Below are 70,630 nucleotides of genomic sequence, written 5' to 3'. Positions count from 1 at the left end.
TTAGTCTCGCAATGCTTTCTAGCTTTTATACTGGTGGTGGGCATGATCACGTGATGCTTTAGGAAGTGGAGTAAATCCATGAAACATTGCAGACATCGGCGTCTGTACCGGCAACGCCATTCACTTACGATGAGATGACAGCGTTTTGATTGAGCTTTGAAAAAAGGACGTTGTTCTTTCATCTAGCATCTGGACTAATCAACACATGTGTTGGGTGTATATACCAGTGTGCATTTGTATTTCCTAAATTTTGGATAAAGAAATTGAAGCATATCGGTTTGTGTATATCTATTCATGTTTTGGACAACAGGGCAGTACAGGTAAGATTTTCTTTAAATAGAAAACAGTATAAGGGTACAAACACACTTGCCGTATCCGTAGCGAATAAGCAGCGAAACTCACTGCAAATCCCTTCCCTGTGTTCTCAATGGCAGCCCATCCCGTTAACACCCCGGCCACTGGAGATTACACATCACCAAGTGGGCAGCGCACTGATTGGCCGTGTGGGACGTGCCGGGAACCGCCGAAGCAAACCGAAGCAAGCAGGAGCTGGGACCCGGTGATATATAGTCTCCAGCGGCAGGGGTGTTCATGGGCGGCTGCGGGAAAACTCGCAGCAAGGATGTACATCCCTGCAGGGCCGTATTTACCATTAGGCACCCGTGGTCCGGGGGGCAGGGGGGCAGCACCAGGGAGCAGTGGGAAAAAACTACTTTTTTTTTTTCTTTTTTTTTTAGTCTCTCACCTCCTGGTCAGACTTGCCAGTAAATCTGGTGACTTTTTGAGGGGGTGGGGGTGGGGGAGGTATGTTCAGGTCTGCTATGGCTGTGAAGCCTGGAGCTATTACCTACCAATCTACCAATCCTGTTGTGAGAATTACATCAGACAACATGCAGACGGCTCTAATCATTGATTCAATGTGGAAATGTATGTTATAAGCAGTTAAAAACCATGAAAATGTGATTCAATGTTTCTACAAGTAAAGAAATGCATGTGGCCAAAACCACGCTCCCCCACGCTGGGGCGTCTACAGGTTTTGTGCCTAGGGCAGCAGCAGCTGTTAATACGGCCCTGCATCCCTGCTGCGAGTTTGTCTGCTATTGAGAACACAGGGAAGGGATCCGCAGCGAGTTCTACGTATTCACAGCGAGAAACTTGCTGCGGATACGGCAAGTGGTTTGTACCCTAAATGAACAATATTACAGTGCAATCTCAGTAAGTGTTGGTGTTGGAGTTATGTGTCTGATAAAGATGCTGGAAAACCAGCGAGTAGGACACTGCACTTGTAGTTTACAGATTCCAGAATATTATTCCAGTGTCTCAATACCGGTGTGCCACTAAGTATTTATTTATCTGTAAAAAGGTATCTCAGCGAAGTATCACCTTTTGGTGTCTAGTTCTTCCCTATTTCTGTTTCTCTCTTCTGTTCTAAAGTTATGTTGTCCAAACAATGGCTTGGGTGCCTTACACTTCTTCACCTATCACAATCTCACACTTCACCCTTTCTAGCACTTTCTCCACCAATAGGAGGTTAGTCCCGGTTACCCCTATTTAGGATAGTTAATTCCTGGTGAGAGCGTCTTCTTTAGTGGATGGTGGAGAGAGAAAGAGATACAGTTAAAGCAAGAGTTCCTGCTGAGCTTTATAACCAAGCTTAGTCTGAGGGCCAGGACCTTGTCGGGAGCCACAGGTTACAGATTCTTATAAGAGACTTTCTAGTAACAAGTATTAATTGCTAAACCCTGTCTGAGATAAACCTTGCCTACACCTGAGATAACCATCTTGGATCTAGTCAAGACTATCTAGAAAAGGGAATAGTCTGCAGTAGTGCAAAGTGCATACCTGCTTACAAGGGCGGTCTTGGCATTTCTGGGGCCCCAAGCGAAGTTATGTCTGGGCCCCCCCCCTCGACACGCGTTCCAAAACAATAGATCGCTGTGTGTTGCCCCCAGTAGTATATACCCCTTGTGCGCTACCGCCAGTAATATATACTCCTTGTGTGCTGCCCCCAATTGTATATACCCCTTGTGTCCTGCCCCCAGTAGTATATACCCCTTGTTTGCTTTCCCCCAGTAGTATATAGACCCCTGTGTGTTCCCCCAGTTATATATAGCCCCCCCGTGTGTTCCCCCAGAAGTATATAGACCTCCTGTGTGCTGCCCCAGTTGTATATAGACCCCCTGTGTGCTGCCCCCAGTTGTATATACCCCCTGTGTGCTCCCCACTGTATATATGCCACCTGTGTGCTCCCTCAGAGGTATTTAGCCCCCCCTGTGTGCTCCCCCACTTGGATATAGACCTCCTGTGTGCTCCCCCACTTGGATATAGACCCCTGTGTGCTCCTCCAGTAGTATATAAACCCCCTGTGTGGTTCCCCCAGTAGTATATAGACCCCCCTGTGTGCCCCACCAGTATTATATAGACCCCTTGTGTGCTGCCCCAGTTGTATACAGACCCCTGTGTGCTCCCCCAGTTATATATAGACCACCTGTGTGCCTCACAAGTAGTATATAGACCCACTGTATGTTCCCCCAGTAGCATATATAGACCCCGTGTGTGCCCCACCAGTAGTATATAGACCCCTGTGTGCTCCCCCAATAGTATATAGCCCCCTGTGTGCTCTCCTACTTGGATATAGACCTCCTGTGTGCTCTCCAAATTGTATATAGACCCCATTCTGCTGCCCCAAGTAGTATATAGACTCTGTGAAACCCCAGTAGTCTAAAGCCCCCCTGTGCGCTCTCCCTGTTAAATAGCCCCCCTGTGTGCTCCCCCCATTTATATAGACCCCCGATGTGCGCTCCCCCAGTTAAACAGACCCCTGTGTGCTCCCCCTCCCATATAGTATATAACACAATAAAACAAACACTTATACTCACCTGGGTCCGGGCGTCTCCTCTTCTCTTGACTCTTGTGGCCGCAGGAAGGGTTTTCCCTGCGATCACAAGAGGCTGCACTCCCCTTGTCCTGGCGCCGATGCTCCAGTGATGTCACTGGAGCGCCGGCACCACAAGGACAAAGCTGCCATTTGTGACCGCAGGGAAAACCCTTCCTGTGGCCACAAGAGTGACTGACAGGAAGGGGGCCAATGTCTCCCGCCCTGTCAGTGCTGCTGCATGTAACTATGAGCGCTCATTACGAGTGTTCATAGTTACAGTTCAGATGGCAGCAGCGAGCGGGGCAGCGGCCCTGTCCAGCGGTCTTGAGCACAAGAGCGGGGCGTGGGGGGCCCCCCTGGATGTTGGGGGCCCCAAGCGATCGCTTGGGGTGCTTGGTGCCAAAGACCGCCACTGCCTGCTTAACCTACTCGGGAAACCTTGAGGGGTTAGCTATACCCAGTCGTTGAACCCTGGGACTTGTTCTACCAGACCTAACACTCTGTGGGCTTTTCTGGCATAAGGTGGTCTTCTTCTTCCTCTTTCTCAGTCATAACTGTGAAATTCTTTACCAAGTCACGCACACAGCACTAGGCATTCCAGCAGAGTTCTGCACTTATTAGGTAATGCCCCAAGACAGTCCCTTAACCTACTCTACTCAAGCTAGAGCTCTCTTCAAAGCCTAGTGCCAGTATACCCAGGAGTGGGGGGTGGGGAACATACCACTCCTGGCCAGTGTGACCAGTGCCTAGTTGGTACCACCACAGGTAGCCCACTGCCAACAACAACTAACAACCCCAGGTTACGGCACTATGTCATGTCAATGAGCTGTTTCTCAGACCAGTAAAATATAGCCCTGGAGACAAAGATTTGTGGGGCAGTGACATAACATTAAAAGGGTATTCTTCCAAAAACATTTTTTGCATTGTTAACCCCTTAGTGACCGCCGATACGGCTTTTTACGGCGGTCACTAAGGGTCCTTATTCTGCTGCCATCAGCTTTTTACGGCGATGGCAGAGAATAAGGCTGCGGGTCCGGGACGGCCCCCACCCCATCCTTCCAGCTACCAGAGGTAGATGAGGGGTTGGGGCAGTGTGTGGGGTCCGTCCCGGCCCCCCCCCCCCCCCTTACCGACGATCGCCGCTATTAACGTTATAGAGGCGGCCGTCGGTAAAGGGGATTACCGGTGCCGCCGCCTTTCATCTCCCCCCACCGGGGGTAGATAAAATAAGTGTCCATCAGACCCCAGATCAGACCCCCCTAGTGCCCCGATAACTAACCCCCCTCCCCCGGCGGCCACCATTTCCAAGATGGCCGCCGCCATCGCTGTGAACAGACTAAAATGAATGAAAACCCCATGCTCTCTGCCACCGGAGGTAGCGGAGAGCATGGGGCAGTCATCGGGACCCCCCTGTGTGGTCCCGGTACAAGCGATCAGCGGTATATACTATATACCGCTGATCGCTTGTGCCATGTGCATCCCGGCACTTTTTATCCCTGTCACCATGAATGATTGGTGACAGGGAATAAAAAGTGATGTCCTCCCCACCCCCCAAGTCGCCCCCCACCCCCCCTGTCACCCCCGTCCCCCAGTCACCCCCCCCCTTCCCCATATACTCACCTGCTCCTGGAGCTCCTTCCTCCTTGACGTCCTGGCTGGTTATGAAGTGCGCATGCGCTCCACAACCAGCCAACTCTGAAAATTTTAAGTGACAGAGACCAATTTGGTCTTTGTCACTGAACTATGATTACTGTGATAGAAAATACCACAGTAATCATAGTAATACAGTGAAAATGAATGTATAAAGTACAAAAAGTGACAAACATACAAAAAAATAAAACACACTTTTTATTATAGTAATAATTGCAGTTTACTCCCAAATTACCCCTAACCCCCCCCAGATTACCCGTAACCACTGCACGTTGTCCATAACAACCGCACGTTGCCCGTAACCACCGCACGTTGCCCGTAACCACCGCACGTTGCCCGTAACCACCGCAAGTTTCCTGTAACCACCGCACATTGCCCGTAACCACCCCAAATTGCCAGTGACCCCCTCCAAATTGCCCGTAACCACCCCAAATTTCATGTACCCACCCCAGATTACCTATAAGCACTTCAGTTTATCAGTAACAATCCCAGATTGTCTGTAACCCTTCCAGGTTGCGCATAACCCCCCCAGGTTCCCCGTAATCACGCCAGATTACATGTAACCCCCCAGATTGCACGTAACCACCGCACGTTGCCTCGGACCATGCCACGATGCCTCTGACCACCGCACCTTGCCTCTGACCACGCCACGTCACCTCTGACCACGCCACATCGCCTCTGACCACCACACGTCGCCTCTGACCACCACACGTCATTTCTGACCACCACACGTCGCCTCTGACCACGCCACGGCGCCTCTGACCACCCCAAATTGCCAATGACCCCCTCCAGATTGCGGTGCCCATGCCAGATTACAGGTACCCCCCCCAGATTGCCTATAAGAACTTCAGTTTATCCGTAACCACCCCACATTGCCCGTAACCACCCCACGTTGCCCGTAACCACTCCAGATTGTCTGTAAGCACTGCAGGTTGCCTGTAACCAGCCCACGTTGCCCGTATCCACCCCAGATTGTCTGTAAGCACTGCAGGTTGCCCGTAACCACCCCACGTTGCCCGTAACCACCCCAGATTGTCTGTAAGCACTGCAGGTTGCCCGTAACCACCCCACGTTGCCCGTATCCACCCCAGATTGTCAGTAAGCACTGCAGGTTGCCCGTAACCACCCCAGATTGTCTGTAAGCACAGCAGGTTGCCCGTAACCAGACCACGTTGCCTGTAACCAGCCCACGTTGCCTGTAACCACCCCACGTTGCCTGTAACTACTCCACGTTGCCTGTAGCCACCCCAGGTTGCCGTAACCACAGCAGGTTGCCCGTGACCACCACACGTCGCCTCTGACCATGCCACGTCACCTCTGACCACTGCAGGTTGCCTCTGAACACCGCAGGTTGCCTCTGACCACCGCAGGTTGCCTCTGACCACCGCACGTTGCCTCTGACCACCCCAAATTGCCAATGACCCCCTCCAGATTGCGGTAACCATGCCAGATTACAGGTACCCACCCGAGATTACCTATAAGCACTTCAGTTTATCCGTAACCACCCCACATTGCCCGTAACCATCCCACGTTGCCAGTAACCGCCCCAGATTGTCTGTAAGCACTGCAGGTTGCCCGTAACCACCACACGTTGCCCGTAACCACCCCACGTTGCCTGTAACCACAGCAGGTTGCCCGTGACCACCCCATGTTGTCCGTAACCACCCCAGATTACCTGTAACTATCTCAGGTTGCCCATAACCACCCCAGACTGTCCGTAACCACCCCACATTACCTGTAATCTCATTTTTTTATTTTATTTTAGTAACTGCGCTATTCTAATAACCATTACTAGCTGCTGTTTTGCTCCAGTAAATTGGCGCTCCTTCCCTTCTGAGCCCTGCTGTGTGGTTTATGCCCACATATGAGGTACCGTTTTACTCAGAAGAACCTGCGTTACAGATTTTGTGGTACGTTTTCTCTCCTGTTCCTCGTCAAATTGAGAAATTTGAAAATAAACCAACATATTATTGGAAAAATTCGAGTTTTTCATTTTTACTGGCCAATTTTGAATACTTTCCTCTAATACCTGTGGGGTAAAAATGGTCACCACACCCCAAGATGAATTCTTTGAGGGGTGCACTTTCCAAAATGGGGTGACTTTTGGGGGGAATCTATTCTGCTGACACTACAGGGGCTCTGCAAACGCACCTGGCGCTCAGAAACTTCTTCAGAAAAATCTGCACTGAAAATGCTTATTGGCGCTCCTTCCCTTCTGAGCCCGGCTGCGTGCCCATGCAGTGATTTATGCCCACATATGGGGTACCGTTCTACTCAAGAGAACCTGCGTTACATATATTGGGTTGACATTTCTCTCCTGTTCCTCGTGAAATTGAGAAATTTCAAACTAAAGGAACATATTATTGGAAAAATTCGAGTTTTTCATTTTTACTGTCTACTTTTGAATACTTTCCTCTCATACCTGTGGGGTCAAAATGCTCACCACACCCCAAAATGAATTCTTTGAGGGGTGTACTTTCCAAAATGGAGTGACTTACTGGGAGATTTTACTCTGCGGACACTACAGGGGCACTGCAAACGCACCTGGCGCTCGGAAACTTCTGCAGCAAAATCTGCATTGAAAAAGCTAATTGGCGCTCCTTCCTTTCTGAGCCATTCTGTGTGCCCATACAGTGATTTACACCCACATATGGGGTACCATTGTACTCAGAAGAACCTACGATACAAATTTTGTGGTACTTTTTCCTCTTGTTCCTCGTGAAATTGAGAAATTTCAAACTAAACGAACATATTATTGGAAGAATTTGGGTTTTTCATTTTTACTGTCTTCTTTTGAATACTTTCCTGTAATACCTGTGGGGTCAAAATGGTCACCACACACCAAGATGAATTCTTTGAGGGGTGCACTTTCCAAAATGGGGTGACATATGAGGGGTTTTCTCTCTGCTGACACTACAGGGGCACTGCAAACGCACCTGGCGCTCAGAAACTTCTTCAGCAAAATCTGCATTGGAAAAGCTAATTGGCGCTCCCTTCCTTCTGAGCCCTGCTGTGTGCCCATACAGTGGTTTACGCCCACATATGGGGTACCGTTGTACTCAAGAGAAACTGCGTTACAAATTTTGGGGTGCTTTTTCTCTCATGTTCCTTTTGAAAATGAGAAACTTTAACCTAAACGTATATATTACAGCCCCTGTAGGGTTAAAATGCTCATTATACCCCTAGATTAATTCTTTAAGGTGTGTAGTTTCCAAAATGGGGTCACTTATGGATACCAGACTTCTAAATCCACTTAAAAAAAGAACTAGTCAATAAAAAATCAGTTTTGGAAACTTTCACGAAAATGTGATAATTTGCTGATAAATTTCTAAGCCCCATACCACCCTAAAAAAGTAATATATGTTTACCAATTTATGCCAGAATAAAGAAGACATATTGGTAGTGTGACTTAGTAACTAATTTATGTGCTACGGCGTTCTTTTTTTAGAAGCAGAGAATTTCAAAGTTCATAAAATGCAAATTTTTTTAATTTTTCATGATATTTTGATGTTTTTCACGAAAAACACACAAATTAGTGACCAAATTTTGCCACTAACATAAATTGCCATATGTGACGAAAAAACAATCTCAGAATCGCTAGCATACGTTAAAGCATCACTGAGCTATAAGCGCATAAAGTGAGAAGGTCAGATTTTGAAAAATTAGCCTGGTCATTAAGGCCCAAACTAGCTGCAGCACGAAGGGGTTAAATAGCCGACCCGACAGCTCTGTATATTGCAGTCCCTTAACCTACTCAAGTTAGTGCTCTCTGCAAAGCCTTGTGCCAGTATACTCGGGAGTGGGGGGGGGGGACATGCCACTCCTGGCCAGGTAGCCCACTGCGAACAACAATGATGGTCAATGAGCTGTTTCTAAGACCAGTAAAATATAGGCCTGGAGACAAGGATTTGTGGGGCAGGGAAATAACATTAAAGGGGTATTCTTCCCCCCCAAATTTTTTGCATTGTTAAATAGCCGACCCGACAGCTCTATATATTGCTCAAAGCAAGTAATTACCTGTTCTAAGCCGTTTTGAAGCAATTTCTCCTGGCTACCCCCCATTGACCCCCTCCACCCCCGATGCAAAAGAGGATGAGCGTAAAAGAGTTAACTCTGTCTTGCTCCTTTCGAGATGTGGCTCATGTGTTATCCGTCCCTTCAATGGTTTAGGTTAGCAAATTATAACCCTGCCCACTGAAGATACAGAGGGCACATGACCACCAGACATCACCTTGAGTCGGCCGTGTCTCCAGCTCTGTGCTCAGATCCCATCATATCTCCCAATACCCACTTCTCACCAGGTCTGATCCTGGTCTATAGAATACTTAACACACCGCCTGATTCCCCCTGTCACCCGAGTGGCCAGCCCCCATGATCTGGAAACAACAAGGCCCTCACTACTCTCCAGGGCACCACTGACAGGAGGTGTTGCATGAGGATACAAGTCTTGGTAAATTCAATGACGTCCCGCTCCTCTGGTAACACCTGTCTCACACACACATAGTTTCCTCTACCTCCACATTTCGACATTTTCTATATCAGTACAAGGTTGTGTGATAAGAACATGGACGCTCCTATCTCTAGTAAAGCTCTATGTGTGATTGGCTACTTGTGGATATATAAGCTGCACAAATCCCGTTCATCCTCCACTTCTCACTATGGCATTTCTGTGGCTTTTGTCCTGCTTTGTCCTGTTAGGGGGCAGCTATGGTAAGTAGAGGCATTCAGTATTATAATATATTATGGAGATGACTAGTTCCTTCCATTGATAGCTATTATGTACTTATTCCTCAGGTTGTGGTGTGCCAAGCATCAAACCAGTCATTTCTGGTTATGCCAGGGTTGTGAATGGTGAGGATGCAGTTTCTGGGTCTTGGCCATGGCAGGTGTCTGTGCAGGTAATGTACTGGGATCTTATATACTGAATAATTTACTTATTTTAATATCCACTATATGAAAGTAAAATAGAGAACAGACATGTAGGAGATTTCTGACACTCACTATGGCCGCCAATCATAACACAAAGTAGACTGAGCAGGTGAAATTCAATCCTATGTAGATCTGCTCCATAGAGTAATTGTCTTCAGGAAACTAACATTGTATCCTCCATGTATTACAATGCTGATACTATAAGGAAGTATTAGGCAGTGTGTTTGGTTATATAGCTATATACATGTCTACAGATCACAGAAGGAGCTTGTACCTTGTTCTTTCATCTTGGATTATAAGGGGTTATCAAGCAAACATCTTTTTCTTTCAACTCAACTGGTTTCAGAAAGTTATAAAGATTTCTAATTTACTTCTATTAAAAATTCTTGTTTTCCCATAATTATCAGCTGCTGTATGTCCTGCAGAAAATGTTGTTTTCTTTTCAGTCTGACACTGTGCTCTCTGCTGCCACCTCTGTCCATGTCAGGAACTGTCCAGAGCAGGAGATGTTATCTTTGGGGATTTGCTCCTGTTTTAGACAGTTCTGTCTCGGCCAGAGATGTCAGCAGAGAGCACTGTGTTAGACTGAGAAGAAAGCAACATTTCCTGCAGGACATACGACAGCTAATAAGTATGGGAAGACTTGAGATTTTTAAATAGAAGTAAAATACAAATCTATATAACTTTCTGAAACCAGTTGATTTGAAAGAAAGGGGATAACCGCTTTAAATAATTATTACAAGATAAATAGTTACCCGGGCACCATTGGAATAGTGGCAGCTGGGGATTACTTACTACAGAAATACAATGCTACCCAATACTGCCAGGATATAACTACTCCGAGACTGTGGACTGTTAATAGACTTCTCAATGAGCATCACTGGGGACTATTGTATGTTTTCTAGTGTATTGGGAATTCTTATATAGAAGATGTCTGATTAAAGAACTATAAAGATGAATAAAACAATAGAAAAATGAGATTAAAGCTGAACCTTGTTCTGATGGTTTTTATTACACATCTACAGACCAGCACTGGAGCCCACTACTGTGGTGGTTCTCTGATCAGCGATCTCTGGGTTCTCACTGCTGCTCACTGTGATGTCAGGTAAGTCATGTATCATATATACTATAGTAAAGATCTTCTGAAATCCCTCTGGGCCATAGAGAAGACCGACTAGACAGGGATTGGGGAGGTCAGACACCCACATGCTGCCTGCTGGGACCTCCACAAGTTGGCCGATAAAAGATGTATAGCATCCTACCAAGTGTTATAGGATTTCAGCATGTTATCTTTTTTACTTTCTGTGGTATTCAGTATATGGATTCTGACATCATATATATCAATGATGTGCATTAGAGGTTCAGACACTGAACAAGTATATAGTATAGCAGTAGGAGAACATATTCACTAAGGGTTTGTTCTCACTGAGGAACAGGCGAGGAACTAAAGAGAAAAGTTTTCTGCTTGAAATTTCCTCTTCAGCTCTGGCGGAATAGGTGCGGATTTTGAGCAAAATTTAAGCAGTGTTCGAGTAGAATGTGAGCGGAAAGCGGAAATTCAAAGCCCCAATGACTTCTATAGGATTTCTCAAGCGAAATCTGCCCAAAGAATTTACATGTTGATTCTTTGAACGGAAAGCAAATCCGCTGTGTAACTCCTGCTGTATAAACAACAGTGCAGAAATCACAATGATCACAACAGAACATTATTATCCATACATAAATAAAGTGAATACGCTCATAACAGCTGTAAATGGTATACATGGTATATATGTATGACACTGGAGTTCTGTACATCTCATCAATATAAAACATGAGAACTTATTGAGGCAGCTAACATGGTTGTACATCTCTATATACAGAACCTCTGAACGTGTAATTCTGGGTGAATATGACTTCTCCTCCTCTGCTGAGCCTATTCAGACTAAATCCATTGCTCGGGTAAGCGGAAACACTACAGACAGGTTCTGAATTTCTTTTCACAAATAAAATTTTTACATAAAGGGATTTTAAGGCAGATTTATTTCACAGGTCGTCAACCACCCCGGCTATAATCCTTCAACCATTACAAATGACATTGCGCTTGTGAAGCTGAGCAGCCCTGCTACTATCACCGCTCGTGTGTCCCCTGTGTGCATTGCCGCTAGTGCTGATGTATTCAGTGCAGGGGAGAGATGTGTCACTACTGGATGGGGATACATAAATGGTGTAGGTAAGTAATTGTAATATACCAAGCTGGATATAACATGACGTCACCTTGATTGGCAGAATCCCAGACATAATATGTAGGTCAACCTCAATGTTATTTTGACTTTCAGCACAAACAAGACCAAGCAAACTGCAGCAGGTGGCTCTGCCTCTTCTCACCAATACTGACTGTCAGAAACACTTCGGAAGCAAAGATCCAGCAATCCAGAGCAGCATGATCTGTGCCGGAGCATCTGGAGCCTCATCCTGCAAGGTATGTCCTGTCTATTATCTACTTTACTCACAATTTTCCAGATATTGCAGACTAATCTGAATAGGCCCCACAGTCACAGCAAACTGCACTTACATTGATAGTACAAGAAACTGTAAGAAATGCCTCTTAACATTTTCTTATAAGGCTACTTCATAAACTGCTCAAGTCCATATCGAGGTCAGCTAAACAAAAATATATATAAAGGGGAGGGTGAGAGATACTGATTAGATGTAGTAAGAGTTACACTTCCCCCAGTGCTGAACTCACAGCTGTACAGAAGTGTTCTGTATTGTCCTCCATGCTGCTGCCCTTTCTGAGTGTGTACAATAGAGACAAAGTGAAGCAGGATCCGCTCTTATGTAAATTTGTGCAGTGTATGGAGGACATCATAACAGCTAGTGTCCGCTCAGTAAATCAGGAATAAGTGAGAATTAGAAATTAATCCATCAGAGGATAAAACAGGTATAAATACCACATACAAGTTATGTTATGGCCAGATATAGTGTTACTTCAGATGTACATACAGCAGAGGATCCTGAAAAGTTACATGAAATTGCAGATGTGGTTCAAGAACAACAATCACATTTAGGCTATGTTCACACTATGTATATTTCAGTCAGTATATTTCAGTCAGTATTGTGGTCCTCATATTGCAACCAAAACCAGGAGTGGATTGATAACACAGAAAGGATCTGTTCACACAATGTTGAAATTGAGTGGATGGCTGCCATTTATTGGCAAATATTTGCTGTTATTTTAGAACAACAGCTGTTATATTGAAATATTGGCAGTTATTTACTGTTATATGGCTTAATCCACTTAATTTCACCATTGTGTGAACAGATCCTTTCTCTGTTTTTAATCCACTCCTGGTTTTGGTTGCAATACTGACTGAAATATACTGACTGAAATATACATAGTGTGAACATAGCCTTACTCTAATCCCATTACTGATAGACCTTTCTATGTATCACTGGAAGCAATAAGTGCTGGCAGGTGCAGCAAGATTATTATTAATAATAATTATTATTATTATTATTATTATTATTCATGTGTAGTGAACATATCATTTATATGGGTCAGTATCAGAGGAGCCATAACATCTGCAGGTCTCCTATATGTGTATGTATTCCCCGATCACATGTAGCTATTGCATCTGACTCCCCCTGTGTGACAGATCTGTAGATGTTTCCCAGTATACTGGAGCTCATGTAAAGAAGCTGTTGTGATCCTAACATAAGCAATAGACTAGAGATTTTATTTATACATATATGCTACTTTTTTTCTAATTTTCAGGAGGACTCTGGTGGGCCTCTTGTATGCCAGAGAAATGGAGCTTGGACCTTGGCTGGTGTTGTATCCTGGGGAAATCCTATTTGTTCTACTTCTTCTCCTACAGTTTTCGCTAGAGTTACCGCCCTGAGATCCTGGCTGGATCAGACTATTGCTGCTTACTAAATACCCAAATGTCGTATTCCCTCTATTTTCAATAAATTGGTTTTATTCTCAATAATAATTTACTATATTTTTTACTTACTTACACTTGACACCTTAAGCAAGTGATTATCTAAAGGGTTTCCATGAGAATCTACCAGGGGTGCCATGTCTGGTGGAGAAGATGGCAAAGAAAAAGAAAAAAAAAACTTACACACAAAAACAAAACAAAAAAACACCCCCGTGAATATTTTATTGTATACTGTAAAATACATTTCCCAGGACCCCTGTTTGAAAGCTTCTTCATGAGTTGGGAGGAGAAAGGATAAATACCAATTTATAAAAATAAGTTTATAAGTTTTACTTTACAGCAGGGATGGGGCCCTCCAGCTGTTACAAAACTACCATTCCCCTCATGCCTGGATAGCCAAAGCTTTAGCTTATGACATCATGGAGGGGCGGGGTCAATTGTGGTGCTGTGGGTGGGGCTAATTGGCACCCCGCCCACTCAGCACAATCCGCAGTTGATAAAGATCACTTTTTACTTGAACAAGCACCATGACGTCTGATATAAAATAAGGTATGAAAACTGCTACATTTACCTTTTACACCTGTGTAGAGAAGTCAGAATACGAAAAGAAGGTGATGGTGTCACTTTAAGTAAACTACCCTGTGAGTGGTGGAAAGGAATGTGTCGGAGATAAAGAAGAAAAGTGAAAGGTTCAGGAAGAAAGAGCATCTCAATTGGACGACAAAAGTGCATAATACATAAGAAACAGTAACCCTTTGTCATCTACAGCTGTGCAATCCATAAGAGCGTATATATATATATATATATATATATATATATATATATATATTACTGACATCTAGTGGTGAGACTAGAGAATGCTACCTTCATCACCACTGAACATAGAGAGAAAGCTTTTGCGACAGGTCTAGAACACGAAACACCCAGTGGTAGGAAACCACATACTCCCCCGCATGAGAAAAGCCGTCCACAGCGTAACACCTGCAGAAAAAGGTTTGCACAAAAGGTTAAGGCACAGAAAGTGTTATATCATAATAATATTAAATATACATATAAAAGTGCACAAATAACTTTTGCAGTAGGCAATGGTGAGATTGTCCATAATGCAACAACTTTCTGAGCAAACTGGAACTCTGGATGCATCAGTCCCTTTACACCCTCAGTAGCGCCATACGGGAAACAGATCACTGATCTCAGGGAGACCAGCCAAAGATAACACTGTCGGCTGCTGGTTAATTTTAGGTGCATTGCTCTGGGGAAATACAAATATGCAATAAAAAGTCTGTAATAAAATGTAGTTTCCTGGATGGTGCCATTATGATTATGGATATAGAACGGCTTTTAGAAAAACTCAGCAACTTGGCAGCGAGAAAGACAGTGGAAGGTTTAAAATACTCAAGTGGAATTAGTGAGCAATTCCAGGTAGGTTTGGGAGCATTTCCCTAAGCTGCTTATGCATTTTGCTGCTATGTATTCATCGTAATGGTTGAGGGTGTCAGCAGGGAACCCTCAGCATTACGCTCATCACAGGTAACAAGGTCTGGGGCCTGTGTCACCCATTAGGAAGGTTCAGCCAAGTCTAGTGGGCATAAGGTGGTGTAAAGACTGAAGTCAAAGGTCAATACACGGGCACAGGTGTTCTTCTTATTCTTATTCTTCTAAGTATTCTACCTCATCCTCCAACATCCCGGCAGAGCACAATACTACATGGGTTAAGACTCTCACGGCATCCTCCTTTCTGCTACTCTATTTCATGTATCACTCAGCACAACTCAACCAACACGACTATATCCTACACTGCACTTCTACTACAGATCTGGTCGTCCTATTGTCAAGTTTTTATTAGGAACTTTGTCTAGTGTGTTTCATAGACTTTAAAGGGAATCTGACAGCTCTTGGGCCCTACCTGTGGTGCTGACAGTGTGCTGTAGCTGGCAGCCCCCAGTGAGCATGTTGCCTTTTTGGTAATTTTCCGTGCAGCGGATTATGTACAATCTTATGTCTCCTACTGTACTAAAGAGTCACAGAGTAGTTGTTTGTGCCACACTCTGGCATGCATCCTCCTCCCTCTTCATGAATAATCAATGCTGCCCGGTCTCCTGCTCGCTCAGCTGTCAGATTGCAGATCAGTCCTTTGTAGGCAGTTTATGTCTGAAAGAATCTCTTTTCCCTAATGTGGTGTGGTCTAGGGTTAACTGACCTGTCTAGAAACCTGCCAGCAGTTCATTCTCTGGTTTGAATCCCTTGATGGAAATTAAATAGATGTCTTTTTTTATCTCATTATTGTATAATTTTTAAGGCTATGTTCGCACACAGTATTTTTGCTTAGTATTTTGGTCAGTATTTTGCAACCAAAACCAGAAGTGGATTTAAACACAGAAACGCTATGTTCTCACACTGTTGAAATTGAGTGGATGGCCGTCATTTAATGGCAAATAATTACTGTTATTATAAAACAATGTCCGATATTTGCCATTAAATGACGGCCATCCGCTCAATTTCAGTGTGAGAACATAGTCTTTCTGTGTTCTCAATCCACTCCTGGTTTTGGTTGCAAAATACTGACCAAAATACTGAGCAAAAATAGTATGTGTGAACATAGCCTTAAAAATGATACAATAATGAAAAATAAATAGACATCTATTTAATTTCCATCAGGGAGTTCGAACCAGAGAATGAATTGCTGGCAGGTCTCTAAACAGGTCAGTTACCCCTAGACCACTTCTCCAACCCTCGTTCTGTGCGTGGCAGGTCCTATCATCCGGGAGGGTCACTATACCACTCTGGCCATCTGTGATCATATAACCCCAGAGGACCCAGTAGCAACACTGACCACAAGAGAAAATGGTACAGCCGGCCTTATAAAATTAAAGCAGGTGTGCCATCACACCTGTGTGCCCTCCAGGCACTGGCATCATGTGACAACACCTTAAGGTCCGGCTGTATCTCGGCCATCAACCACCGTAGTGGTGTCACACTTCACCATCTAGCAAGTGACCGGACACTCCTCCAAACAACACCATCGGGGTAAACCACACAGGAACTCCCTGCTCCTGTACAGAAAAACAGCGCACATCATCTCCTGCGGGCCGTGTGTAATGACATCATTTCATCACGCGCCACCTGTAGAAGACCTGCAAGCCGCATAGAGTACAGGAGGATGAGGCCGATCAGCGTTGGAACGGAGGACAGGTGAGTGGGATTTTTCTTTTCTTTTTTTTTAGACTTTAAAGAGGATGTACCACCAGGTACATCCTCTTTAACCTGAAGCCACGGATCGAACGGCGCCAGCACATGAATGAATGGAGCTGTGTCATACAGGGGAGGGAATTTCCTTCCACTGGGGGCGGTCCGGCCTACCTACAGTGCTTGAGCACCGGCCGTTACCGATGCATAGAACGGCGCCATGCACGAGAACCGCGCCTCGGTCAAGAAAACGGACCGCGGCATCGGCTTCCCTGTGCAGACGCCATTTGATCTGTGGCTTCAGGTTAAAGAGGATGTACCTGGTGGTACATCCTCTTTAACTTTGCTCAGACAAGGGGCATTAGTGTAGGGACCGAGGGGTTAATTCAAGGGGTCCCTGAGGGGGGTTCATTTAATATACATCCAAGTAGGAGGGGGAGTTATACTGGGAGTATCCAAGGGGAGAGGGAAGAGTTAAACTGGGGGCATCCAAGGGGAGGGAGGAGAGTTATACTGTGGCAAGATACAGATCCACTACAGACAAGAAAATAGTTAGAAGACCAAATTTGTCCTTTTTTTTTGTGTTTCAGTTGGGGGATTGGCTGCCTCTACTTGGTTGTGCACTCCACCTACCTCACTCAGGTGGTGTAATTACTTGTGCCGGTATAAGACAGATCTTGCATGCCCAGAGCATAAGCGTATTTTATGCCATGGAGAGGCCATAGTACAGTGTAGGACTGCCCCGTGTGTGAGGCCACTGTAATGTGGTGGGGTAGTTTGCACCATTTTCAAATGGTAACCAAGAGCCTCATTATTTTTGTGGAAGTTTTTTTTGGCAGATGGGGGGGCTGATTTTAACTATTTTCATGTCTGTAGTGGGTCTGTATCTTGCCATTGCTGTGAGCTGTTGCATTTTTTTTGTGTGTTTGCAACTTCAGCCATAGCAACGTGCTCCTGCCTAGTGTGAATGGTGCTCTAGGAGAGCTGACCAAATTTGACCCCCCCCCCCCTCCCCCCTATATTAGCCAAAATAGCTAATTGGTTCCCTTTAAGGTGTCAAGAGGTAAGTGAAAAATACAGTCAATGAAACCAGTTTATTGACAATAGGAGAATATAATATTTGGGTCTTTAGTAGGCAGCAATAGTCTGATCCAGCCAGGATCTCAGGGAGGTAACTCTAGCAAAAACTACAGGGAAAGAAGTAGGACAAATAGGATTTCTCCAGGATACAACACCAGCCAAGGTCCAAGCTCCATTTCTCTGGCATACAAGAGGCCCACCAGAGTCACCCTGAAAATCAGAAGAAAAAAAGTGTGTTTTCTATGGCTTTTGTAAGGTGCACATTAGCATCTTTACCTGAGCTCCAGTATAAGGGTGGGTTCACACTGAGGAATTCTCGTGGATAAATTCCGTGGAATTCCGTTACCTGTACGCCCGTGCCATAGACACCATTCTATGCACGGGCGGATTGCGCATTCAGCCAAAAGAATTGACACATCAATTCTTTCGGTGGAATGCGGAATCAGCCAGCCCATAGAATGGTGTCTATGGAGCCGACGGAATTCTGCGGAATTTATCCGCGAGAATTCCTCAGTGTGAACCCACTCTAATGGGGGATACAGATCTGTCACACAGGGTAGTCAGATGCAATAGCTATATGTGATCAGGCAATGCATACACATATAGGAGACCTGCAGATGTTATGGCTCCTCTGATACTGACCGATGTAAATGATATGTTCACTACACATGAAATTATCCTGTTGGCTTATTATTCAGTAACGCAACAATAATAATAATAATAATAATAATAATAATAATAATAATAATCTTGCTGTACCTGCCAGCACTTATTGCTTCCAGTGATACATAGAGAGGTCTATCAGTAATGGGATTGTTGTAAATGTAATTGTTGTCCTTAAAGTATATCTGCAATTTCATGTACCTTTTCAGGATCCTCTGCTGTATGTACATAAGGAGTAACACTATATTTGGCCATAACATAACTTGTATGTGGCAGCTATACCTGTTCTATCCTCTGTAGGCTTTATTTCTAATTCTCACTTATTCCTGACACTAGCTGATATGATGTCCTCCATACACTGCACACATTCACAGGGGATCCTGCTTCACTGTGTCTCTATTGTACACACTCAAAAAGGGCAGCAGCATGGAGGACAATACAGAACACCTCTGATCAGCTGGGAGTTCAGCACTGGGGGAAGTGTACCTCTTATAACATCTAATCAGTATCTCCCCCCTCCCCTTTATATACATTTTTTGTGGTCAGCTGATCTCAATATGGACTTAATTAATTTATGAAGAAGCGTCATGAGAAAGTGATGTGAGGCACTTTCTTACATTTGCATATACAGTGGTAACTTGGTTTAAGAGCATTTTGGTTTAAGAGCTCACAGTTTTTAAAAATTGTGACCTGGTTTAAGAGCTTTGCTTTGGTGTAAGAGCTCCCTGTACTGGGTGGGAGGGGAAGTGGTGGAGCGGCATGGTCTGCATAGCAGGGTCTACAGCACTGTACTCTGACCCAGGAAGTCTCCCTCACCTTCCATGGCAAACATGGCAGTTCTACTTCAGGCTGGGGCTTACATCAGGGGACAGGACTTTGGAGGTAATCTCTCCATAGCTGTAACCCTTCTCTCCCCGGACAGAGAGTGCTGCATGTATGTGCCCACATCTGCCCTGCTCTTTCCTTCATGCTCCCTGCAGTCTCTGTCAGTCCTGGTTGTACTATGCTAATGCATTATGGGGATCTGCAGTTCCATCCTGTATCTACAAACTGCTGCTGGTTTTCGGGTTTATGCACTTACTGTACATTATACTCCACATGATGTTTGTTATACTGTACAGTTACTTATAATATCACATATTCTGCTGTTTCTAAATGTTTGTTTCATTTGTTTTACAGGTTGTTCAGAATATAAAATCATTATTTTTGGGGTGTGGAACCAATTGTCTGCATTTTTAAGATTTCTTATTGGAAAATTTGCTGTGGTTTGAGAGTGGATTTGAATTACAAGTGCAGTGCTGGAATGAATTATGCTCATAATCCAAGGCACCACTGTACGATCAATCTATGTAAGTGCAGTTTGCTGTGACTGAGGGGCCTATTCAGATTAGTCTGCAATAGCTGGAGAAATGTGAGTTATGTAGATAATAGACAGGACATACCTTGCAGGAGACGGCTCCAGCTGCTCCGGCACAGACCATGTTGCTCTGGACTGTTGGATAATCACTTCCGAAGTGTTTCTGACAGTCAGTATTGGTGAGAAGAGGCAGAGCCACCTGCTGCAGTTTGCTTGGTCTTGTTTGTGCTGAAAGTCAAAATAACATTGAGGTTGACCTACATATTATGTCTGGGATTCTGCCAATCAGGGTGATGTCATGTTATATCCATCTTGGTATATTACTATTACTTACCTATACCATTTATGTATCCCCATCCAGTAGTGACACATCTCTCCCCTGCACTGAATACATCAGCACTAGCGGCAATGCACACAGGGGACACACGAGCGGTGATAGTAGCAGGGCTGCTCAGCTTCACAAGTGCAATGTCATATGTAATGGCAAAAGGGTTATAGCCGGGGTGGTTGACGACCTGTAAAATAAATCTGCCTTAAAATCACTTTATGTAAATTTTTTATTTGTGACAAGAATATTAACAGCATGTGTGTAGTGTTTCCGCTTACCCGAGCAATGGGTTTAGTCTGAATAGGCTCAGCAGAGGAGGAGAAGTCATATTCACCCAGAATTACAGTACATTGATGAGATGTACAGTACTCCAGTGTAATACATATATACCATGTATACCATTTACAACTGTTACCAGCATAGCCACAGTATGTATGTATGTATGTATGTATGTATGGATAATAATTTTCTGTTGTGTTAATGGGATTTCAGCTCTGTTGTTCATACAGCAGAAGTTACGCCGCAGATTTGCTTTCCTCCCAAAGAATTAACATGTCAATTCTTTGGGGGGATTCCACTAGAGAAATCCCATAGAAGTCATTGGGGCTTTTGGCTGCTTTTGCTCGAATTCAGCGCCTATTCTGCCAGATCTGAAGAAGAGGAAATTTCAAGCAGAAAACTTTCTTCTTCAATTCCTCGTCTATTCTTCAGCTAGAACATACCCTAAGTGAGTTCTTTCTCTTACTTGTATACAATATACTTGTTCGGTGTCTTTATCTTAAATGTACATCATTGAGTTATATGATGTCAGAATCCATATATTGACTACTATGGAAAGTAATAAAGACAGCATGCTGAAATCCCATAACACTTGGTAGGGTCATGAGCACCTTTATCGGCCAACTTGTGGAGGTCCCAGCTGGAAGGATGTGGGTGTCTGACCTCCCCAATCCCTGTCTAGTCGGTCTTCTCTATGTCCCAGAGGGATTTCAGAAGATCTTTACTATAATATATATGATACATGGCTTACCTGACCTCACAGTGAGCAGCAGTGAGAACCCAGAGATCGCGGATCAGAGAACCCCCACAGTAGTGGGCTCCAGTACTGGTCTATAGATGTGTAATAAAAACCATCAGAACAAGGTTCGGCTTTGATCTAATTTTTCTTTTGTTTTATTCCTCTTTATAGTTCTTTAATCAGACATCATGTATACAAAAAATCCCAATACACTAGAAAACATACAATAGTCCCCAGTGATGTTTATTGAGAAGTCTATTAACAGTCCACAATCTAGTTATATCCTGGCAGTATTGGGTAGCATTGTATTTCTGTAGTAAGTAATCCCCAGCTGCCACTATTCCAATGGTGCCCGGGTAACTTTTAAGCTTCTAATAACTCAAAATAACTAAATTCAAGATACAAGAACAAATACAAGCTCCTTCTGAGATCTGTAGACATGTAAATAGCGATGTAACCAAACACACTGACTAATACTTCCTTATAGTAATATATAATAGTAATATATGGAGGATACAACGTTAGTTTCCTGAAGACAATTACTCTATGGAGCAGAACTACATAAGATTGAATTTCACCTGCTCAGTCTACTTTGTGTTATGAATGGCGGCCATAGTAAGTGTCAAGAAATCTCTTACATGTCTGTTCTCTCTCTTACTTTTATGTAGTGGATATTAAAATAAGTCATTTATACAGTATATAAGATCACAGTACATTACCTGCAGAGACACCTGCCATGGCCACGACCCAGAAACTGCATCCTCACCATTCACAACCCTGGCATAACCAGAAATGACTGGCTTGATGCTTGGCACACCACAACCTGAGGAATATGTACATAATAGCTATCGATGGAAGGAACTAGTGATCTCCATAATATATTATAATACTGAATGCCTCTACTTACCATAGCTGCCCCCTAACAGGACAAAGCAGGACAGAAGCCACAGAAATGCCATAGTGAGAAGTGGAGGATGAACGGGATTTGCGCAGCTTATATATCCACAAGTAGCCAATCACACATAGAGCTTTACTAGAGATAGGAGCGTCCATGTTCTTATCACACAACCTTGTACTGATATAGAAAATGTAGAAATGTGGAGGTAAAGGACACTATGTGTAGGTGAGACAGGTGTTACCAGAGGAGCGGGACGTCATTGAATTTACCAAGACTTGTATCCCATTTTATATAGTTATAGAAATGAGCAAGTAGTATTTGATCGAATACTACACTATTCAAAATACTTGTTTTTGATCGAGCAGCCGACCGAAAATGCAATAAAAATTAGTTTCCCCTCCCACCTCTCCTGGCGCATTTTTTTTCAGCCAGTTAATTATGTGGTGGGGGGACAGGCCCTAGGAGCACGCTGGCATCGCGAGAACCGCGTCTACATTCATTGGCTGGCTTACTCATGTGACCTCCAGGGTTTAAGAACTTGGCTTTTCCTGCTCGTCATCAGATGCCATCTTGAAGGTAGTCAGGGAGAGAGATTGAATCAGGGAGAGTAAGGATTTAGCTGAGTGTAGTCAGGCAAGACCCCAAAAGCCCTTGTTAGGGCTACAATTATACACAGCACAGCATTTATCTGCAGATCAACTGGCTACCAGCACATCAGCTTATTCTTACAGACAGGCAAGCAGCGGCTGCTCATTGTGAAGAATATGCTTCAGTGTATCCACTTCCTCCTTCAGTGGACGTGTTACAGGTAGTTGAGAGGAAATATTCTAGAGTGGGAACAGTGCAGATTTTAGAAGATTGTTGGCAGGAGAGACCATAAAAGCCCTTATCAAGGCTACTACACAGCACAAACAGCATATAGCTGCTTCCTCCATTGGATAGTGCATAGACTGTCTAGCAGCATTTCAGATAGTGATACAGAAAGTCGGTCACACAGGTTATAATTATCTTGCATAGACTTGTGTTGTACTGTTTTGTTTTAGTTAGTAATGTCGCAGTAGTTGATTGTCCGCTGCGCCTCACTGAAAGCAGTAAAACATCTGGCACCAGTCGCCATATATTTTCATGTTAGATGCACCCAGGCATGCTTCCCTTGCTGTCCCAGTTGCCTTCCAGAGGTGTGTGCATCAACTTCTGAGGTGTCATTATGGACTTGGAAACCTAAATTCGACAACTTGGAGATTACCAAGAAACAAGCATTTTTCTTCCATAGACTTAATGGGTTCGATATTCGATCGAATAGTCGAACATTGCGGTCTGTTCTAATTGAATTTTGAGCTTTGGAATATTTCCCTACTTGCTCATCTCTATGCAGTTACAAAGATGTTTTTTTTTTTTTTATTTGAAGCCTTCACCTATGCCCTTAACACCCTACATGCCCCTTCAGTATCAGTTTTCTCATTGCTTTGGAGGACCGCACAGCCCTCCATGTGCATGCCAGAGGTAGCCTGACTGCCATTAGGTACCTAAATGAGATCCTCAGACCACTTGTGAGAATGCAGGACAATGCTAGACACCATGTGGCTGGAGTGTGTCAGCAGTTCCTGCAAAATGAAGATCAGGTCTCGCTCCATCCACCAGTGTCACGTTGCAGCACAGGCTGTCCAGGAGTTGGCGGATGCTTTAGTCCAGGTCTGGGAGGAGATTCCTGAGGAAACCATCTGCAACCTCAGGAGCATGCCCAGGTGTTATAGGAAGGTCATACAGGCACTGGAGGCCACACATCCCACTGAGCCTCATTTTGACTTGTTTTAAGAACATTACATCAAAGTTGCATCAGCCTGTAGTGTGTTTTCCTCTTTAATTTTGTGTGTCTAAATTTTTGTGATTCTGTTGTCAGCACATTCAACATAGTTGATTCATTTAGATCTAGAACGTGTTATTTGAGTGTTTCTTGTATTTTTTTGAGCAGTGTATATAAGGATAATAACCTAATACGGCTATAAAAAACCAATCGCGTAATGTGGATACAATGACGTCCTGCTCCTCTGGTAACACCTGTCTCACACTCATAGTTTCCTCTACCTCCACATTTCGACATTTTCTATATCAGTACAAGGTTGTGTGATAAGAACATGGACGCTCCTATCTCTAGTAAAGCTCTATGTGTGAATGGCTACTTGTGGGTATATAAGCTGCACAAATCCCGTTCATCCTCCACTTCTCACTATGGCATTTCTGTGGCTTCTGTCCTGCTTTGTCCTGTTAGGGGGCAGCTATGGTAAGTAGGGGTATTTAGTATTATGATATATTATGGAGATGACTAGTTCCTTCCATTGAAAGCTATTATGTACTTATTCCTCAGGTTGTGGTGTGCCAAGAATCAGGCCAGTTATTTCTGGTAATTCCAAGATTGTGAATGGTGAGGATGCAGTTTCTGGGTCTTGGCCATGGCAGGTGTCTCTGCAGGTAATGTACTGGGATATTATATACTGTATGATTTTTTTCCCTCTTTTTATATGGACAATATAAAAGTAAAAGAGAGCATGTGCTTGCTATGAAAGAAAAGATAGTGACAACTAGTGACCAAAATGCAGTATAGCAACTTCATCCACAGATTACCCCGTAATACACATAACATTCGTGCCAACCTACATGCATATATACCAAGCAGTGGCACACGGGTTCTCCCTTCAAGTTTGTGTTTCAAGCTAAATAAAAGATTTTAGAACATTGACTAGGAATATATGCCAAACCAGAAATCTCTCCAATGGGAAAGTCTATTTATCGCTGGTGAGATCTTTCGTTGTTATTTCCCCTCATCAGTACAGAGCGGGGCGCTGAGAGGCCTATTGTTGAAACAGGAGATCCTGAAGAATTGTGTGGTATCGTAGTTCATTTTACTCTCTGGCTCACAGCAATCTCCATCTAGCCGGCTCCTTTATATGTCTATAGGGCTGCTTGGTGCGCTGCCATGTGCTGCTCCCCACTCCTAATCTGTGGGGGTCTCAGCAGCTGGGATCCCACTGATGAAAACTTTTCATGTGTCTCAAAGACGTGTTTTTTTTTATTATTATTATTATTTTTTATTATGATCTATTTATTGATTTATCAATGAATTTCTATTAGGGGGGCTATTATATATGTTTTTATATATCAGGAATTTGGAAACAGCAGATATATAGATAAATGAATTGTACAGATCATACAGATTAGAAAAGTAAAATCCTTGGTGATAAAGATGAACCTTGTTCTGATGGTTTTTATTACACATCTATAGACCAGCACTGGAGCCCACTACTGTGGTGGTTCTCTGATCAGCGATCTCTGGGTTGTCACAGCTGCTCACTGTGATGTCAGGTGAGTCATACATATCATTTGTTTTATAATAAATCCCCCACAGAGCGATGGGGATTAATAAAGTGAGACACCCACATGTTGCCAACTGGGATCTCCACAAGTTGGTACAATAACTGGGCCCATGCCATTCTGCCAAGTGGCATGGAATTTCATTATGTTATATTTTTGTAGTTATTTCACTAATTCCTGTAATATTCAGTATATGGAGTTTGATGTCATACAACCCAATGATGTGATGTAAAGATATGGACACAAGACATGCAGATAGTGTAGCAGAAGGAGAAAGTACTGCGTAAGGGCACTACTACACGGGATGATTAGCGTGTGAAAAATTGTTCAATTGTCGGAACTTAAGAGATAATCATTTGTATGTAAGTGCAGGCAATGATCAAAAAATCATTCAAGTGTTGTTGATCGTTCATTTAGATCTGACCCTAAAATTATCGTTAACTGTTCACAAATTATTCTCTAATTGTTCACTAATTGTTTGCTCTAGTTCCGCATTTGTTCAGTGTAATTGCACATCGTTCCTTTTGCTGGGATTATATGGAGTAAAGAATTGTAGTAACGATCAATGTAACTATCGTAACGACTACCGTTCTGAGTAACATGGTGAATGATTTCAGGTTAACAATTAACAGGTTAAAAATAAATCTTATTAACGATCGTTAATTACTAATTGTTAAAAATCGCTTAGTCTAATAGGACCCTAAAGCCCCTATTACACAGGCGATGATAGGGAGCAAGCGAGCACTGACCTGTTAGGTCAGTGCTTGCTTGCTCCTCGTTCCTTGCTGCCAATGCTATTACAAGCGCCGACAGTGAGCAGGTAAGTGTGGACGGCCACGGGGAGCTGAGGGGGGCTCCCTGGTCAATCTTTAGATCCTATTACACGGAATGATGGCAGCAGATCGTTGCTATCTGCATCGTTCCTCTTTCAACATGTTGAAAGACAATGATCAGCCGACACTGTGCATGTCGGCTGATCATTGTCTTCTATTACACGTAGAGATTATCGTCCGTAACGGCCAATATCGGCTGAATGCGGGTGATAATCGATTTGTGTAAAAGGGCCTTAAGGGTGATGGATGGAACCAACGCTTTCTAGTTATATATCACAATACAGCTACAAAAACTTGACATAGACTCGATGATGGGGGCCTCTCTTCACACTGATGTGGCTACTTTACCAGGAAACAATGAACATTCAAATGGAATAACTGTGAATGTTCATGAAGTAATTAATAGATATATATATATGAGAGAGAGAGAGAAAGCTATAATATACTGTCCACTGTATAGTAAAGCTTTGTGTATATCCTACAAATAGAGAGAAGTGGTGATAAAACTGTATGTGTGACATTATAGAACTCTAGATATCATAAATATCCTATAACGCAAAAAAAACTAGTGAAGTCACTAAAATGGTTGTCAATCTCTATATACAGAACTTCTGAACGTGTAATACTGGGTGAATATGACTTCTCCTCCTCTGCTGAGCCTATTCAGACTAAATCCATTGCTCGGGTAAGTGGAAACACTAGAATGTTTATTATTCATTTATTTTAAATTTATTTATTTTATATTAAAAATAAAATAAATTTGTTTATTTCACAGGTCTTCACACACCCCGGCTATAACCCTATAACCATTACAAATGACATTGCACTTGTGAAGCTGAGCAGCCCTGCTACTATCACCGCTCGTGTGTCCCCTGTGTGCATTGCTGCTAGTGCTGATGTATTCAGTGCAGGGGAGAGATGTGTCACTACTGGATGGGGATACATAAATGGTGTAGGTAAGTAAATGCCAGACATATAGCAATACCTAGCTGGGCATAGCATGACGGCACCTTGATTATCAGAATCCCAGACATAATATGTAGGTCAACCTCAATGTTATTTATTATTTTTAGCACAAACAGAACCAAGTAAACTGCAGCAGGTGGCTCTGCCTCTTCTCACCAATACTGACTGTCAGAGATATTTTGGAAGTGATTATCCAAAAATCCAGAGCAACATGATCTGTGCTGGAGCAACTGGCGCCGACACCTGCAAGGTATGACATCACGCATCTCTAGTCATGTCCTGTCTGTTTTCTCACAATACATCCGATTTTGCTAACTAAGGGTATGTTCACACTGAGCAAAATCGGTGGAATTTCCATGGCGGAGCCCTCTGCTGTGGAATCCCGCCTGCCTCAGTGTCAAACAGTGTGTCTATGGGAGGTCTTGTGCACCTTCACTCTCCGCGGCCCTCCATAGACACACTGTTTGACACTGAGGCAGGTGGGATTCCACAGCACAGGGCTCCGCCATGGAAATTCCACCGATTTTGCTCCGTGTGAATATACAGTACTTTAATTTTCACAAAATTCTTCAAACATAATAACATTAGTGTATAGATAGAAGTATAGAAATCTGGTCTGCCGTTACCCATACTCCATCCCTTCATTCACACTTTCTCACTTCCATTGGTTAAACTTGATGATTGTGATTTTTTAGCTATACTATGTAGTTACAATGTAGCTATACTATGTAGTTATATACCTTTCAGTACCACAGACCACCCTACACCTTAAACATTCGGTCAAACCCTGGCTAAGATTGAAAGAGACTCAGAGACTCCGGTCTGGTATATGGGGTTTTCCTTACCTGATTGAGCAGGAGTTTCATCAAGGAAGAGAAATCATAAACCACAGATATAGTCCACATGGTGCCGGCACACACTGACCTCCACACAGTACACACTGCAGGCCTCTCATAAAAGCTGGTATACAGCCTATGTAAGAGCTTTCAACATCCCCCATTATACTGGAGCACATGTAAAGAAGCTGTTGTGCACCTAATATAACCCATAGAAAACAAATTGTATTAACTGTATATATACTTACTTCTTTTCTTCTCATTTTCAGGGTGACTCTGGTGGGCCACTTGTATGCCAGAAAAATGGAGCGTGGACCTTGGCTGGTGTTGTCTCCTGGGGAAATCCTACTTGTTATCCTTATATGCCTGGAGTTTACGCTAGAGTTACCTCCCTGAGAACCTGGCTGGACAAGACTATTGCTGCTTATTAGTTATCTAAATGTTCTATATCTTTGTCATTTATTTTCAATAAATGATCTGTACTATTTGATAATAATTCACTGTATTATGATGATTTATCCTGTTATATTTCAGCCGGGTCCTTACTGTTAATGACGGGCACCGCCCACCAATAACCCTTTCAATGCAGCGATCACAGCATTTAAATGTCACTGACAGGAGCTGCACTCCTGTCACTGTCCAATCGGGACCCTGGAAGTGTAATGCGGGGGTTCCGACCATTTTTAGTGACTGACGGAGGTCTCTTACCTTCCTCTCGGCAATCAGATGGGTGATCATAGCATAGAGTCTGCCTCAGGCCGGCTCTATGCAATGATCGCAGATAACACTATGCTATGGCATGCATCATATGTCCTAAGGGGAGTTACACTGGGAGAGTCGCTGGTAGAGAAAGATCTGGGGGTACTTGTAGATAATAGACTACAGAGCAGCACACAATGTCAGTCAGCGGCCTCTAAGGATAGCAGGATATTGTCATGCAATAAAACAGGCCTACAATATTACCGCTTTATAAAGCTTTGGTCCGGCCTCATCTGGAGTATGCTGTCCAGTTTTGGAACCCAATTCATAAAAAGGATGTCCTAGAGCTGGAGAGGGTACAAAGACAGGCAACTAAACTAATAAGGGGAATGGAGCATCTTAGGGGCCTATTCCACAAGAGCGATAATCGGCCGAATTGGCCCCATTCTACCCGATTCGGATGATTTTCGCTCCGTGGAATAGAGAGAACGATCAGCCGATGATCGTGTCATCGACTGATCGTTCATTTAGGTTCAGACCTAAAATCATTGTTCGCCACCAGCGCATCGCTATGGTTGAATAGCGGTGCGCGGCGACCGACGATTTCAGCAGAACCATACATTACCTGTCCGGGCCGCAGGTCTTCTCCCGGTCCCGCGTGGCAGCATCGGCTTCGGAGTGGGGCTGTCTGAACTGACAGACCGGTAAGCCAATCACTGGCCGGGACCGCCGTGGCCAATGATTGGCTGAGCCGTCCGTCAGTTCAAACAGCCCCGCTCCGCAGCTGCTGCAGCTCGCGGGACCGGGAGAAGAAGACCTGCGGCCCGGACAGGTAATGTATGAAGCAACAGCTGCAAGTACATCGGTAACTATGTCCCTGCAGCCCTTGTTTCACGATCATCAGGGCCAAGGAATAGGCCCAGTAAACGAGCGCTGATCTAGCAGATCGGTGCTCGTTTACGTCGTTGATCAGGTCCTGCTCGTCCTGTGGAATAAGAACCTTAGTCATGAGGAGAGATTAAAAGAATTAAATTTGTTTAGTCTGTAGAAGAGACATTTAAGGGGAGATATGATTAATTAATTTATTTATTTAAATATATAAATGGCCCCTACAAGAAATATGGGGAAAAGATGTTTCGGGTGAAACCCCCTCAAAAGGGCAAGGGGGCGCTGCCTCCACCTGGAGAAAATAAGGTTCAATCTCCAGAGGCGACAAGCCTTCTTTACCATGAGAACTGTGAATCTGTGGTCTACCCCAGGATCTGGTCACAGCAAAAACAGTAGAGGGCTTCACAACAGGCTTAGACAAGTTCTTAGAACAAAATAACATAAATGCATATGTATAGAACCTATCATCATCTGCCCCCCTTCCCTGTATTCATCCCCTCCTTGTATACCCCCCTTCCCTGTATTCATCCCCTCCTTGTATATCCCCCTTCCCTGCATTCATCCCCTCCTTGGTTGAACTTGATAGACATGCGTCTTTTTTCAACCGTACAAACTGTGTAACTATAGCAAGACAATGATCAGTGTTAGTAAATTAATGGATGCCTGTTATAGTCCCATAGGGGGACTTAAAAAAAATATATATATATACATAATTTTTTTTTTTTACTTTTTATGCAAAAGCCCCTCCCCTAATAAAATTGAAATCCTACCTTTCCCAATTTACAAATAAAACACATAAAAATAATAAATTATATGATATACCACAGAATGCATAATTGTCCGACATATTAAAATAACAGAATGATTTATTATTCGCGTTGGCTATAGACCCTTTGGCATCCTTGTTGCGCTCCCATCCTGGAGTGGTTGGCTTCAGGAGGGGAGCAGGAGAAGATAAACTGGCTCTATATGCCGACGTCTTATTGCTTTATCTGAGTGATTCCTCCTCCTTCCTTTCCACTGCAATGACCATTATAAATGACTATGGAACCTACTCGGGCCTTAATATAAACTGGGACAAGTCAGTTATCATGCCAATAGAATCAGTAGACGTCATACAACTAGACCCAAATATTCCACTAAAGAGCGTTGACACTTTTAAATACCTGGGTGTACTCATCTCTAGGGACATCAAAGCCTAGGAAAAATTAAACTAAATCCCTTTGATTTGTAAATTTCAGCAAAACTTGCCGTTTGGCACAAACTACGATTGTCGGTGGTGGGAAGAACAAATCTTGAGAAAATGATCTGGATGCCACAATTATTATATCTCTTGTATAATTCCCCAGTGTGTATTCCTCTCTGCTTTTTCACAAGATTCATGCTATTTTCTGCTCTCTGATATTGGGGTTCCCAACACCCACGTATCAGGTTACAATCACTGCAGAGAGCAAAAGATGACAGGGGTTTAGCAATCCCAAATGCAGCCATGTATTTTTTGGCGGCCCAATTGCAACACCTAAGGGGATGGAATGTATGTAAAGCGGGAGACCAAAACAAGGCCCTTATTGGGCATCATTTACAGTCAGACTTTATTTTTGAATTGTTAGAAGCTAAAAGATTGTTATTACTCAATCCACAAATACCAACTTTATTGCTTATGCATAAGATGTGGTGGAAACTCACAGATCTCTATGGTATCACTGGATATACACCCTATACGTCTATTTGGGACACCCCATGGTTAGGGGAACTAAACTTTTTGGAGGGGTTTTCCACCTGGAGAGATGTGAGAATTATGCTGTATAATGTAACTGTATAATGGTAGACGGCTAAAAACGCTTTGATCAGTTTCAAAGCCAATTTGCTCTACCTCACACTCAGTTCTATAAATATTTGAAATTACGTCACATGTGTGAAGCGGAGGGTGAAATACTCACATCAGAAGTACAGTATTTGCCCTCAATGAATATAGCCAGGGACTCTGACATCACTAAGGGTCTGATCTCCTGTATATAAAGGCATATTATCTCTAAATACCTAAACAAGTTCCCACTGACCTTGAGGGAAAAATGGGAATCTGACATCGGTCCTATAGAGGAAAGCCAATGGAAAGAAATATTGGAAATGACATCTAAATTGTCCCTAAGAGAACAACACTGTCTCTCACCTGTATATTTGTTACATGGTGTGTACCGTACACCACAGTTTCTCTGTCGTCTCAATGTGTACGATACACCAATGTGTCCAAGATGTCATATTCATGGGGGGGGGGGGGGGGGGGGGGCGTCTTTTACACACGTTTTGGCGCTGTCCCAAACTATTTTGTTATTGGAGAGTGGTGACGTCATCCATAAGCAAAGCCTATTCTGTGGAATTACAGCAATTCCCATTGGTATATATATATTGGGATATGTAGAAGATTTAGCGCTAAACGTTGTGGAACAAACTGCAGTGGCTCATATCTTATTTATGGGACAAAAGCTCATAAACAGATGCTCTCTCTATGTAATAGGGCCCTTTAATGCTGAAATGATAATCCGATTTAAAGAGTCACTGTCGTATTTTTTTTTTTGCAGAAATCAATAGTCCAGGCGATTTTAAGAAACTTTGTAATTGGGTTTATTAGCCAAATCTGCCATTATCTGCATGTAAAAAGCCTTTTCCCAGGTCCCCCCCTCCTTCCTCTTTTTCATCCACTCTGAAAAATCTGAAAATTGTGACTTGTTGCAGGAGACGTCCCCAGTCTGCTCTAGGGAGAGGGGAGGGGGGAGGAGGAAGGAGGGAGTTAGCCGGCAGCAGAAAGCAGATAACAGAGGATTACAGGCACGGAGCTGGGTGACAGCTGTAATCCGAGCTCAGACAGGTCACTGGTGATGGTCAGAACAGATAACGGGTGAGGGATTTGTAGATTAACTCTTTGTTGTCCTGTTTTGGTCTTTTCTTTAGCTCTCTCCATAGGAGAACAATGAAGACAGGGGGAGAGTTTCAAACTGCTTTTTCATGATAAAAATGCATTTTTCGGATAATAAACCCAATTACAAAGTTTTTTAAAATCGCCTGGACTATTGATTTCTGCAAAAAAAAAATTCACGACAGTGACACTTTAAGTAAAATACTGTCAACCCAACATGGCACCAGTATCCTTCCCTCTCTCCTCCTCATGAAGAAGCCTTAAAACAGGGGTCCTGGGAGATGTACTGTACAGTATACAATAAAATATACACAGGTTTATTTTTTTATTCTGTATTTTTGGCCATCATCTCCACCAAACATGTCACCCCTGGCAGACTGTCATGGAAATCTATTTAAGAATCACTTCCTTAAGTTGTCAAGAGGAAGTGAAAAATTCAGTAAAATATTATTGAGAATAAAACCAATTTATTGACAATAGAAGAAATATTTGGGTATTTAGTAAGCAGCAATAGTCTGATCCAGCCAGGATCTCAGGACGGTAACTCTAGTGTAAACTCCAGGGGAAGAAGTTTTACAAAAAGGATTTCCCCAGGAGACAACACCAGCCAAGGTCCAAGCTCCATTTCTCTGGCAAACAAGAGGCCCACCGGAGTCACCCTGAAAATTAGAAGAAAATAAGTAAGTGTAAATGTATAAATATAGTCTGTGGTCTATGGGTTATGTTAGGTGCACAACATCTTCTTCATATGGGATGCTCACAGATCTGTCACACAGACATTGTCAGACACAGAAGCCACATGTGATCAGGGAATGTATACACATATAGGAGACCTACAGATGTTATGACCCTAAGCTCCTCTGACACTGACCCATATAAGGCTGAGTTCACTCGAAATAAAACTGACGGAATTCCACGCCTCTCTGCTCAGAAGATTTGACATGTCCAGAGAGAGGAGCCACATGAGTCTTCCATAGACAGCCAGGATGACACGTAGGCTGTCGGGATTCCGCGGTGGTGAATTCCACCCATTTTACTCCAACTGTAACAGCCTAAAATGATTCCCTACACATGAACTGATCCTGTTGGCTTATTATTCAGTAAGGCAACAATAATTATCCTGCTGCACCTGCCAGCACTTATTGTTTCCAGTGATGCATAGAGAGATCTATCAGTAATGGGATTAGTGTAAATGTGATTGTTGTTCTTAAAGCATATCTGCAATTTCATGTAACTTTTCAGGAACCGCAGCTGTATGTTTATAAAAAATAACACTATATCTGGCTATTACATAACTTGTATGTGGCATTTTTACTGCACCTGTTTTATTCATTTCTAACTCTCACTTATTCTTCATTTACTGAACGGACACTAGCTGTTATGATGTCCTCCGTACACTGCACACATTCACAGAAGAGGGGATCCTGCTTCACTTTGTCTCTATTGTACACACTAAGAAAGGGCAGCAGCATGGAGGACAATACAGAACACTTCTGATCAGCTGTGAGCTTAGCACTGGGGGAAGTGTAACTCTTATTACATCTAATCAGTATCCCCCCCCCTTATCTCAATATGGACTTGAGCAGTTTATAAAGTAGCCGTATGAGAAAATGATCAGGCACTTTCTTACATTTGCTTGTACTATCAATGTATGTGCAGTTTACAGTGACTGCAAAGCCTATTCAGATTAGTCTGCAATAACGAGTAAATTGTGAGTAAAGTAGATAAGAATATACATTGCAAGACGCGGCTCCAGATGCTCCGGCACAGATCATGTTGCTCTGGACTGGTGGATAGATGCTTCCTACGAAGTGTTTCTGACACTCAGTATTGGTGAGAAGAGGCAGAGCCACCTGCTGCAGTTTGCTTGGTCTTGTTTGTGCTGAAAGTCAAAATAACATTGAGGTTGACCTACATATTATGTCTGGGATTCTGCCAATCAAGGTGACGTCATGTTATATCCATCTTGGTATATTACTATTACTTACCTACACCATTTATGTATCCCCATCCAGTAGTGACACATCTCTCCCCTGCACTGAATACATCAGCACTAGCAGCAATGCACACAGGGGACACACAAGCGGTGATAGTAGCAGGGCTGCTCAGCTTCACAAGTGCAATGTCATATGTAATGGTTGAAGGGTCATAGCCGGGGTGGTTGACGACCTGTGAAATAAATCTGCCTTAAAATCCCATTTTATAAAATATTCATTTGTAACAAGAATATTCACAGCATGTGTGTGGTGTTTCCGCTTACCCTAGCAATGGATTTAGTCTGAATAGGCTCAGCAGAGGAGGAGAAGTCATATTCACCCAGAATTACACGTTCAGAGGTTCTGTATATAGAGATGTACAACCATAGTAGCTGCTGCAATAAGTTCTAATGTCTTATATTGATGAGACTGTATGTATGTATGTACAGTACTCCAGTGTCATACATGTATAGGCTATGTTCACACTACGTATAAGTATGGCGGTTGTTGCCTTCAGAAACAACGGCCGTACTTTATGCGCCTGTGAACATTGCTTCTACTTCAATGGGATCCCGGCCGGAGCCTATACACATCATATACGCTCCGGCCGGGATCCCATGCAGACCCGCAAATAACTGACACATCAGTTCTCTGCGGCCACAATTCAGTGAATTGCGGCCGTATGAAACCCTGTCAGTTCACACAATGAAGCGAGCGACTCCGGCAACTTGCTTCATTGTATGCAGTGGCAAGTTTTGATGTGGGCGCACGCTGATTCGCCTGCATCAGAACACTACGGCCAGAAAGATCATCCGGCTGGTCAGGGGCGTAGCTAGGATTCACGGGGCCCCATAGCAAAATGTTTTAAGGGGCCCCCCTCCCCTAAACACAACACAAAGCACTGCGTGTGTATGTATGTGTGTATATATATATATATATATATATATATATATATATATATATATATATATATATAATAGAAAATAGTAGTAGAACGGCACTGTGCAGACTTCCAGTCAAAAGCGGCTTCAAGCCAATGGGTGCACGTCACTCAAGCAGTCGACCCCCGACTCCACTTCATAAGTAACAAACAATGGGAAGACGGCACTCCAATAGTGAATTAAATGCGTGATAGTTTATTCACCCATACACGTAATGCGACGTTTCGACTCAAACATGAGTCTTTCTCAAGTCGAAACGTCGCATTACGTGTATGGGTGAATAAACTATCACGCATTTAATTCACTATTGGAGTGCCGTCTTCCCATTGTTTGTTATATATATATATATATATATATATATATATATATATAGTTTAATGCTGGTGCACTGATAACCCCTGACCTCTGCACGGAGCTCTGCACATTTCTACTTGATTGCCAGCTGGAGAACAGAAGTCAGAGGTTATCAGAGCAGTGAAGCAGAGGTCTCTGTCTTCTGCTTGTTAACCCTTTTTTGTGTTGCAGCATGTAAGTAACCATTGGGTCACTTACAGACTGCAGTACATAAGGGGTTAAGCAGAAGGACACACACTCTTACCTTCTCACCCGGGCCCCCCTCCTGCACGGGCCCCATAGCAACCGCCTACCCTGCCTCTATGGTAGCTACGCCACTGCGGCTGGTACTACAGTACCGGCCAGGATGATCCGGGCAGAGACCGGCCGTTCCGTGACCCGGCCGGGTCACGGAACGGCTGGTCAAATATGTTGTGTGAACATAGCCATACCATGTATACCATTTACAGCTGTTACCAGCATATCCACAGTATGTATGTATTTATGGATAATAATGTTCTGTTGTGTTAATGGGATTTCCACTCTGTTGTTTATAAAGCAGAAGTTACGCTGCAGATTTGCTTTTCTCCCAAGGAATCGACATGTCAATTCTTCGGCAGATTACGCTAGAGGAATCCCATAGAAATCATTGGGGCTTTGAATTTCCACTTTCTGCTCGCGTTCTACTTGAATTCTGCTCAAATTCCGCCCTTAGGGTGGGTTCACACTACGGAATTCTCGCGGTTGTCCGCGCGCACGGCTGCGTGCCTTTCCGCCGGCTGACATGTGACTTCTTTCGGCGCATAGCAGGATATGCCGGCCCATGGTGTCTATAGAGCCGTCGGAAAGGCGCGCGGCCATGCGCGCGGAAAGCCAACTGAATTCCGCGGATGTTATCCGCAAGAATTCCATAGTGTGAACCCATCCATATTCCTCCAGAAGTGAAGAAGAGGAAATTTTGAGCAGAAAACTTTTCTTTTCAATTTCTCACCTGTTCCTCAGTGAGAACATACCCGAAGTGAATACTTTCTCCTACTGCTATACTATATACAGTACTTGTTCAGTGTCTGTACCTTTAAAGCACATCATTGGGTTATATGTCTGAATATTCATACTGAATACTACAGGAATTCAAAAAGATAGCATGCTGAAATTCTATAACACCTGGTAGGATGCTATACATCCTTTATCGGCCAACTTGTGGAGGTCCCATCTGGCAGCATGTGGGTGTCTGACCTCACAAATCCCAGTCTAGTCGGTCTTCTCTATGTACCAGAGGGATTGAAGAAGAGCTTTACTATAGTATATATGATACATGACTTACCTGACATCACAGTGAGCAGCAGTGAGAAACCAGAGATCGCTGATCAGAGAACCACCACAGTAGTGGGCTCCAGTGCTGGTCTATAGATGTGTAATAAAAACCATCAGAACAAGGTTCAGCTTTGATTTCACTTTTCTATTGTTTCTATTTTAATCTTTAATCAGACATCATGTATATAAGAATTCCCAATACACTTGAAAACATACAATAGTTCCCTGTGATGTTTATTGAGAAGTCTATTAACAGTCCACAATCTCAGAGTAGTTATATCCTGGCAGTATTGGGTAGCATTGTATTTTTGTAGTAAAATAGCTGCCACTATTCCAATGGCGCCCGGGTAACTTTTAAGCTTCTAATAACTCATTAAATTCAAGATACAAGAACAAGAACAAGCTCCTTCTGAGATCTGTAGACATGTAAATAGTGATGTAACCAAACCCGATGCCTAATAATTCCTTATAGTACCAACATTTTAATATATAAAGGATACAATGCTAGTTTCCTGAAGACAATTACTCTATGGAGCCCAACTATATATAAATGAATTTCACCTGCTCAGTCTACTTTGTGTTACGATTGGCAGTAGGGATGAGCGAATTTTTGAAAAGTTTGGTTTGGTTCGATCTGGCGAACTTTCGTGAAGTTCGGATTCGTACGAACCAAACCTAAAATGAACCTTGCAATAACGGCTGAATAATTGCAGCTACAATAGTGGAAGTCTGATAGGGTATAGTTTCGTTTAGTTGCTATTACAATGAAAAAAGTGGAAAAAGTCAAAGTGCAAAAATAGTGAAAAGAAATTAGCCAAGGTGTAAGTGATTACATGGGACATAGGACACAAAGTTCCTTGGACCCAGTAGGGTGGAAAACAGACATTTGACAGTGGAACCAGCAACAGTAATAGTACTTTACTGGACCCTGTGTGGTGGAGAACAGACAATTGACAGAGGAGGAGGAGGAGGAGGCAGTAGCACTTGATTGCACACAGCCCAGTATGATTGAGAACAGACTATTGAAGGAGGAGGAGGCAGTACTTCATTGCACCCAGGCCAGTATGATTGAGAACAGACTAGTCATGGAGAAGGAGGATGTTCAGCCTTGGAGTGGTGGCCTGGGAATCCTCGCTGATGATGTTGTTCACCGCATTTTCAAGAACATGGACTAGTGGGATGATGTCGTTGAGGCCTGCTCACAGAGTTGCGTCCTCAAAAGGGATCAACAATTGGCAGAACATGTTAAAAGAAACCTGTGCATTATGAGGTTTATCACATGTTCCATACAAGGTGTATGACACAGACCTCCCTGCTGCACTGCAGAGAAAAGGTTCCTCCCTTTGTGGGCTATAACACTTCCCACCGTTAGTTGACCTTGGGTCAGCCATTCATATATCTCCTCCCTGATGGTCCGGAGGAGCTCCTGCCCACTGTGGCTCCGTTCACCCAGGCAAACAAAATGGAGGACAGCCTGAGAGCGCCGAGCCTGACATTGTTGATAAGACACCAGGGCAGGTTGGGCTGCAGTCAAAGCGGTGGATGGTTGCAAGCTGGTGGAGGCAGAACTTTTGCAGAACTGGCCCCCTAAAGTACCGGGAAAGTGACAGTGGCAAGAATGGGCTAACTTTCTGGTGGTCTTCTGGGGGAACGTTGACACAATGGGCATTAACAGACATGCACTGCCCTTGCCCATAATTAAAGGACCAGACATCAGCACTGGGGTGAATGGTCTTGGACACCAAGAATCCCAATGAGTCGCCAACATTTTTCTACGCAACTGTGCAGTGATGGGACAGCCGATAGGACAGCTGATGGGACTTTTTTTTTCTCGGACAGTGATGGGACTTTTTTTCCAGTTCCCGGACGATCTTCCCACTTGTTCCGAGGATGGGGGCGGAGGGGACATCTGGGGGCTGGATTCGGGTGTCCCTTCCTACATACACTCTAAGGGTACGTGCACACTGCGGAATCGCGACAGATAACACTTCGTGCATTCCGCAGTTGGCACCCGCCGGCGGACTGATGCAGGCGCACGTCTCCGTCCCTGTCATAGACTCCATTCTATGCACGGGCGGATTCCGCTCTCCGTCCAACGTGTTCATTCTTTGGACGGACGATGGAATCCGCCCATGCATAACATGGAGTCTATGACACGGGTGGAGACATGCTCCCGCATCACTCCGCCGGCGGGTGCCAGCTGCGGAATGCACAAAGGGTTATCCTTCACCATTCCGCAGTGTGCACGTACCCTAAATCTGTAAGTGTACCCTGAGGTACGCTCACACAGTTTGTAGAATTTCACGCCATACCATGATCTCTTATTGGGACGGTACTGGCGGAAAAGACGTGTCTGGGGGGCAGCGTATGCTACGCTACCCCCAGACACGTCACTGGATGATGAGGATGATGAGGATGAATGGAGGAAAGAAGGATCCCCCCATTCATCCTTACTGGCTGTTTCGGTGTCGGAGGCAATAACGTATGCGTCCGACACCGAAAACACCCTGGGGGCCATCTTTATATGGGGACTAGTATATGGGGTATGTAGTGGTGTAGTGTCAAACTTTATTCAATGTAGTGTGGTGTAATGTAGTGTTTTTTACGTGTTTTTTTTACAGTAAGTATAAAAAAAAAAACCTACGCCAACAAAGGAGTTGCTGATAAATGCCGCACTTATGTGCGGCACTTATAAGCAGACCGTGGCAGTAGAATATAGAAAAAAAACACCCTACGCCAAAAAGGAGGAGTTGCTGATTAGCAGCGCACTTACGTGCGATGCTGATCAACACTCAGCGGCGATAGGGTGCGGAAAATAGAAAAAAAAAAATTTGAAAAAAATAAAATAAAAAACTTTTTCTACATTCTGAACATCCCTGTAGCTGCTGATAAGTGTATTACACATATCAGCCACTAGAGGGCAGCAGAGCGCAAAATACGGAAAAAGCCGACGCTGGAGCCGAAAATAGCCGAGAGAAGCCGAACGTGACGTCACGGAGGAAGCCAAAGACCCGAACGAACACGAGGACGCCGCGAACCCGGAAGACGCCGATCAGGAGCCCGGGACAGGTGAGTAAAGTACAAATACCTGCTCTGGACCCCTCGGCTACCTAGCTGAGGGGTCCAGGGCAGGTATTTACTATTTTGTGGGACTCTGATCGCCGTGCCACCGGCCCGATCGCCATGAACTGCCGGCCGGCCGTTCACGGCGATCGGGCCGGTGGCACGGTGACCACCATTACTTTTTACAGTCCGTCCTCGGACAGCACCGACCGCCATTTTTTTCCGGGTCATCGGGTCACCGATGACCCGGAAAGGTTCCGATCGCCGCTATTGGCTGATCTGAATTGATCAGCCTATAGCGGCGATCGTAAGCACGGGGGGTGTTAACCACCCCCCGTGCCGAGAAGCTAAGATGGCCTGCTATGATTTGTAGCAGGCCATCTTCCCCGACCGCTGTGTGTGAACACACAGCGATCGGGGAAACATCTGGCGTACCTATACGCCCGTTTGCGTTAAAGCCCACCCTGCGGGGGCGTATAGGTACGCCCGATGTCGTTAAGGGGTTAAACAAGTTGAAAGACAACAATCAGCTGCTCTTCGGCTGATCATTGTCTTTATTACACGGAGTCAGGGCGGCTTCAACCAGAGGGCACATGGTGCACGTGCACTGGGCCCACTGGTTAAAGGGGCCCCGCCGAGCAGACCGGCCGTTGCTATGTGCGATCAGTGCGGTCGCACAGGTCTCCGGCCTCCAGCCTGTCAGGGGGGAGCGCCATGGATGAGTAATCTACTTACCCCTCCATGGCGCCCTCTGCAGGGCTCCCCCGTCCGCTGCTGCCCCCGCCCGCCCACCCGCTGCTGCTGCGGCGCTTCAGCGCTTCAGCAGCTGCAGCGATACTGACAGAGAGAGAGCCATTGGCTCCCTCCCTGTCAGTCACTCTTGTGACCTTACTCTCTCTCTCTCCCCACTCTCCCTCTAGCGCCCGCCGTCACTGGAGCATCGGCGCGAGGGTATGGGGAGTGCAGCCTCTTGTGACCGCAGGAAGTGCGGCCACAAGAGGGAAGAGAAGAGGAACGCGTGGACCCAGGTGAGTAAAAGTGTTTGTTTTTTTCAATGTTATATGGGAGGGGGAGCACATATACTATTGGGGAGCTCAGGGGGCTATAGACTATGGGGGAGCACAGGGGGCTATATACTATGGGGGAGCACAGGGGGCTATATACTATGGGGGAGCACAGGGGGCTATATACTATGGGGGAGCACAGGGGGCTATATACTATGGGGGAGCACAGGGGAGCTATATACTATTGGGGAGCACAAGGGTCTATATACTATGGGGGAGAGCACAGGGGGGCTATATATTGGGGAGAGCACAGGGGGGCTATATACTATTGGGGAGAGCACAGTGGGGCTATATACTATTGGGGAGAGCACAGGGGGCTATATACTATTGGGTAGGACAGGGGTCTATATACTATTGGGGAACACAGGGGGTTATATACTATTGGGGAGCACAGGGGTCTATATACTATGGGGGAGAGCACAGGGGGCTATAAATTGGGGAGAGCACAGGGGGGCTATATACTATTGTGGAGAGCACAGGGGGGCTATATACTATTGGGGGGAGAGCACAGGGGGGCTATATACTATTGTGGGAGAGCACAGGGGGGCTATATACTATTGTGAGAGAGCATAGGGGGGCTATATACTATTGGAGAGCACAGGGGGGCTATGTACTATTGGCGGAGAGCACAGGGGGACTATATACTATTGGGGGAGAGCACAGGGGGGCTATATACTACTGGGGAGTGTGCACAGGGGGGCTATATACTAATAGGGGAGCGCACAGGAGGGCTGTATATAACTGGAGGAGCACATGAGGGTCTTTATACTACAGGGACACCTTAAAACTATGGAGGCACAGAGGGGTGTAACTATGTAGGGGTACAGAGGGGTGTAACTACTGTATAGGGGTACAAGGGACCTAACTACTGTATGTGTTGGAGCCTAAAATATTTGTCTGGCAGATTCTGGAGAGAAGATTCACAGCCAGGAGAAGACTTCAAGGTGCACTCTGTTATAGGGTTGTAGTGTTAGGGGTCATGGTGTGGCGGTATTATGTAATGGTATCATTGGTGATATCTTTCTGTTTTGTTTAGTGCATTTTTTATGTAATATGTAATCACAGTATGGTGGAAATAGTGTTATAAGTTAACTACTGTATATATTGGGGCTCTTGATACAGTGTGGGGGCAAATTCAGTACATTATACAATGTGCCAAAAGGGAAGGGGGGGGGGCCACTCTTGAGGGCTGTGCACTGGGCCCACCAATGTATTAAAACGGCCCTGTACGGAGTGATATCTGCCCGAATTGGCCTGATTCAACAGATACTCTCCCTGTGTAATAGGGCCCTACATGCTGAAATGATAATCCGGTGTAAGTGAAATACTGTCAACCTAACATGACCCCAGTATCCTTCCTCCCCACCAGCTCATGAAGAAGCATTTAAATAGGGGTCCTGGGAGATGTACTGTACAGTATTCAATAAAATATTTAATATTGTTTCGCCACTTTGTCCAACAGACATGGCACCCCTGGCAGATTGCCATGGTGAACCATTTGAGAATCGCTTCCTTAAAGGGAACCAACTAGCCCGTTTTGGCTGATATGTTTTCCTGCATTGCTGCATAAAGCTTTAATAAAGTTTGGCATGGAAGGCAGATGTGGGGACGTAGCCATCTGCGCAGCTCGTTTGTAGTCACCGCTCTCTGCGCAATCGGAGGGCATGATTGACAGGCAGAGAGGTCCGTTACTGGCCTCTCTGCCTGTCAATCATCCCGCCGAGCACACTGACAGGAAGAGAGCGGTGACTACATAAAAAGGCCAGGAAGCACGCAGATGACTACCTCCCCGCCTGTGCCTGCCACACGCCCGGGTTATTAAACTGCTTTTTCGCCGTGATAGAGCTGCTGCTGCAGCCGCAGACTGTATGTCCCACAAGCTGAACAGCAGCTTTATCCAGCGATACAGGGAACCATTATCAGCCTGATTGGTTCCCTTTAAGGTGGCAAGAGGTAAGTGAAAAATACAGTCAATTATAAGTGAGAATAAAACCAATTTATTGAAAATAGAAGAATATAATTATTTGGGCTTTTAGTAAGCAGCAATAGTCTGATCCAGCCAGGATCTCAGGACCGTAACTCTAGCGTAAACTGCAGGGAAAGAAATAGGACAAGTAGGATTTCCCCAGGAGACAACACCAGCCAAGGTCCAAGCTCCATTTTTCTGGCATACAAGAGGCCCACCAGAGTCACCCTAAAAATTAGAAGAAATACAGTCTGTTTTCTATGGCTTATGTTAGGTGCACATCAGCATCTTTACCTGAGCTCCAGTATAATGGAGGATACAGATCTGTCACACAGGGGGAGTCAGAAGTAACAGCTACATGTGATCAGGGAATGTATACACATATAGGAAACCTGCAGATGTTATGGCTCCTCTGATACTGACCGATGTAAATGATAATAAATAATAATAATCTTGCTGTACCTGCCAGCACTTATTGCTTCCAGTGATACATAGAGAGTATGGGATTCATTTCTAATTCTCACGTATTCCTGATTTACTGAGCGGACACTATCTGTTATGATGTTCTCTATACACTGCACACATTCACAGAAGAGGGGATCCTGCTTTACTTCGTCTCTATTGTACACCCTAAGAAAGGGCAGCAGCATGGAGGACAATACAGAACACTTCTGTACAGCTGTGAGTTCAGCACTGGGGGAAGTGTAACCCTTATTACATCTAATCAGTATCTCTCCCCTTTATATATATATTTTGTGGTCAGCTGATCAGAATATGGACTTGAGCAGTTTATGAAGAAGCATCATGAGAAAGTGATTTGAGGCACTTTCTTACATTTGCTTGTACTATCAATGTATGTAAAGTTTTCTCTGACTGAGGGGCCTATTCAGATTAGTCTGCAATAGCTGGAAAAATCCGATTAACGTAGATAATAGACAGGACATACCTTGCAGGAGACGGCTCCAGATGCTCCGGCACAGATCATGTTGCTCTGGACTGGTGGATAGATGCTTCCTACGAAGTGTTTCTGACAGTCAGTATTGGTGAGAAGAGGCAGAGCCACCTGCTGCAGTTTGCTTGGTCTTGTTTGAGCTAAAAGTCAAAATAACATTGAGGTTGACCTACATATTATGTCTGGGATTCTGCCAATCAAGGTGACGTCATGTTATATCCAGCTTGGTATATTACAATTACTTACCTACACCATTTATGTATCCCCATCCAGTAGTGACACATCTCTCCCCTGCACTGAATACATCGGCACTAGCGGCAATGCACACAGGGGACACACGAGCGGTGATAGTAGCAGGGCTGCTCAGCTTCACAAGTGCAATGTCATATGTAAGAGATGAGTATCTGGGGTGTGTGAAGACCTGTGAAATAAACCCACTAGTTATGAAAAGTAATTAATGTGTCGATATGCAGAACATGTGTGTGGTGTTTCCGCTTACCCTAGCAATGGATTTAATCTGAATAGGCTCAGCAGAGGAGGAGAAGTCATATTCACCCAGAACTACACGTTCAGAGGTTCTGTATATAGAGATGTACAACCATATTAGCTGCCACAATAAGTTCTCATGTCTTATATTGATGAGATGTACAGTACTCCAGTGTCATACATATATACCATGTATACCATTTACAGCTGTTACCAGCGTATCATTTTGCTTTTCTCCCTAAGAATCGACATGTCAATTCTTTGGGCAGATTCCCATAGGGCTTAGAATTTCCACTTTCCGCTCAAATTTCTCTCAAATTTCTCTGAAGAAGAGGAGATTTCAAGCAGAAAACTTTCCTCTTTAATTCCTCGCCTGTTCCACAGTGAGAACATACTCGAAGTGAATACTTTTCTCCTACTTCTATACTATATACTTGAACAGTGTCTGTACCTCTAATGAACATCATTGAGTTATATGATGTAACAATTAATATATTTAATACTACGGAAATTAATAAAAATAACATTCTGAAATCCTATAACACTTGGTAAGATGCCATGAGCACATTTATCGGCCAACTTGTGGAGGTCCCAGCTGGCAGCATGTGGGTGTCTGACCTCACAGATCCCCATCTAGTCGGTCTTCTCTATGGCCCACAGGAATTTCAGAAGAGCTTTACTATAGTATATATGATACATGACTTACCTGACCTCACAGTGAGCAGCAGTGACAACCCAGAGATCGCTGATCAGAGAACCACCACAGTAGTGGGCTCCAGTGCTGGTCTATAGATGTGTAATAAAAACCATCAGAACAAGGTTCAGCTTTAATCTCATTTTTCTATTGTTTTATTCCTCTTTATAGTTCTTTAATCAGACATCTTCTATATAAGAATTCCCAATACCCTAGAAAACATACAATAGTCCCCAGTGATGCTCATTGAGAAGTCTATTAACAGTCCACAATCTCGGAGTAGTTATATCCTGGCAGTATTGGGTAGCATTGTATTTCTGTAGTAAGTAATCCCCAGCTGCCACTATTCCAATGGTGCCCGGGTAACTATTTATCTTGGAATAACTCCTTAGGGTATAAACCCACACACCGTATACGCAGCAGATATGCAACAAATACGCAGCAGATTTGTTGGTACAGATTTGATACTGTGTTCAGTTATTTAGATCTAATCTGCTGCGAGTTTGCTGCGTATCGCAGCAGTAAATACGCTGCATATACGGTGTGTGGGTTTATACCCTTAAAGTGATGCAAAAACATGGCCAGTTTTGCACAACTCTTGTCTCCAGATTAGGTGGGGTTTGAATCTCAGTTCTATTGAAGTAAATGGAGCTTTATTGCAAACCAGACCTAAACTGGAGACAAAAGTGGGGCAAAAGTGACCATGTTTTTGTAGTGCTGATAACCCCTTTAGAGGTGTTATCCAGCGAAAATCTTTTTCTTTCGAATCAACTGGTTTCAGAAAGATATAGATTTGTAATTTACTTCTATTTAAAAATCTCAAGTCTTCCAATACTTACTAGTTGCTGAATGTCCTGCAGAAAATGTTTTGTTTTCAGTGTGACACAATGCTCTCTGCTGCCACCTCTGTCCGAGACGAGAAATGTCCAGAGCAGCAGCAAATTCCCACAGAAAACTGTTCCTGCTGTAAACTATCTAACTAGCTATGTAACCGAACACTCTATAGTCAATATTAAAATAAGTCATTTATTCAGTATATAAGATCCCAGTACATTACCTGCAGAGACACCTGCCATGGCCACGACCCAGAAACTGCATCCTCACCATTCACAATCCTGGCATAACCAGAAATGACTGGCTTGATGCTTGGCACACCACAACCTGAAGAATAAGTACAGAATAGCTATCAATGGAAGGAACCAGTCATCTCCATAATATATTATAATACTGAATGCCTCTACTTACCATAGCTGCCCCCTAACAGGACAAAGCAGGATAGAAGCCACAGAAATGCCATAGTGAGAAGTGGAGGATGAACGGGATTTGTGCAGCTTATATATCCACAAGTAGCCAATCACACATAGAGCTTTACTAGCGATAGGAGCGTCCATGTTCTTATCACACAACCTTGTACTGATATAGAAAATGTGGAAATGTGAAGGTAGAGGAAACTATGTGTGGGTGAGACAGGTGTTACCAGAGGAGTGGGACGTCATTAAATTTTCCCAGATTTTTATCCCACTTTATACAGTTATAAAAATGAGCAAGTAGTATTTGATGGAATACTACACTATTCGAAATGCTTGTTTTCGATTGAGCATCCAACCGAAAAAGCTGTAAAAATTAGTTTCTCCTCCCAACCTCCCTGGTTCCTTTTTTTAGCCAGTTAACTATGCGGGGGAGGGGGTGTGACAGGCCCTAGGAGCACGCTGGCATCGTGAGAACCGCGTCTACATTTATTGGCTGGCTTACTCATGTGATCTCCAGGGTATAGAACTTGGCTTTTCCTGCTCGTCATCAGATGCCATCTTGAAGGCAGTCAGGGAGAGAGATTGAATCAGGGAGAGTGAGGATTTAGCTAAGTGTAGGCAGGCAAGACCCCAAAAGCCCTTGTTGGGGCTACAATTATACACAGCACAGCATTTATCTGCGGATAATCAGGGAATCAGCCGGCTACCAGCACATCAGCTTATTCTTACAGACAGGCAAGCAGCTGCTGCTCACTGTGAATAATAGGCTGCAGTGTATCCACTTTCTCCTTCAGTGGACGTGTTACAGGTAGTTGAGAGGATAGATTTTGGAGTAGGGACAGTGAGGATTTTAGAAGATTATTGGTATGAGAGCCCATAAAAGCCCTAATCAGGGCTACTACACAGCACAGACAGCATATAGCTGCTTCCTCCATTGGATAGTGCATAGACTGTCTAGCAGCATATCAGATAGCGACACAGAAAGGCGGTCACACAGGTTATAATTATCTTACATAGACTTGTGTTGGACTATTTAGTTAGTAATTGTCGCAGTAGTTAATTGCCCGCTGCGCCTCATTGAAAGCAGTAAAACATCTGGTACCTGTCGCTATATATTATATATTGTTGAGAGGCTGTGATAGTGGTGTAATACTGCGACTTGAGCATGTTAGATGCATCCAGGCATACTTCCCCTGCTGTCCTAGTTGCATTCCAGAGGTGTGTGTGTAGTATACCAGAGCATGATGAGAAAAGACTGCTAAAGTGTTTCTTCTACTGTTTTACTGAACTGTTTCGCCTAAGAGGAACCTTGCTTAAAAGAGGGGGAAGATGGAACCCATTTCCCTGTGTGTGGATCTACAGATATACAGCATGGACCTTGCTTTATTGAAAGAGACTTTACAAGCCACCATGTTTGTTTCACTGTGCCACCTTTACTGTGCTCTCAGAAACTTTGCCACTATCCTAAAGAAGAAGGATTTGTTTGCTGCGTCACAGTCGCAGCGCACTGCCCCTCAAGGGGTTAACTACAGCTCCGCTGAAGCGCGGGAAAGAGTGAGTCCGGCCTCACCTCAGAGCAGCTACGCAGCAGCACCACAACAGCAACGGTCGCCCGCCAAGTCTCCTAGAGGTCTGCACAGACAGCGCTTCCGGAGTCCACTGTGTGCCTTTATCTTGGGTGAGTCCCAGCCTCATAGGAAAAAGAGCGCCTCCGTCCCACACAGGAAGTGGGCGGAGCCTGGACCGCCCGGAAGAGGAGGGGGTTCAGTAGCGAGCAGCATGGCGAGCAAGCAGTAACCCGAGACCGAAGTTCCTGAATCCGCCATGTCCGCCTACCCGGACGGCATGCCTGAGCCGCAGCCTGCCCCTCACTCCTCGGAGCAGGAGACAACCGACCCAGACGAGGCAGGGGCGCTAGAGGCTCCACCGCGCCAAGTTCCTGTCATACCCTGGGAGGAAGGGGCAGCGATAAAACCCCGATTGATGGACGGTCGGCCACTGAGCCCGGAGGAATCCGTGATCCCTAAATGGTGCTTTGGGGACAAAGACTGCCTGCAGCAGATCCTCGAGGTACCACCCGCACCAGCAGAGGCCACCCTGGTGGTTGAAAAACCCGTGTCCACAGTAACCTGGTCCACCAACCCTCCGGGGGTCCAGGACGTTGCCACCACCACTATTGTGGAGGAGAACGCCACCTGGCATTTGCACTTAGCGCCAGGAGTGAAGGTGCTCAGCGGTCCCAGCACTTCCACCGGAGAGGAGAGAGCAGTGCCTACAGGGGTCTCGGCCGAGTCCTCCACACACCATCTGGGGTAGCAGCAGCACAGCTACCAGCGTTTCCGCCACTCCCATCAGGTGAAGAGCGGCCACCCTTATCCAGCGCTAAGGGCAGAGCCACCATCTTGGCTCTCTATAAGTTGCAACAGTGCTGAGTTCGACTGAGGTACTGTTTGACCTATTGATGGCAGGAATGCCCAAGTTCGCCTCAGGGACTACCACAAGTTAACTGTTTATTGCAACCTTTAAGAACTGTGCCTGGCATCCGCCATGATCTAAAATATGCTTTTACAGAGTTATATGTGTGCTGCAACGTTCAAGTGAGGTGCCTGGTCTTAGGACCATGAAAGTAGTGCACTAAAGTGCTATTGTTTGGGGGGGTTATGTTTTTGTTGGGGTTTAGTGTGTTAAAAAGACACACATCTGCCATGGACTGCCCCTTTTCCGTGAGACTCTAATGGACGCTACCCAGGTCATGTGCCAAAGAGTTTGTTTGCACTATTACACTGTTATTGCAGCCATGTGTATTACTTATTCAAAAGGACCACTCTAATATGGAGACTGTGCCAATAGAGAGACTTTAAGTGTTCCCTGTTGGGCAGGAGCCCACTATGTTTACAAAGTTGTTTGCACTATATTTGCCTATGTGCCTAACCAAAGTTTTACACTTTTATACAGGTATGGTGCCTTTTATTTGTGTTTCCAGCTTTCATCCTCGCCCCAGCCCGTCGCCGAGGCCGGCTTATTTTTAGAGGGGGAATTATGTAGTATACCAGAGCATGGTTCCTGTGGCTAGGCTGAGGATGGCACCTGTCAACAAGTGTTTTATTGTCTAAACTGTTATTTGTATTTCTCTGTACCCTGTAACTGGCAGGCAGAGATGGGTTACATGCTTTTCACTGCACACAACACACTACAGTGACACCTACTGTCCTTAGTGGGAACTGCTCTAGGTAGTGTGGTAAGCTTAGGAAGTTGCTAGAAGGGGGTGGGATTATGCAGATAGGCCCCCTATATAAGGCTGGCTGTTGCAGAGCTTAGCTGAGACAAGAGAGACAAGTGACTAGCTGTAGAGGGAATAACATCACCTCAGGAGATCACCACAGAGAGAAAAGCTGCTGAGGGGAACAAGGAGAAAGATCTTAAACAGAGCAGCAAGAGAACAAACAGCTGGAGGTGAGAGAGAGAGAAAGAGAGACTCTGAGAGACAATTTGTCAGGTGCACCCTCAGGAAAGGGCCAGCACATATACAGTCAGTGGGAATCCTAAAGACAGACATCCTAAGTGGACTTGGCTGTAAAAGGGAGCAGAGTTAAAGTAGGCCTCGGCACCCATCTTCCTGAAATTGGGGGGTAAGCTTTACTAGGACCCCTGGATACCTCTAGGACCCGAAAGTTGTGGCCTAAGGACCGGCCTAGTAACCTAAGCAGGAAGCTCCCTAGCAGACAGGGAGAGGAAAGACAGTCTCAAGCACCATTGGGGAAGAGGTCCACAGGATCACAGTGCTCACCAGCGTCCCACACATACTGACAGACCAGGATCTGAGGCAGATCATCTCTCCACACGCTACCAGACTCTCCATAAGCACAGTAACCCAGTCAAAGCCGCCAGTATTCAACACTGTATGCCAAAAGACTGTTTAACACCGGCAAGTCTACCAATAAAGGAGTTGTTGTTACACTGCCTCCCTCCTTGTCTCCCTGTTGTCCTGGTTATCTGCACCACACCACCATCAAGGACCATTGTACCGGACAGCAGTATTGTGCATGTGCATCAATTTCTGAAGTGTCATTGAGGACTTGGAAACTTAAATCCGACCACTTGGACGTGACCAAGAAACAAGCATTTTCCTCCCATAGACTTGATGGGTTTGATATTCGATCGAATAGTCGAACATTGCGGTCTATTCGAATTGAATTTTGAGCTTTCGCATATTTCACTACTCGCTAATCTCTATACAGTTAGAAAGATGCTTTTTTTTTCTTTGAAGCCTTTACTTATGCCCCTAACACCCTACATGCCCATTCAGTATCAGTTTACTCATTTCTTTGGAGGGCCGCATAGCCCTCCATGTGTGGGGTACCCGCGGTGTGATGTTATATTGTAGGAGCGGCCGGTCACTTGCTAGGTGTTGTAGTGTGACACCACTTCTATGGTGGATAGCCGAGATACAGCCAGACCTGGTGAGGTTGTCACGGGACGCACAGGGCCTGGTGGGCACACAGGTGTGCTAGCACGCCTGCTTTTATTTTAGGAGGTCGATTGTGGTCAGTCTCCTGCCGGGTTGCTACCGGGTCCCTTAGGATAATGTAGTCACGGATGGCCAGAGCGGTATAGGGACCTTCCCGGATAGTAGGACCCGCCACCAACAGAAAGGGGAGAATGTCCCAAGGTTGCAGTGTGTGTCGGTGGTGGCGAGGAATCACAGACTCTTGAAATAAAGTTGAGTTGGTTTACTACTGATAAATGTGCAGCATGTAATACAGAAAGTCCAATAAACACTTGATAATAGAACGACCAGATCTGTAGAATAAGTGCAGTGTAGGATATAATCGTGTTGGTAAAGTTGTGCGGAGTAATACAAGAAGTAGAGTAGCAGAGAGGAGGATGCTGTGAGAGTCTCAACCCATGTAGTACTGTGCTCTGCCGGGAGGTTGGAGGATGAGGTAGAATACTTAGTAGAATGAGAAGAAGAATAAGAAGAACACCTGTGCCCATGTATTGACCTTTGACTTCAGTCTTCACACCATTTTATGCTCAATAGACTCAGCTGAACCTTCCTAATGGGTGACACAGGCCCCAGACCTTGTTACCTGGGATGAGCAGAATTCTGAGGGTTCCCTTGCTGATAGTTCCTAACTACTGCAACTTTGCTCTGTTCGGATCAGTTCCTGGCTCTGTGGCTCTGGTATGGATACTGTCCTGCTCTGTTTTTTCACTTAAGAGAGGACTAGCCAGAGATAACCTCAACCCACGCCGTGGACTAGGAGGAGTTTAACAGTGCATAGTGCTTTATAGTGTTACTAGTAAAGAAGTTGCGAGAGACGTATGGTCTTGCGTCCTTCCCATGTGAGGTACTGACTAAGACTAAACCGTAGGACCGGGGACCTGGCAGAGGGCCAAGGACCAGAAAGGACCACTGTCGAGGGCTATCTGTCTTGCGTCCTTCCTCCACAATTTCCAGAACAAAAGACTCTGCTCCTCCCACCCATGGGACTAACTTTCTCTACAGCGTGTACAGCGTGGTGCGCTGTGATTGGGTGAAAGAGTGCAATAGAAGAAGAAAAGAGGGAGATGATAGGAGAGAAGTAAGCAGAAATCCTTCTGGTCTACAGATTCTGGCGACACACAAACACAACTCCCCCTTCGCGATCATTTAGCTGTACAGCTTCCATATATACATACATAATACAGCGACATCTAGTGGATAACTCTTAGTACTACTTTTACCACAGTAAGAACACAAAAAGTACAGACTTTTGCGAAGGGTGTATATAACTGCAACACCCCTTGTGGGACACCACATATGTGCTCTCCAGAGGTAGCCTGACTGTTATTAGGTACCGAGATGAAATCCTTAAACCCCTTGTGAGACCATATGCTGGTGCGGTTGGCCCTGGGTTCCTTCTAATGCAGGACAATGCTAGACCTCAAGTGGCTGGAGTGTGTCAGTAGTTACTGCAAGATAAAGGCATTGAAGCTATGGACTGACCTGCCTGTTCCCCTGACCTGAATCTTATTGAGCACATCTGGGACATTATGTCTCACTCCATCCACTAACATCACGTTGCAGCACAGGCTGTCCAGGAGTTGGTGGATGCTTTATTCCAGGTCTGGGAGGAGATCCCTCAGGAAACCATCCGAAACCTTATCAGAAGCTTGCCCAGGTGTTATAGGAAGGTCATAGAGGCAGGTGGAGGCCACACACCATACTGAGCCTCATTTTGACTTGTTTTAAGAACATTACATCAAAGTTGCATCAGCCTGTAGTGTGTTTTATCACTTTAATTTTGTGTGTGACTCTAAATCCAGGCCTCAATTGCTTAATACATTAGATTTCCATTGATGATTTTTGTGTTATTTTGCTGTCAGCACATTCAACTTTGTACAGAACAGTAGTACAGTATTCAATGGGAAGATTTCATTCGTTCAGATCTAGGATGTGTTATTTGGGTGTTTCTTTTCATTTTTTGAGCAGTGTATATAAGGATAACAACCTAATATGGCTATAAATAACCATTCACGTAATGTGGATACAATGACGTCCCGCTCCTTTGGTAACACCTGTCTCACCCACACATAGTTTCCTCTACCTCCACATTTCGACATTTTCTATATCAGTACAAGGTTGTGTGATAAGAACATGGACGCTCCTATCTCTAGTAAAGCTCTATGTGTGATTGGCTACTTGTGGATATATAAGCTGCACAAATCCCGTTCATCCTCCACTTCTCACTATGGCATTTCTGTGGCTTCTGTCCTGCTTTGTCCTGTTAGGAGGCAGCTATGGTAAGTAGGGGCTTTCAGTATTATAATATGTTATGGAGATGACTAGTTCCTTCCATTGATAGCTATTATGTACTTATTCCTCAGGTTGTGGTGTGCCAAGAATCAGGCCAGTCATTTCTGGTAATTCCAAGATTGTGAATGGTGAGGATGCAGTTTCTGGGTCGTGGCCATGGCAGGTGTCTCTGCAGGTAATGTACTAGGATCTTATATACTGAACATTTATTTCCCTCTTTTTATATGGACAATATAAAAGTAAAAGAGAGCACATGTTTGCTATGAAAGAAAAGATAGTGACAACTAGTGATCAAAATGCAGTATAGCAACTTCATCCACAGATTACCCCGTAATACACATAACATTTGTGCCAACCTACATGCATATATACCAAGCAGTGGCACACGGGTTCTCCCTTCGAGTTTGTGTTTCAAGCAAAAAAAAAGGTTTTAGAACATTGACTAGGGATATATGCCAAACCAGAAATCTCTCCAATGGGAAAGTCTATTTATCGCTGGTGAGATCTTTCGTTGTTATTTCCCCTCATCAGTACAGAGCGGGGCGCTGAGAGGTCTATTGTTGAAACAGGAGATCCTGAAGAATTGTGTGGTATCGTAGTTTATTTTACTCTCTGGCTCACAGCAATCTCCATCTAGCCGGCTCCTTTATATGTCTATAAGGCTGCTTGGTGCGCTGCCATGTGCTGCTCCCCACTCCTTATCTGTGGGGGTCTCAGTCGCTGGGATCCCACTAGTCAAAACTTTTCATGTGTCACAGAGACGTGTTTTTTTTGTTATGATCTATTTATTGATTTATTAATGAATTTCTATTAGTGGGGCTATTTTATATGTGTTTTTATATATCGGGAATTTGGCAATAGCATGTATATAGATAAATGAATTGTACAGATGATACAGATTAGAAAAGTAAAATCCTTGGTGATAAAGATGAACCTTGTTCTGTTTTTATTACACATCTATAGACCAGCACTGGAGCCCACTACTGTGGTGGTTCTCTGATCAGCCAACTTTGGGTTGTCACCGCTGCTCACTGTGATGTCAGGTAAGTAATTTGTTTTATAGCAAAGCTCTTCTGAAATCCCACAGAGCCAGAGCGATGGGGATTAATAAGGGGAGACACCCACATGTTGCCACCTAGGATCTCCACAAGTTGGTACAATAACTGGGCCCATGCCATTCTGCCAAGTGTCATGCAATTTCATCAAGTTATATTTTAGTAGTTATTTCACTAATTTCTGTAATATTCAGTATATGGAGTCTGACGTCATACAACCCAATGATGTGATGTAAATATATGGACACAAGACATGCAGATAGTGTAGCGGTAGGAGGAAGCATTGACTAAGGCCGGGTTCACACTATGTTTTTTTTTTCATCTGTTTTTTTTATCCTTTCTTTTTTTTTTGCAAAAAAAACAAAAACGGATTGACTTCCATTCATAAAAAAAGATGAAAATGCATTGGTTTTTAAACGTACACAAAAACCTACTTGACTATATTTTTGTTTACGTAAAAAAAAAAAAAAAAACGTTTTGATCCATTTTTTTAATAATAGAAGTCAATGGAAAAACAGCTCAAAATGGATGCATACAAATGCATCAGTTTTCAAGTCAGTTTTCTGGCAAAAACAGATTATAAAAACTGTGTGAACCCAGTTTTTGGGTGATGGACGGAACCAACACTATCTAGGGATATATCACAATACAACTACAAAAACTTGACATAGACTCGATGATGGGGGCTTCTCCTCACACTGATGCGGCTGCTTTACCCGGAAACAATGAACATTCAGATGGAATAACTGTGAATGTCCATGAAGTAATTACTATATATATATATATATATATATATATATATATATATATATATATAAGGAAACTATAATATATGTCCATTGTATAGTAAAGCTTTAGGTATATCCTACTAAGAGAGGGAAATAGTGATAAAACTGTATGTGTGACATTATAGAACTCTATAAATCATAAATATCATATAACACAAAAAAAACTAGTGAAGTCACTAAAATGGTTGTCCATCTCTATATACAGAACTTCTGAACGTGTAATACTGGGTGAATATGACTTCTCCTCCTCTGCTGAGCCTATTCAGACTAAATCCATTGCTCGGGTAAGCGGAAACACTAGAATGTTTATTATTTATTTATTTTACATTTATTTATTTTAAATTAAAAATAAAATAAATTTGTTTATTTCACAGGTCTTCACACACCCCGGCTATGACCCTTCAACCATGACAAATGACATTGCACTTGTGAAGCTGAGCAGCCCTGCTACTATCACCGCTCGTGTGTCCCCTGTGTGCATTGCCGCTAGTGCTGATGTATTCAGTGCAGGGGAGAGATGTGTCACTACTGGATGGGGATACACAAATGGTGTAGGTAAGTAAATGACAGACATATAGCAATACCTAGCTGGGCATAGCATGACGTCACCTTGATTGTCAGAATCCCAGACATAATATGTAGGTCAACCTCAATGTTATTTATTTTTTTTTAGCACAAACAGAACCAAGTAAACTGCAACAAGTGGCTGTGCCTCTTCTCACCAATACTGACTGTCAGAGATATTTTGGAAAGAACTATCCAGCAATCCAGAGCAGCATGATCTGTGCTGGAGCAACTGGCGCCGACACCTGCAAGGTATGACATCACGCATCTCTAGTCATGTCCTGTGTTTTCTCACAATACATCCGATTTTGCTAACTAAGGGTATGTTCACACTAAGCAAAATCGGTGGAATTTCCACAGCGGAACTCTCTGCTGTGGAATTCAGTCTGCCTCAGTCAAACAATGTGTCTATGGGAGGTCTTGTGCGCCTTCACTCTCCGCGGCCCTCCGCTCAAAGTGACACTGAGGCAGGCAGGATTCCACAACAGAGGGCTCCGCCATGGAAATTCCACCGATTTTGCTCAGTGTGAACATACTTTAATTTTCACAAAATTTATCAAACATAATAAAATCAGTGTATAGGTAGATGTATAGAAATCTCGTCTATCGTTAGCCATACTCCCTCCCTTCATTCACACTATCTCACTTCCATTGGTTAAACTTGATAAATTTGTTTTTTAGCTATAGTTTGTAGCTATACTATGTAGTTATCAGGGCCGATTCTGGGGTTTCTGCCGCCTGAGGCAAACCTCAGACGGCCGCCCCGAGTGATGGCCAGCACTAAGCCCCCCCATCCCCCCCCTGTCGCCGCAGCCATCCACTCACCTGTCCCACGCCGCAGCCGGCCCGCGCTCTCTGCTGTCTCCACATCCCGTCAGGTCCCGCAATGTCACGGACCTCCAGGCTGTGGTGAGTGAGTGGGGTGATCGGGTCGCGCGTCCCCCACCAACCCCGGGCACTCACCACAGCCTGGAGGTCCGTGACAGCTGCAGGGTGACATCGCGGGACCTGACGGGATGTGGAGAGCGCGGGCGACGGGACAGGTGAGCGGCCGCTGTCATTTTTGTTAAGTGATACTTAACAAAAATGACAGCAGGGGGGACATAATGCCGCCCCCTGCCGGACCGCAAAATCTGCCGCCTGAGGCGGAAGGCTCATTCCGCCTCATGGCAGAAGCGGGCCTGGTAGTAATATAACTTTCAGTAACAGTCATTTATTTGGGAGACTGTGATCTCTCCCATCCTCCCAGAATCCAATGTGCCCCATCCTTCTATCAACTCGCATTTTTTTTTTGTCTGAGCAGAGTAAGGAGACCACCCTACACCTTAGACATTTGGTTAAACCCGTCAAAACCTGGCAAAGATTGACAGACTCCGGTCTGGTATATGGGGTGTTCCTTACCTGATTGAGCAGGAGTTTCATCAAGGAAGAGAAATCATAAACCACAGTTATAGTCCACATGGCGCCGGCACACACTGACCTCCACACAGTACACATTGCAGGCCTCTCATAATAGTAGCTATACAGCCTATGTAAAATCCTCAAGTTAGAAAACAAACTGTATTAACTGTATATATACTTACTTCTTTTCTTCTAATTTTCAGGGTGACTCTGGTGGGCCACTTGTATGCCAGAAAAATGGAGCGTGGACCTTGGCTGGTGTTGTATCCTGGGGAAATCCTACTTGTTATCCTTATATGCCTGGAGTTTACGCTAGAGTTACCTCCCTGAGATCCTGGCTGGACCAGACTATTGCTGCTTATTAGTTATATAAATGTTCTATATCTTTTGTCATTTATTTTCAATAAATTATCTGTACTATTTGATAATAATTTAACTTGTATTATGATGATTTATCCTGTTATACTTCAGCCAGGTCCTTACCGTTAATGATGGGGCACCGCCCACAAATAACCCCTTTCAATGCAGCAATCACAGCATTTAAATGTCACTGACAGGAGCTGCACTCCTGTCATTGTCCAATAGGGACCCTGGGTTCCGACCATTTTTAGTGACTGACGGAGGCAGGCTCTATGCAATGAATGCAGATAACACTATGCTATGGCATGCATCATATGTCCTAAGGGGAGTTACACTGGGAGAGTTGCTGGTAGAGAAGGATCTGGGGGTACTTGTAGATAATAGACTACAGAAAAGCACACAATGTCAGTCAGTGGCCTCTAAGGCCAGCAGGATATTGTCATGCATTAAAACAGGCATGGACTCGCGGGACAGGGATATAATATTACTGCTTTATTTTTTTTAAAATATCATTTTTATTTGAGCATAGACAAGCAGTTCACACAAACCAGCTAGGCATCGCAGCACTCATTTTTTCATTTTACAGTTGACACATTGAAAAGGTCATGTACCGAAAGTTCCAACCCATAGGGAAGCAAAGAGCCAGGAACGGCTCCCGTGGAACCAAATCCACTAGTAAGTCTCAATGGAGACACCCAACAGAAATTATGGTATGAAACAAGATTGAACAAGACTACCAGTAGCCACAAAGCCCCCCGATGTTGGTCAAGAGACCTGCATCTTGTGAAAACAGATCAAGAGTTGAGAAAGAGAGAGAAGAAGTAGAGAAAGAGAAGAAGGGAGGAGAAAGAAGAGAAAGAGAATCAAAACAGGACAAAATAAAAGGAAAAGGGGAAGGGAGGGGGGAAATGGGGTAGGGAGGAAGGGGGGAGGTATGGTGAGGAGGGGGGTCTAAGCACAAGCCCTCCCCATCCTACTCTCCAGTGCTCCCATGTGGGCTAACACATAATCCGAGGCCAATCATGCCAGCTCAACGCGTCGGTGCGTTTCTCAGGTAGCCGAAGCCTTCCCAGAGTTCCACTAATATCCGCCTTCAGGTACCAGGTAGAGAATCTATACAGGTATACAAAGGAATGTATTTTCTGCTGTGAGAAATGGGTCAGTATGAAAGTCTTCCATTTGTGAAAGAATTTTTTTGCATGTTTATCCGTGTTGTGTTCTGCCTCTAACCGATCAGATGCCAGGAATAGTTTCAGATCCTCAATTAGCATCGGCACCATAGGCACCGCTGGCTTCAGCCATTCACGTAGTAAGACATGCTTGGCTATTAACAGTATGACATGCACTAGTGCTAACACAGAACGTAGACCCGAAGCCTCAGCCACCACCGGATCAACACATTGGAAAATCAAGGCAACCGGAATAAGGTAGCTTGAGTTTCCAGTGGGTGGACACATAAGTCACCACTTCCTGCCAGAAAGCCTGTGTATGCGGGAAGGACCATATACTGTGCCAAAAATCTGTGGCTGGCACTTGGCACTTGGGACAGTGTAGGATCCTGTCTGGGTACAGTGGATTGGCCTGCAAGTTGAAGCCAAAATAGGCATGGTGTATTACTTTGAAAAAGGTTTCCCGTCATACCTCGCTGACTATATGTTTCCTAACTCTAGTCCACCCTTCCAAGATTTTGTCCCCCGAGTCGACTATACCCAGCTTATCCACCCACTTGTGGAAAATGTCTTGTTTACGTATGGTCAAAAAATTATCATTAAGTGCCTTATACGTATCGGAAAGAGTCACCCTTCGCGGGGCGGGACCCAGAAAACTGTCAAACGTGTTGGGAGTGAGTTCCTTTACTAGGTTTATGAGTTTCTTTTTACAGAAAGAGGTATGACAAGAAAATGGCGATCATCCAGACCAAATCGATCTTTGAGTTCTGAGGCTGTAAGCCACCTTTTGTCTTTGTCATGCATCAAGTGACCTGCCGTAAGTATACCCTTTTCCTTCCATTCATTAAAGGCGGCACTCTCCCACACCTGCGGAAATTTAGGATGGTTCCATAACTGCATTCTTTTGGATAGTAGAAAGGGCAAGCCACATAGTTTGCGGACCTCCCTCCATGCCAACACTGGAGAACGTCTGAGAAGGGGAGATAAAGAAGAAATTCTAGCGTGTAAACACGCTTGTAGGGCCCATGGTGCTGCTAACTCTGTTTCTAAGGGTAGAATAGAATGATAGCTGGTGGCAAGGAGCCAATCCATGACGTGCCTTAGAAGACACGCGAGATTGTATCACCGTATGTTGGGGAAGTTGGTGCCCCCATCAAATTTGGAAAGCATCAGCTTTTGGAGGGAGATATGTGGTCTTTTGCCTCACCAAATGAAATGGGAGAATGCTGAGTTGAGCCTTGTGTTTAAGGAAGACAGGGATCGTTTGTAGGGGATAGAGTAATTTAGAAAAACTTAACATTTTTATCAAGTGGCACCGGCCTAGAAAGGAAATGGGAAGAGAAAGCCACCGCTTCAATTCAGTGCAGATTTTGTCAAATAGGGGTGGGTAATTGAGCTGACAGTGAATGGGGATCTGTGCCTATTCTGATGCCTAAGTAGGTAATATGATGTTTCACACTCCCCGAGAGACCCAAGGGTGTCAAAAACCTAGGAGGAAGTTTCCTCCCCAGCTCCAGTACTTTGGTCTTCGAGGGGTTGATCTTGTATCCAGAGAATGTGCCAAAGTGGGAGATAGATTCCAAGACACCCTGTAGTTGAGCCTAAGGGCAGGCCGTGAATAATAAAGCATCGTCTGCAAACAGAGCTAGTTTGGTGACAGCCTTCCCAACCTGGATACCCTCATAGAGCGAAGACTAAAGAAGATGCGGTTCAGGGAAGAAAAAGAGTGCTGCACCTCACACCTATGGCTGATACTAGTGCCACTAGGCTGAATAAAAAACACATCAGAATTTTGTGTATGAATTGATCAAGCCATACTGCCCCATGTACCTCGTGCCGGTATCTGATACACATGGGTCCCTACACTAAGTCCACACTGTGCCAGTCAGTGGCCACCAACCCCGCAGGCGTGCACAGTCAGGAAACGGGGGCCATGGGACGGCCCTGCGACCCCCATGCCACAGGACCAGACCCAACAACACCACACCAGAACCCGGCCAGCACCGCCGGCGGAGAAGGTCGCCCCAAACAGCACAAGTCTGGATGCGGTATTGCACTCACCATAGCTGCTACAGACAGAATGGGAAAAAACAGGAGGGATTAAAACCATGTGCACTCAGGTGTCTCCAGCTAATTGCTAATTTTTATTCAGCCTAGGGGCACCAGTATCAGCCATAGGTGTGAGGTGCAGCGCTCCTTTTCTTCCGTGAACCGCATTTTGTTTCTCTCTTTTCTCCGTGTTTTGCACTCCTCCTGGTGAGACCCACATGACCGCAATTAGCAGGAGACACCTGAGTGCACATGGTTTTAATCCCTCCTGTCTTTTCCCATTCTGTCTACAGCAGCTATGGTGAGCGCAATACCTCATCCAGACTTGTGCTGTTTGGGGGCGACCTTCTCCGCCGGCGGTGCTGGCCGGGTTCTGGTGTGGTGTTTTGGGGTCTGGTCCTGTGGCATGGGGGTCGCAGGGCCGTCCCATGGCCCCCAATCCCTGACTATGCGCGCCTGCGGGGTTGGTGGCCACTGACTGGCACGGTGTGGACTTAGTGTAGGGACCCATGTGTATCAGATACATGCACAATGATACATGGGGCAGTATGGCTTGATCAATTCATACACAAAATTCTGATGTGTTTTTTATTTAGCCTAGGGTCACCAGTATCAGCCATAGGTGTGAGGTGCAGCGCTCCTTTTCTTCCATGAACTGCATTTTGTTTCTCTCTTTTCTCCGTGTTTTGCACTCCTCCTGGTGAGACCCACATGACTGCAATTAGCAGGAGACACCTGAGTGCACATGGTTTTAATCCCTCCTGTCTTTTCCCATTCTGTCTACAGCAGCTATGGTGAGCGCAATACCTCATCCAGACTTGTGCTGTTTGCAGTGGCGCCGCAATGATGAGGCGACCTGAGTCGTCTGCCTCAGGCGGCGCCACCAGCTGCTATCATGGGGGCGGCATTCAGTGGCGTAACTACCACGGTCGCAGCGGTCGCCGTGACCGGGCCGCTACTGTACTGCCACTGTACTGCTCCCATCCCGCTCCTTCTTGTGACCGCAAGCAATGTTTTGCCTGCGATCACAAGAGGCGGCTGGGACGGCCCCCGGCTGACTTGCGGGGCTGGGAGCATCTTGAGAGCAAAAAAACAGGTCCCGCGAAGCTCCGTCCCCTCCGCTGAAAGCCCCGCCCCAGCCGCGGTAAGCCCGCCAGCGCGCGTGACAAGAAGACTAGAGGAACCATTCAGGTGAGTAAAGATTTTTTTTGTTTTAAAGGGCATGATGGGGGTGTAGTGGTATGGTGGTGGAACAAGAGGATGATGGGGGGTATAGTGGTATGATGATGGAACAAGAGGATGATGGGGGTTGTAGTGGTATGGTGGAACAAGAGGATGATGGGGGTGTAGTGGTATGGTGGTGGAACAAGAGGATGATGGGGGTGTAGTGGTATGATGATGAAGGAACAAGAGGATGATGGGGGGTGTAGTGGTATGATGATGAAACAAGAGGATGATGGGGGTGTAGTGGTATGGTGGTGGAACAAGAGGATGATGGGGGGTGTAGTGGTATGATGATGATGGAACAAGAAGATGAGGGGTGTAGTGGTATGATGATGGAACAAGAGGATGATGGGGGGTGTAGTGGTATGATGATGGAACAAGAGGATGATGGGGGGTGTAGTGGTATGATGATGATGGAACAAGAGGATGATGAGGGGTGTAGTGGTATGATGATGATGATGATGGAACAAGAGGATGATGGGGTGTAGTGGTATGATGGTGGAACAAGAGGATGATGGGGGGTGTAGTGGTATGATGGAACAAGAGGATGATGGGGGTGTAGTGGTATGATGGAACAAGAGGATGATGGGGGGTGTAGTGGTATGATGGTGGAACAAGAGGATGATGGGGGGTGTAGTGGTATGGTGGTGGAACAAGAGGATGATGGGGGTGTAGTGGTATGGTGGTGGAACAAGAGGATGATGGGGGGTATAGTGGTATGATGGTGGAACAAGAGGATGATGGGGGTGTAGTGGTATGGTGGTGGAACAAGAGGATGATGGGGGTGTAGTGGTATGATGATGATGGAACAAGAGGATGATGGGGGGTGTAGTGGTATGATGATGATGGAACAAGAGGATGATGGGGGTGTAGTGGTATGATGATGATGGAACAAGAGGATGATGGGGGGTGTAGTGGTATGATGATGATGATGGAACAAGAGGATGATGGGGGGTGTAGTGGTATGATGATGATGGAACAAGAGGATGATGGGGGGTGTAGTGGTATGATGATGATGGAACATGAGGATGATGGGGGTGTAGTGGTATGATGATGATGATGGAACAAGAGGATGATGGGGGTGTAGTGGTATGATGGAACAAGAGGATAATGGGGGGTGTAGTGGTATGATGATGATGGAACAAGAGGATGATGGGGGTGTAGTGGTATGATGGAACAAGAGGATGATGGGGGTGTAGTGGTATGATGGAACAAGAGATTGATGGGGGTGTAGTGGTATGATGATGAGGGTGTAGTGGTATGATGATGGAACAAGAGGATGATGGGGGGTGTAGTGGTATGATGATGAGGGTGTAGTGGTATGATGATTAAGGAACAAGAGGATGATGAAGGGGGTAGTAGTATGATGATGGAGGGGCAGGAGGATGAAAGGGGTAGTAGTATGGTGATAAAGGGGCAGGAGGAGGGGACAACATGGGGGGCATGATGATAGTGGTATGATGGAACAAGAGATTGATGGGGGTGTAGTGGTATGAAGGAACAAGAGGATGATGGGGGTATAGTGGTATGGTGGTGGAACAAGAGGATGATGGGGGGTGTAGTGGTATGATGATGATGGAACAAGAGGATGATGGGGGGGTGTAGTGGTATAATGATGATGATGGAACAAGAGGATGATGGGGTGTAGTGGTATGATGGTGGAACAAGAGGATGATGGGGGGTGTAGTGGTATGATGATGGAACAAGAGGATGATGGGGGTGTAGTGGTATGATGGAACAAGAGATTGATGGGGGTGTAGTGGTATGATGATGAGGGTGTAGTGGTATGATGATGGAACAAGAGGATGATGGGGGGTGTAGTGGTATGATGATGAGGGTGTAGTGGTATGATGATTAAGGAACAAGAGGATGATGAAGGGGGTAGTAGTATGATGATGGAGGGGCAGGAGGATGAAAGGGGTAGTAGTATGGTGATAAAGGGGCAGGAGGAGGGGACAACATGGGGGGCATCTGTAAGGGGGATAAAATGGGGGGCCATCTATATGGGGGATAACATGGGGGGCATCTATAAGAGGGACAACACAGGGGGCCATCTATAAGGGGGAAACATTGGGGGCCATCTATAAGGTGGACTACATGGGGGGTGTATACAATAGGGCATGCACAGAGGGGGGCATGTACTTTAAGGGGGGTCACATAGTGTCAGGGCTACCTACTAAATGAGGGTGTAAAGGGGACAGTACAGATATGCAGTTTTTAGAGAGATGATGGTGTCAGTGTGAGGAGCCTAATATGTCTGTCTGGCAGATTCTGTGGATTCGTGGCCCAGAGAAGTTCTCAAAATCGCCCACAACAGATGGAGAAGATGAAAACGGAAGAACTCCGATCAGAGAAGACGTCCCCTGTGAGTCACTTGATATAACTGCTCTGTAATGTATATGGTGTATAGATCCTGTGTACAGTGCGTCCACCTCTATATGACTGTATGAAGTGATATTGGTCTATGTACAGAGGATTATATTCAGTAGCAGCGGTGGTGTTAGTCACTATGAGGTGGTATTATTTGTTACTTGTTATCTGGTACTGTGTTTTATTGGATTTAGTATACTGGATTTGGTCAGTAACAATATGGTGGTGATGGTTGTGGTGTGGCGGTAATATTTCCCCTTGTGTACTGGTATTATTGGCAATATTGGTCTCAGTAAACAGGATTTGTTTAGTAACAGTATGGCGGTGATAATATTTCCTGTATACTGGTATTATTGGTAATATCAGTCTTGATATATATATATATATATATATATATATATATATATATATATATATATACCAATAGCATCGAGAAAGGGGGGGCCCAAGTTGACCTCTTGCACCAGGGCCCAAGAGACATTAGCTACGCCCCTAGGGGCGGCATTCAGTGGCAGATTATAATATGGGCGGTTCGGGCGGCCGCCCACATTATAATCCGCCACTGATTGTACCATGTACCGGAGACCCCTGCGCCCGGACAGCTTCTGTAATTAGATGCTGGGAGCGGGGGAGACTGTATTCATAAGCGCCGCGGTGTAATGAATCAGCCACGCGGTGCTGTTACTACAGCGCGGCGCTTATGAATACAGTCTCCCCCGCTCCCAGCATCTAATTACAGATGCTGTCCGGGCTCGGGGGTCTCCGGTACCGGCATTCCACGGAACGTGGGAATGCAGCCTTTAGTCCCCCGGCTGATGTGTGGCTGCCGGAGGTGTCCAATCCTGTCTCCGGCAGCGCGCGCATCAGAGAGCTCCCTGTGCACTGGAAGTCACAGCCACAGGTGCACGGGGAGCTCTCTGATGCGCGCGCTGCCGGGGACAAGACGGGACACCCCGGGCAGCCGCACATCAGCCGGGACCAGACCAGAGAGGCTCGACGGGGGAACGGATGGCAGGTGAGTTGTGTGCTGTTTTTTGTTTTATCTGCTGTGCAGGGGGGGGGACCATATATAAGGGAGAGGGAAGAGGGGGACCATCTATAAGGGGGGGGGGGGGGAGAGGCGAGAGGGGGACCATCTATAAGGGAGAGGAAAGAGGGGGACCATCTATAAGGGAGGGGGAGAGGGGGACCATCTATAAGGGGGGGGGAGAGGGGGACCATCTATAAGGGAGAGGGGACCATCTATAAGGGGGGGAAGAGGGGGTCCATCTATAAGGGAGGGGGAGAGGGGGACCATCTATAAGGGAGGAGGAGAGGGGGACCATCTATAAGGGAGGGGGAGAGGGGGACCATCTATAAGGGGGGAAGAGGGGGACCATCTCCTAAAAGATCAGCACCCTCCTCTCCTGACATCCTCTGTGCTGCTGGGACTTCTCCTCTAGGATTAGCACCCTCCTCTCCTGACATCCTCTGTGCTGCTGGGACCTCTCCTATAGGATTAGCACCCTCCTCTCCTGACATCCTCTGTGCTGCTGGGACCTCTCCTATAGGATTAGCACCCTCCTCTCCTGACCTCCTCTGTGCTGCTGTGACCTCCCCTATAAGATCAGCCCCCTCCTCTCCTGACATCCTCTGTGCAGCAAGGGACCAAACATTATGTTTATTGGGGACAGCAGTTGGGGGGGGGGGCATTAGTGGATTATAATGTGGGCGGATTGACCCGGGGGGGGGGGCGTCATCCTATAGTTCGCCTCGGGCAGCAGAGAGGCTAGAATCACCCCTGGCTGTTTGGGGGCGACCTTCTCCGCCGGCGGTGCTGGCCGGGTTCTGGTGTGGTGTTTTTGGGTCTGGTCCTGTGGCATGGGGGTCGCAGGGCCGTCCCATGGCCCCCAATCCCTGACTATGCGCGCCTGCGGGGTTGGTGGCCACTGACTGGCACGGTGTGGACTTAGTGTAGGGACCCATGTGTATCAGATACCTGCACGATGGTACATGGGGCAGTATGACTTGATCAATTCATACACAAAATTCTGATGTGTTTTTTATTTAGCCTAGGGGCACCAGTATCAGCCATAGGTGTGAGGTGCAGCGCTCCTTTTCTTCCGTGAACCGCATTTTGTCTCTCTCTTTTCTCCGTGTTTTGCACTCCTCCTGGTGAGACCCACATGACCGCAATTAGCAGGAGACACCTGAGTGCACATGGTTTTAATCCCTCCTGTCTTTTCCCATTCTGTCTACAGCAGCTATGGTGAGCGCAATACCTCATCCAGACTTGTGCTGTTTGGGGGCGACCTTCTCCGCCGGCGGTGCTGGCCGGGTTCTGGTGTGGTGTTTTTGGGTCTGGTCCTGTGGCATGGGGGTCGCAGGGCCGTCCCATGGCCCCCAATCCCTGACTATGCGCGCCTGCGGGGTTGGTGGCCACTGACTGGCACGGTGTGGACTTAGTGTAGGGACCCATGTGTATCAGATACCTCCACGATGGTACATGGGGCAGTATGGCTTGATCAATTCATACACAAAATTCTGATGTGTTTTTTATTTAGCCTAGGGTCACCAGTATCAGCCATAGGTGTGAGGTGCAGCGCTCCTTTTCTTCCGTGAGACTAAAGAAGATGCCTAGCCAGAGGCTCCAGGGCTAGATTGAAAAGTAGCGACGACAGGGGGCATCCCTGGCGGGTTCCCCTGCACAGTGGAAAGCTAGGTGACAGATGAGTCGGTAGCGCTATCCGAGCCCTGGGGCCACTATATAGTCCCCCCAAGAAGGTGCAGAAGTCCCCCGTGATACCGATGCGGTCTAGCACCATCCCCAGCCAGTCCCATCTTACATTATCAAGTGCTTTTTCTGCGTCCAATCCCAACAAAATTGGGGTCTCTCCTGGCTGAGGATGGTGCCATGTCCTATCGAGTACCGTCAGTACCTTTCTAATGTTGTACACCGCAGACCGCCCTTTCACGAAGCCCACCTGTGCTGTGTTAATCAGATCAGGTAACAATATGCTGTCCGCCAAGATCTTGGAAGGGATATTTAGATCTAAATTGATAAGAGATATGGGTCTGTAAGATAAGGGCAATAGCGGATCTTTGTTGGGTTTTAAAAGAAGCTTAATATGAGCAGTGTTGGCATGGATGGGGGTAGAGCCCGTGTGAAGTATATGATCGAAGAATGCAGTCAACACAGGAACTCCTCCTCCCTCATAGCCTTAAAGAACTCCCCTGTGTAGCCGTCTGGGCCCGAGGCCTTGTTATTTGCGAGGGCCTTAATGGCCGACTGGACTTCCGCCTCAGAAAAGTCTGCATTCAGGGCATCGCGTTGGTCAGGAGTGATAGACGGTAAGAGCACTGAGTCAAGAAACTATCGCCCCTCATCTTGGACTGTCGGAGGCAATTTATATAGGTCAGTATAATAGAGTTCCAACAGTTTCATTATTTTGTCAGGGTCATTTTGTATGTGGCCCGTCGTGTTCCGCAATGCTGTGATAAACTGAGGAGGGTATTGACCTTTCGCCAATCTTGCCAACAGTCTACCAGATTAATTGCCAAAGCGGAAGTATTCAGCCTTTAATCTGTCTGCGGACGCCTTTACTTTGCGTTCCGCCCACACATCAAAGGCTGATTTGGCTATTTTCCAGTCATCACATCGGGCTGAGGAAGGTGAGTTGAGATAAGCTAAGTAGGCTTCCTTAAGCTTATCACTAGCTGATCTGAAGTCTGTCAGAGTACACTTTTTCATGGTAGACATATAGGCAATCAGACAACCTGCCGTAAACTTTTCTCCTGGTGACAAGGTTTGGCTTTCTGCCAAATATATCCGATTCAAGATTCCCAGCTATAAGTTAGGACCCTGATTCCTTGGACCTTTTTCAGTACTAAGACGCATCAACCCAGTAACCTACAAACTTCGTCTACCCCCTACTATGCGGATCCCGAACTCCTTCCACGTCTCACTCTTAAAACCGGTGGTCCTCAACCTATTTTCAAGTAAGTCTTCTTTCACGTTTCCAAGCCACCTCGGACGATGTCTATGTTGTTAAAGATATCCTGGCGATGAAGACTGTCAGAGGAAGACGATTCTTTCTGGTGGACTGGAGAGGGTTTGGTCCTGAGGAGAGATCCGGGGAACCCAAGACTAACCCGAGACGAGGAAAGCTGTGGACTGATGGCTCTGTCCTGAGGGTGCCAAGATGGAGACTGGTATGGACAACCTTGGAGAGGAGGCATTCACACCTAGGGAGGCCTCTCCTACCGAACCTAGGTGTGAGCCCCTTTAAGACCGCCTTTGCCGTCTCCAAGTACAAGGATGCATCACTAGAATGTTCAGACTTGCTGGACAAAAATTCTGCCCACCAACCTTTCAGTGCCACCACAAATTTTTCATCCCGAACCATGTAGCTCGGAAAGCGCCACACAAATTCTTGATGCAGTCTATAGGTACTGGGAATTACAAGGGAGATCAGGGACAGTAGTGGATTATAACAGGTCAGTTTTGGGCAGTAGCCCGGGGCCCTGAGCTCCTGGGGGCCCATGGCCACCCAAAAAGACTTATACTTTTAGTGGTGTAATGTCTCCTGGCTACAGTTCTATTATGATTTGCAAAAAACCACTGCTATTTTACAGAAAGTTTGTTCAATTCAGGGCATCATGACATAGGCTATCCTATATTATGAACACTACACTAGAACTAGCATAGTTACAGTGGGTTGGGGGGGCCCAGGCTTGGTGAACAGTCCGGGGCCTATGGTAAAGTTAATCCGCCCCTGATCGGGAATTGATCTGAAATCACCAGATCATGTATTTCTGACCTTTCTACTTTATCCACCAGGGTACTTGTAAAAACTGGAGTTGTGGATCCTCTGTACCGTCACCAGCGATGGCATAAACCGCACCAGGGAGCGGAGTCTAAGGGGGCGCTGGTTTTCACCAGAGCCAGCCACAAGGCGGGATGGGCTTGCTGCGGCAGGCGACCACCAGGTCGCTACCCCTGGCTTGGTTTGCTAGTGACGGCGGGCAAGGTGAAGTAGGAGCAGTAGGCAGGAGGTCGTGCAGATAGTGGACTAGGCGTAACCGCAGGGGGCAGAGGCAATAGACAGGGACTACGGACAAGGGCCATAGACAGGAACAACGGACAAGGGCAGCAGACAGGAACAACGGGGAGCTGGGCCAAAACGCTATGGGAAGCATATAGAGGCTGCAACACGAGGGACAGGGCATGCTGGGATTTATAGGGAGTGCTTATGAGGAACTAACAATTAGGGGCGGACTGGCCCTTTAAATCTGTCCCCACCTCCTAGAGCGTGCGCGCGCCACCTGGGTCAGACGGATACAGGAGCGGGGAGAGGTAAGACGGGGGGGGGGGGAGGTAGAAGAAAGAGAAAATCTAAGAAAAGGAGGGAAAAGAGCAGAGAGAGAGAAGAAGAGAGAAGGATGCTAGATAGGACCAATCAAACAGTCAGAATGAACAGGAAGAGATAGGTAAACTAGCAAACTTGCTATTCCCCTGGTGCGTCTAGAGGGAGATGAACTTTGTACTACATCCTCGCCACTGAGGTATGGACCTCCTTTTTTCTAACATGGGAGGACCCATCGACCCCCAACCCCAAAACTATACAACAAGTGCCCATCATTGGTCCTGGTATACATAGTTGGATGCATTAGAATCACATATAGACAACCCAGGCCCCAATTACTAATGTCCTAGCACACCCATTGAAATACAGGCGGATAGCTGTGCCGTGCCTGTTACATTATACCACGGATCCCCCTGTACAGTGGAATATAAGCCACCGCAGCGAAACCGCCAAGCGGCAGCACTGTCAGTCTCTATAAGAGAAGGTTAAGGCACATGGTAGAATGCAAGGGGACTGCAGAAGGAAAACATGTAAAGGGAACATTAACCTAACAGTTCCAAACATTTTTAAGCAGGAAAACAGCCTGAATTAGGGCAGAAGAGCCACACAGTTCCTCAATGTCCGTCATCAAGGGCGTGGATCCCGGGCTCCCGGGTCCCACGATCCAGAAGAGTTAGGGTCGTCGCGCCTGTGGGAGCTGGTCTGCGCTCGTCCGTCAGCATCTCCGAGACTAGGGATTCCGCCTCTTTCTAGGTCCTGCATGTATTAGTAGAGCCATCAGCAAGCTGGACTTTAAGTATTGCAGGGTACTGTAGTTGGAAGCGCACTCTGCGCCGATAGAGTTCTGAGCAAAGTTTACTGAAGGTGCACTGGCGTCTGGCAACATCGGCTGAGTAATCCTCAAACAGTAGAATTCTGCAGCCTCTCACATGAATCTGCGCATTGAGCCTGTGAAACGCCCGTAACATTTCCTGCTTATCATTGTAGTCCAACAACTCAAAGATTACTTGGCGCGAGCCTGAATTCGCCCCTGCTGAGGTCTCCCGCCA

At 45.4% G+C, this 70,630-nt stretch overlaps 6 protein-coding genes across 6 annotated transcripts; 3 read left to right on the top strand and 3 right to left on the bottom strand.

Annotated features, from left to right (window-relative positions):
- The first annotated feature begins 9,090 nt into the window (after positions 1-9,090).
- Positions 9,091-13,376, top strand: LOC138789231 (chymotrypsinogen 2-like). The gene is made up of 7 exons (XM_069967840.1): positions 9,091-9,238; positions 9,323-9,426; positions 10,483-10,562; positions 11,320-11,398; positions 11,489-11,669; positions 11,776-11,918; positions 13,215-13,376. The coding sequence occupies exons 1-7, from the start codon at positions 9,187-9,189 to the stop codon at positions 13,374-13,376; spliced, it is 801 nt and encodes a 266-aa protein (XP_069823941.1). The 5' UTR covers positions 9,091-9,186.
- A 4,268-nt stretch (positions 13,377-17,644) lies between these two features.
- LOC138789512 (chymotrypsinogen 2-like) lies at positions 17,645-21,993 on the bottom strand. The gene is made up of 7 exons (XM_069968191.1): positions 21,923-21,993; positions 21,735-21,838; positions 21,035-21,107; positions 20,276-20,361; positions 20,004-20,184; positions 19,755-19,897; positions 17,645-17,859 (listed from the first exon to the last, which is right to left on the bottom strand). Exons 1-7 carry the CDS (start codon positions 21,972-21,974, stop codon positions 17,698-17,700), a joined length of 801 nt encoding a protein of 266 aa, XP_069824292.1. The 5' UTR covers positions 21,975-21,993; the 3' UTR covers positions 17,645-17,697.
- Positions 21,994-24,142: 2,149 nt separating this feature from the next.
- On the top strand, positions 24,143-28,348 carry LOC138789230 (chymotrypsinogen 2-like). Its single transcript, XM_069967839.1, has 7 exons — positions 24,143-24,194; positions 24,279-24,382; positions 25,194-25,273; positions 26,722-26,800; positions 26,891-27,071; positions 27,189-27,331; positions 28,187-28,348. Exons 1-7 carry the CDS (start codon positions 24,143-24,145, stop codon positions 28,346-28,348), a joined length of 801 nt encoding a protein of 266 aa, XP_069823940.1.
- A 4,567-nt stretch (positions 28,349-32,915) lies between these two features.
- On the bottom strand, positions 32,916-36,679 carry LOC138789229 (chymotrypsin A-like). Its single transcript, XM_069967838.1, has 5 exons — positions 36,660-36,679; positions 34,679-34,757; positions 34,407-34,587; positions 34,155-34,300; positions 32,916-33,077 (listed from the first exon to the last, which is right to left on the bottom strand). The coding sequence occupies exons 1-5, from the start codon at positions 36,677-36,679 to the stop codon at positions 32,916-32,918; spliced, it is 588 nt and encodes a 195-aa protein (XP_069823939.1).
- A 6,418-nt stretch (positions 36,680-43,097) lies between these two features.
- On the bottom strand, positions 43,098-46,504 carry LOC138789510 (chymotrypsinogen 2-like). The gene is made up of 7 exons (XM_069968189.1): positions 46,453-46,504; positions 46,265-46,368; positions 45,220-45,299; positions 44,527-44,605; positions 44,274-44,448; positions 44,022-44,167; positions 43,098-43,303 (listed from the first exon to the last, which is right to left on the bottom strand). The coding sequence occupies exons 1-7, from the start codon at positions 46,502-46,504 to the stop codon at positions 43,142-43,144; spliced, it is 798 nt and encodes a 265-aa protein (XP_069824290.1). The 3' UTR covers positions 43,098-43,141.
- A 6,493-nt stretch (positions 46,505-52,997) lies between these two features.
- LOC138789228 (chymotrypsinogen 2-like) lies at positions 52,998-57,429 on the top strand. The gene is made up of 7 exons (XM_069967837.1): positions 52,998-53,243; positions 53,328-53,431; positions 54,220-54,299; positions 55,305-55,383; positions 55,474-55,654; positions 55,773-55,915; positions 57,268-57,429. Exons 1-7 carry the CDS (start codon positions 53,192-53,194, stop codon positions 57,427-57,429), a joined length of 801 nt encoding a protein of 266 aa, XP_069823938.1. The 5' UTR covers positions 52,998-53,191.
- Positions 57,430-70,630: the final 13,201 nt, after the last annotated feature.

Source organism: Dendropsophus ebraccatus, chromosome 4 (genome assembly GCF_027789765.1).
Source record: "Dendropsophus ebraccatus isolate aDenEbr1 chromosome 4, aDenEbr1.pat, whole genome shotgun sequence".
In the NCBI taxonomy this organism is placed as follows: Eukaryota; Metazoa; Chordata; class Amphibia; order Anura; family Hylidae; genus Dendropsophus; species Dendropsophus ebraccatus.
Note: the sequence above shows the minus strand (reverse complement) of the source record. Positions and strands in the feature narration are given on the sequence as shown.

Excerpts from the sequence above, each read along its gene's own strand:
- LOC138789230 (XM_069967839.1), top strand. The coding sequence starts at position 24,143 with ATGGCATTTCTGTGGCTTCTGTCCTGCTTTGTCCTGTTAGGGGGCAGC. Across the intron at positions 24,195-24,278 it reads CCTGTTAGGGGGCAGCTATG|GTTGTGGTGTGCCAAGAATC; the intron begins GTAAGTAGGGGT and ends CTTATTCCTCAG. Across the intron at positions 27,072-27,188 it reads GGGATACATAAATGGTGTAG|CACAAACAGAACCAAGTAAA; the intron begins GTAAGTAAATGC and ends TATTATTTTTAG.
- LOC138789512 (XM_069968191.1), bottom strand. The coding sequence starts at position 21,974 with ATGGCATTTCTGTGGCTTCTGTCCTGCTTTGTCCTGTTAGGGGGCAGC. Across the intron at positions 21,839-21,922 it reads CCTGTTAGGGGGCAGCTATG|GTTGTGGTGTGCCAAGCATC; the intron begins GTAAGTAGAGGC and ends CATATTCCTCAG. Across the intron at positions 17,860-19,754 it reads CTGGAGCCGTCTCCTGCAAG|GGTGACTCTGGTGGGCCTCT; the intron begins GTATGTCCTGTC and ends TCTGATTTTCAG.
- LOC138789229 (XM_069967838.1), bottom strand. The coding sequence starts at position 36,679 with ATGTTCTCACTGAGGAACAG. Across the intron at positions 34,588-34,678 it reads AGACTAAATCCATTGCTAGG|GTCGTCAACCACCCCGGCTA; the intron begins GTAAGCGGAAAC and ends TTTATTTCACAG. Across the intron at positions 34,301-34,406 it reads GGGATACATAAATGGTGTAG|CACAAACAAGACCAAGCAAA; the intron begins GTAAGTAATAGT and ends TTTGACTTTCAG.
- LOC138789228 (XM_069967837.1), top strand. The coding sequence starts at position 53,192 with ATGGCATTTCTGTGGCTTCTGTCCTGCTTTGTCCTGTTAGGAGGCAGC. Across the intron at positions 53,244-53,327 it reads CCTGTTAGGAGGCAGCTATG|GTTGTGGTGTGCCAAGAATC; the intron begins GTAAGTAGGGGC and ends CTTATTCCTCAG. Across the intron at positions 55,655-55,772 it reads GGGATACACAAATGGTGTAG|CACAAACAGAACCAAGTAAA; the intron begins GTAAGTAAATGA and ends ATTTTTTTTTAG.
- LOC138789231 (XM_069967840.1), top strand. The coding sequence starts at position 9,187 with ATGGCATTTCTGTGGCTTTTGTCCTGCTTTGTCCTGTTAGGGGGCAGC. Across the intron at positions 9,239-9,322 it reads CCTGTTAGGGGGCAGCTATG|GTTGTGGTGTGCCAAGCATC; the intron begins GTAAGTAGAGGC and ends CTTATTCCTCAG. Across the intron at positions 9,427-10,482 it reads CATGGCAGGTGTCTGTGCAG|ACCAGCACTGGAGCCCACTA; the intron begins GTAATGTACTGG and ends ACACATCTACAG.
- LOC138789510 (XM_069968189.1), bottom strand. The coding sequence starts at position 46,504 with ATGGCATTTCTGTGGCTTCTATCCTGCTTTGTCCTGTTAGGGGGCAGC. Across the intron at positions 44,168-44,273 it reads GGGATACATAAATGGTGTAG|CTCAAACAAGACCAAGCAAA; the intron begins GTAAGTAATTGT and ends TTTGACTTTTAG. Across the intron at positions 43,304-44,021 it reads CTGGAGCCGTCTCCTGCAAG|GGTGACTCTGGTGGGCCTCT; the intron begins GTATGTCCTGTC and ends TCTAATTTTTAG.